The sequence below is a fragment of the Crotalus tigris genome, unplaced genomic scaffold (genome assembly GCF_016545835.1).
Source record: "Crotalus tigris isolate CLP2741 ecotype Arizona unplaced genomic scaffold, ASM1654583v1 scf7180000024340.7048381, whole genome shotgun sequence".
Lineage (NCBI taxonomy): Eukaryota > Metazoa > Chordata > Lepidosauria > Squamata > Viperidae > Crotalus > Crotalus tigris.
In genome coordinates this window covers 5,829,683-5,901,771 of record NW_024100510.1, presented here as the reverse complement: position 1 = coordinate 5,901,771, position 72,089 = coordinate 5,829,683, and the positions used below count along the sequence as shown (strand labels likewise).

The 72,089-nt window shown below is 37.9% G+C and overlaps 2 protein-coding genes across 2 annotated transcripts in view; both read left to right on the top strand.

Annotated features, from left to right (window-relative positions):
• The window catches only part of LOC120300446 (cytochrome P450 2K6-like), a 22,736-nt gene extending 4,991 nt beyond the window's left edge, over positions 1 to 17,745 (top strand). The window contains exons 3-11 of the mRNA XM_039326457.1: positions 636 to 785; positions 2,385 to 2,545; positions 2,844 to 3,017; positions 5,388 to 5,532; positions 6,053 to 6,237; positions 9,009 to 9,150; positions 9,446 to 9,697; positions 11,277 to 12,186; positions 15,142 to 17,745. Coding sequence (XP_039182391.1) covers positions 636 to 785; positions 2,385 to 2,545; positions 2,844 to 3,017; positions 5,388 to 5,532; positions 6,053 to 6,237; positions 9,009 to 9,150; positions 9,446 to 9,630 — 1,142 coding nt within the window. The 3' untranslated portion in view covers positions 9,631 to 9,697; positions 11,277 to 12,186; positions 15,142 to 17,745. The remainder of the gene's footprint in view (positions 1 to 635; positions 786 to 2,384; positions 2,546 to 2,843; positions 3,018 to 5,387; positions 5,533 to 6,052; positions 6,238 to 9,008; positions 9,151 to 9,445; positions 9,698 to 11,276; positions 12,187 to 15,141) is intronic.
• Positions 17,746 to 22,507: 4,762 nt separating this feature from the next.
• LOC120300445 (cytochrome P450 2K6-like) lies at positions 22,508 to 71,657 on the top strand. The gene is made up of 10 exons (XM_039326456.1): positions 22,508 to 22,715; positions 33,796 to 33,929; positions 36,538 to 36,700; positions 47,897 to 48,046; positions 51,584 to 51,744; positions 52,445 to 52,618; positions 63,339 to 63,483; positions 64,614 to 64,798; positions 65,073 to 65,214; positions 69,970 to 71,657. Exons 1-10 carry the CDS (start codon positions 22,538 to 22,540, stop codon positions 70,155 to 70,157), a joined length of 1,620 nt encoding a protein of 539 aa, XP_039182390.1. The 5' UTR covers positions 22,508 to 22,537; the 3' UTR covers positions 70,158 to 71,657.
• Positions 71,658 to 72,089: the final 432 nt, after the last annotated feature.

Below are 72,089 nucleotides of genomic sequence, written 5' to 3'. Positions count from 1 at the left end.
TGGAAATCACAACAGATTGACTTGACTTAATCCCTCAGTGCCAACAGAGGCATCTAGAAAACAAAAGATATGGCAATTTTTATTTATTAAATTTAATGGCCACCCATCTTACCACAGGGTAACTCTGTAAGGAACAATTCTACTAACAATAAGAATCCAACCCTTGAACATGTTTGTTTTACTTGTTTGCAAATTTGGGGTGCAGGAAACCCCATTGTTTTGTGCATGCATTGTTCTTTAGTTGCCCCAAATTATGGTACCTGAGAATTTGCACAGCCAAGTCACTATGTTGGAATTAGCTGGTCCAATGTCTAAGGAAAGAAATGGGGGGGGATGTTTCTCCATTTGGATTATCTCCTATTTCTCCTTGCAAGAGACACCAAGGTATTTTTACATGCTGGACTGCAATCTTTACTCATCATAGGCAGCTTAAACTTTAAACTTCACACTTAAACAACCATCTGATGAGAGCATGAACACTGTATTTGCTATGCTGGAAGTAAATAAATGCTTTCCATACCCTTCATTTTTTGATACTCTTCAGACATATGCATTATAATGGTGGAATTTTCCTGGTTCAAAGTGATCTTCAACTTCAACTTATTTCCCATTTAACCTCTTATTTACCTCTCCAGGTGTTATTCTTGCTCATGGTGAGAACTGGAGAGTGATGCGGCGGTTTTCAATATCTGCATTACGGGATTATGGAATGGGCAAAAGAATTATTGAAGACAAAATCAGTGAAGAGTGCAGTGTCTTGACAAAAACATTTGAGACTTATGAAGGTGAGTTGGTATTCCCTCCTACAAACTTACCACTTATCTTTCAGAACAATCTATGTATAGAATATCTAGAGGAACCTTTTCAGAAAAATTGCCAAGAAGTGTGATTTATGACAAATTGTTATACTAAATTAGCTATTGAAGATTATAGAAAGATAAATTGTTTCCAATATGAACACTACTTCTGTATATGAAAAGGTATTAGGAATTGAACTTAACTATTCCTCCAGGCTCTGGGTCAGTGATATTCATGTTATCTAATTAAGTAGAATAAATTAATAAGTTAAAAACCTAAGCATTAAATCAATACCATTCACCCAATTGTTGGCTGTCTAAGTGATTCAATTTCCTGTACCCTCTCATTCATTCTCACCCAGGCATTCCTGTCCTTTAACATTCTCCCTAACACCACAAGATATATTGAGATAATTGCATAATTTCCTCTTAATTCTGGCTCAGAATTCCATTATCTTTAATACATGGAACATAATATGCAACTATCACCAATATATAAACTCTTATTATGATCCAACATGTTAGACGTACTAAATTTTGAAAGAAGGAGGAATGAATATGGCTAATAAAAACTATCAACTTCTTTCTCTGTATTTAATGAAATTATTATGGTAGCTTCTACCTTAATACTACATTTTCACATTAACAATTCATTGTTTGCAATTAATAAATATTAAATCATCAGGATGAATTAAACTTGCCAAAACTTTCTGGATTCCAGCAATATTTCCATATGTGTATTTGGAAATACATTGGCCATGATCATCATCTGTTTTAGGAATTAGGTAGTAGAATCTGCATTAAGAAAATGTAACAAAATAGTGGATGTAAAATCTTCTGAAAAATATATCAAAGTTTACATAACAAAATACATGTACATCCTTTATAAGACTAGTGTTTATTAGCTCTTTTGACAATTTCAACTTATCTTCATGGTCTGGCACTCTCTATCCTAGATTACATGACTCTGTTAACTCACCTCTGCAATCAAGGGTGGGAAGTTAGGTCCTTAAACCATCTTATTGTAACAATTTCAAGCTTCGCAAGGAATTTGTATCTACAGAAACAAACTGTAGATAAAAGTGAGAACGCTTCCTCTCTGATGGAAAGAGCTGGGACTCTACCCTTCACTATAGAGAGGGTAACTGTGCTCTGAAGCCTTAGATCTATGTTAAAAGTTTGGGGTTACTCATTTTATTCTTCATGCTGCCAGTAACATGGTCTATCCTTAGCTGTTCTTCCATTCAAGATTCCACATAGGGACTAGACTGCTGCTGCTCTTTTTTACCTGTCATCAGAAATGTAACTGCTTCTCACTCAAAACGATGCATATTTCTAGTATAATATTAATGTGTAACTCCTTCCGGCTCAAAAGGATGGGTTACAGAGTTATTCTCTGTGTTACTGTCAATACATTTTAGCTCATAAAATCTGCATTCTCCTACTATCTTCTATGCAGAGTAGAAATTAGTTTCTATGATAAATGCTATGTATAAACAATCTTATCCTCAATCTTAAGGTCATGAAGAGTGAGGTTATTCCTGGGATTCTTTCACAATTCTGTTTTAATTTATTGCTCATGACCAGGAAAGCCATTTGACCCAGCAACAATTCTGAATGCTGCAACTGCCAATATCATAGTTTCTTTTTTACTTGGCAAGAGATTTGAATATGAAGATGCTACACTTCTAAGACTACTGGAGTTAATCAAAGAAAATTTACACCTTGCAGGAACCCCTGGTGTTTTGGTAATGTAATCTTTCATATGAAGAAAAACTTCATCCCTACAGTTTATAAAAGTTAATTCATGAGATTTGGATCTAATGAATTAGAAATTTTTGTTAACCATAGCTCTAGCACCCATGTATTTTGTTGTTGTTGTTGTTGATGAGGAGGAGGAGGAGGAGGAGGAGGAGGATTTTGTAGAATGTGGAGCAAACCTATTTGGATAAAAATGCTTTGAGATGTCTACCAGAGAATATACTGTATTCATAGTATTCAGCTCTCTTAATCTGCTACTTCTCTTATTATTCTATACTGTTTCAGGTGTATAATGTATTTCCCAAGTTGGGATTCCTTTTGGGTGCTCGTAAGAAAATAATGAAGAACCGAAAGGAATTCCACGATTTCCTACGAGCCACTTTCCTTGAAAATCTCAAAGAATTTGATGAAAATAACCAGAGGAGTTTTATTGATGCATTTCTTCTTCAGCAGAAAGAGGTAATAAAGCATTTTAAGTATGCCAGGAATTATAGGTGATTTTATTTCTTTCATATGTTTTAAATATATTCTGGCTGGTGCCAGAAGATTTGCGGCTGGTGAAAATCCTTGCTTTAGAAATGTCCAGGAAAACTATTTCTAGGAGTGAAAGCAAGGAATGGATATGTGAGTATAGTTTGGACTTTGTGTAATCTTTTCATTCTCATGTAGTATGAACTTGAAACAAAAATAATAAACATTAATAACCTACACCAGCATGGGCACCATTAAACAGCCAAGGCTGATTAAAACACTGATTTAAAACTTTATGAAACAACATTAAAGAGGGGCTGTAAACACCTCCAGGATATGAGATTTCCCATTATTTGGCAGCTCCACATTTTCCTGAATTCCTGTGCTGGCCAACCAATTCACTATTCTTGTGATGTCTTTATTCCTTGCATATCTATTAAAGCTACTACAATACTTGTACACCTCTAACTGGAATTTTTCCCTGTAAAAAGCAACACTGGTATATCGTAGCAGTTGAGCAAAGCAGTCGCATGGGAGTCTCGCTTATCAATCACTTTTCTCAATGTCCAATTTTGGTCATAAGTCGAAGATTATCTGTAGAACCACTTCTACCTTGGGAAGTGGGCCCTTGGGAAGCAACCCTTTTATCTTTATGTATAAATATTGGGATATTAATTATTAAGATACAGGTTGGCATATGTGTTGAGCATTATTCCTATTGATATAAAAACTGATCAGTGTAGGAAAAGAGGAAAGCCATTCTCCCTTTTTTAGAAACTGTAATCTAAGGGAATCCATGGGAAAATAAAGGTGAGCTCTGAAACCTGAAGTCTGTCTTCTTCTTGTTAGTTAAAATAAAAATCATTCTTCATGAAAGAAAGCATTGACCTGCCATTTATTGAGAAGAACTGGCAGAGAAAGGTGGGGGAAGTTAATCACATTTTTTCTCCAAACTCATTCCTGGTTCTTCCATTCTCACCATTCACTGGAACATAACGTGCAACAGTCACTAGTCATAGGCATTTCCATACATAGCCCCAGCAAAAGAGTTCATGTATCCTGACATATATTTCTGCCCTTTCTATGGTAATTAATCTTAATTTTAATTTACCTGCATATATTAATAAATGCTAATCTACAAGATCAAGCTATCTTCATTTACATTAATTTCCTTTTCCATTTTCTCTTAAATTCCAAAACAGGAAACATTTTAATTTTTCTTTATTTCAATTCATTCAGTAATTCATGGTCTTTACCATATGTTTCTCACTATCACAAGTCACAGTCTTCTTTAGCCCTGGCCATAAAGAGATGGGCTCATAAACCCTAGTATCCATCAGGATATTTTGTCAGTCAAGGCCATGACATAATTCTTCGTGGCAGGATACAAGTTTCAAGGTTCCCTGCTAATCATAGAACACAAAACCAGCCACTTTGGGTACATTTTAGTCAGCATGCCACAAACACAACCAAAGGTCAGTTTTGCTGCATGTAGGAGCTCAAACTACAATCTCTAATTTAAAGTCTATTTTGCCAGCCACTCTACTATTTCTGCAACTCAATACAGATAGTCCTTGAATTATGACAGCAATTCAGACTGTAATTTCTGTTGCTGAGTGATAGTTGTGAAGCACAACCTAATTGCTAGGTAATGGATATCCCGGCAGTTCCAATTGCCATTTTTAATTGAATTGAAGTGGTTGTTAGGCGAGGACTTCCTCAAAATGTCCTATGGCTTCCTATAGCCAAAGTCAGGGTAGAAGCTGCAGGAGGTTGCACATCTCAGGAGCTTTCCAAGCAGCTGAAAAGGTGGCAAGTATCTGCTACCAGGTATGGCATGACATGTAGGGGTACACAGGTGGCTGGAGCAGAACACTGCAAGCACAGAATGGCTTGGGCTGATTGCTGTCAGATGGAGAGAGACTGAGGATATGCATGGGATTTTGGGGAAAGCATGGCATGATTTGGGGAAGATGCTCAGGAGCACATGGAGGTGCACAAGAGTGTAAGAGAGGGGGAGTCGAGGCTTGGGAAGGAGCATAGTGTAGGAGGTACATGTGTGACATATTCGGGATGCCTATATTCTGCTTTAGTTTGTTTATATAAGCAAAAATCTAGAGCTTAGATTTAATCATGCTCATGATCACTATAAACATATTATTTGATAGGATTATTATCAATAGTAGGGGGAAAGGCTAAGATTGTTGCAGATAAGCAACACACTGTCCTCCAGTTTTTGTGAACTATAACTCTCAAAATTTCCTGACACTGGAAATTTAGAAGCCACTGGAACATCTGTTCATGTATGTAGATTATAGAAATACATTGAATTTCCTAAATACCATTTCTTATATTCAGGAGAATAAGAAGTCAACAAATAGCTATTTCCATAATGATAACCTTATAGCTCTTGTGGATAATCTATTTATTGCTGGCATGGATACAACTTCAAACACTTTGTGTTGGGCCATACTCCTAATGATGAAGTATCCAGAAGTTCAGAGTAAGCAATTTTCATTTGACTGGATTTCAATAAAAATATATAATTACTTGACAAATAAAAAGCAGGTGGGAGAGTAGGAAGCAAGAATAAGTTGCCCCTACTTATTGTGATATGAGAGTGAATCTAAGATGCTGCCATATGAAGGGTTCACACATGTACTTTCAAAGATTTCTGAAAGCTGCACCAGCATTATGCACATATCACCTCCCATTACTGCTGAATATGAGCTAAGACTGAATACAGTTTTCTGCTAAGAATGATACATTCATTTCATACTTCCTATAACTTAAACTATAAATAATCAATGATTAATCAACATTTTTCTGCATGGACATAATCATAGAATAAGTCATATAGTGAATAAAAGGGGGGAAAGTACATAAATAAAATTTACAAGCATATATCATAAATTATTATCTTCAGATCTGTACTATAAATGTACTTTAGAATTTTTGCATAAATTCCTTTTTGAAAAAAATTCAAATTATGGAATAGTCTTGATGTGATTCTATTCTCCCAGGGAAAGTCCAAGAAGAAATTGCAAAAGAGATTGGGGTTCGTGAGCCAAAGACAGAAGACCGAGTCAAAATGCCTTACACCAATGCAGTAATTCATGAAATTCAAAGATTTGCTGATATTGTTCCAACCAATTTGCCCCATGCAACCACCAAGGACATAACTTTCAAAGGTTTCTTCATTCCCAAGGTGATTGCTGTGAAATAATCCCATTGTTAATGTTCCAATCTTTCTTTGTACAGTATAAACAATTTATGACCATAATTGAGCCCACAGTTTTAATCATAAGTCATGATGGATGTAAAGCACATCACTATGTGACCACACCTAATTTTATGACCTTTTTTGTGGCAGTCATTAAGCAAACATTGTGGTCATAAAGTGAATACCATAGTCATTAAGTGAACCCAGTATTCACTATAGCACATTTTTGACCAGAAACTGGAAGTAAATGCTGGTTTCTAGCAAAAATATAAATTGCAGTCATATGATCATGGGAGGCTGCAAACAACCACAAATATGGGCTGGTTGCCAAGTACCCAAAATATGGCTATGTGACTATAATGGGTGGGGGGGGCAGGACATTGAGGGTTTGAATCTGAATTGTTTTTCAGGGTCTGTTGTAAGCTCAACCAGTTGCTAACTGACTGGTTGTAAGTCAAGGATTCCCTGTATGTAAAATGCAGCTTTAAGCCCTGTTGAACACTGAATATAACTAATAATCTATTGCTTGTTTTTTCCTTAAACTTTTTTGAACCAGTATATTTCTCCATGCTCAGTATTTATTATATTATAAATACCATAGTATATTTAAGTATATAATACTATACTGTATTTAAATACATTTATTATACTTAATACTATACTATTACACATAGTGATTATGTGTAACTGCCATTTCTCTTATTTAAAAAAGTTTCAACCATGAAAGATTTATTTTCCTTGCAGTCATGTGGTTGTTAGCTCTCTTTGTAAGAGTCATTGAGCCTCTTTCCGTTCTCTACCACTCAGTCAAAACTGAAGAAGCTTCTTGGATGAGAAGTGAAATGTCTTCTAGCAAAACGAGAAAGTCCAGTTGCCTTTCGAAAGAAAGCACCTTTGGGACTCTGTCAAAGCATTAAACCTAATCAGGGCAAATTATCTTTTTTTTTAATTTGATGGGAGAATTTGGCACAGATAGACTGTTGCAGTCAAAAGAATGGAAATTCAAGAGGATACACTTTTTTTCAAAAAGACATAAATCCTTTTCAAGATTTGATGTAATATAGATTTCAAAGGGCCAATAAGATAGATTAGGTGGACTTTTTACCAAAGACCTTTTTTAACTGCAACAGTTAACAGTTAAAATAAAATAAATTTCTTTTAGATGGAGATTGATTGAAGGAATTTTTAAAAAAGAATGGATTGTGGAGTACTGTAAAAAAAACTTAATGAGGTTTTTGATAATAATTTGGATAAAAATACGGAGGTAAAGCCTATGATCCCAGCAAGGCTATAGCTGAGGGTATTTTGTTCACTATAATTCACCCAAAAAATGCACAGTAGATTATAAGATCTTTTTTAAAAAAGGATGAATAATAGAAAGCCCCAACAGACTCCACTATTTTATATCAAATTAAGTTTTTATAACAACTATCTATGTTAACTATGAGAGAAATAGAAACTAAATTAAAATATGTGAAGCAGAAAATTTTTGAGTTTCCTAAAAAGTCAGGAAATTGTTGGCTTATAAATTGAGAAAGCAGAAAGAAAAGAAAACAATATTAAGGATTCAGGATAACAATACAACATTGATAGATAATGTTAGTATAAAGAAATCCTTTCATGATTTTATCTACACTTACATGAAAGGCAAGAAGAGCTATTGGAAAATATTGATGAATATCTGATTTAGAGGATTTACAAAAACTCACATAAACTCAGGAATAAATAATGAACAGTCCCGTAATAACCTTCAAAATATTGGATGTTATAAAGAAAATTTAAAAAGGCAAGACACCAGAGCCAGATGGACTGTCATGTTTATATCACAATTTATATTCTGAAGATCAACTTTTATTGCCATTAAATAATTTGATGGATTTGCCTTATTACCAAAGGAAGAACAAGATTTAACTTCAGATCTTACAGTATTTTATTCATGATAATAAATGTGGATTTCTACCTAAAGGACAACTGAGGAACAATATGAGAACTGTTTTCAATATAATGGATATCTAATACCAAATGAGAAACAAGTAGCACTAATCTTTTTGGATGCTGAGAAAGCCTTTGATAATTTGAACTGAGATTTTACGTTTAGCATTGTGGAAGATAATGACCTTTGGGAATAATTATCTTGGAGGGATTAAGTCTATTTATATATCCCAGAAAGTACATGTTACTAGTTTTGATACTACAGGAACCCCAGAATGTTGTAGAACCAGTGCTTTTTTTCTTTAAAAAAGGGGGCTGGAACTCACACATGTCATACAACCCACCTTGCCTACCCTATAAGGTTCCATCCAAAAAAGGTGCCGGAACTCTGTTCTGGGCATTCTATGACAAAAAAAGCCCTGTGTAGAACATATAATGAAGAAACATTTGGGCATATTAGCTGGCTTTAAAATTAATCAACAGAACAGAAAGATGTTGACTAAAATATAAGACCAAAGGATGAAAAAATAGAGAAAAGGGTTAAATATTTAGAAGTCACACTGACCAATATGAACTGCATGTTGATTCAGAAAAACTATTTTAAAATATGGAATGAGGTTTAAAAGGACTTGACAAGTTCGGACAAATTAAATTGTTGGATATTGGGTAGAATTTTGGTTATTAAGATAAATGTCTTATACAAGATTTTAACTATACTAAGGTTTTCAACTGATTTACCTTTAAAACAATGGCATAAAATTTCATTATAATAATTTCTACAATAATGTGTTAAATGGAAAACACTTTTCTTATATTTTGTTTAGGGCATGAACATTGCTCCATTGCTCACTTCTGTGCTCCATGATGAATCCCAATGGGAGAAACCTCACGACTTCTATCCTGAGCATTTTCTTGACTCTGAAGGAAAATTTGTGAAAAAAGATGCATTCATGCCTTTTTCTGCAGGTAACATCACTCTATATGTGTGAAAAACTATCCTTGAAAGAGTTTCAGTGCAGCAGTATAGTTAGGAAGGTTCATTATTTATTTAAGATTATAATTATTCCTTTGAGGTAACTCAACTATGAAAAGCCATATAAAATACCGTAAATGCCGGCATATAAGGCGACTTCCGCGAGCGCTGAAATCGGCGCCAAAGACGGGGGTCGTCTTATACGCCGGGTCGCCTTGTACACCGGCATTTACGGTACTTTAAGAAACCAATAACCCCATCTTTTTTGTCCTGTATGCTTTCTTCCAGGTCAAAGAATATGTGCTGGTGAGAACCTTGCCAAAATGGAACTCTTCCTCTTATTTACCTGCCTCCTTCAGAGGTTTAACTTCCAGCCACCCCCAGGAACATCTAAAGATGACCTGGATCTGACTCCTGCTCTTGGGCTTACCACCCCTCCCATGCCTTACAAGACCTGTGCTACGTTATCTTGATCTAACAAAAAAAAAGTTGTAACAAGCTGTTTTTCCCAACTTTAAATGGCTTTACTTTGACAGGCAGGTAAACTGACGATCTGATTCCATATTATATTATATTATATTATATTATATTATATTATATTATATTATACTATACTATACTATACTATACTATACTATACTATATTATACTATATTATATTATACAATATTATATTATACAATATTATACAATACTATACTATACTATGGATGACAGAGAATGAGATGGCTGGATGGAGTCACTGAAGCAGTAGGTGTGAACTTAAATGGACTCCAGAAAATGGTAGAGGACAGGAAGACCTGGAGGAACGTTGTCCATGGGGTCGCGATGGGTCGGACATGACTTCGCAATTAACAACAACAACAACATACTATACTATACTATATTATATTATTATACTATACTATACTATACTATACTATACTATACTATATTATATTATATTATACAATATTATACTATACTATACTATGCTATACTATACTATACTATACTACACTACACTACACTACACTACACTACACTACACTATATTATACTATATTATATTATTATATTATATTCACTATATTTATTTGTATTCTGTCTTTATTACTTTTACAAGTAACTTAAAGCAGTGAACATATCCAACACACTTTCCTACACTTATTTTCCCAAAGCTCTTTGGGCTAAGAAGAGAGACTGGCCCCAGCTGGTTTTCATGCATAAGGCAGGACTAGAAACTCACAGTCTCCTGGTGATTAGCCCAAAGTCATTCAGATGAATGTCATTGCTAAAGTAGGACTTGAATTCTCAATCTCCTGTTTTCTAGCCTGATGTCTTAACCAGTAGACCAAACTGGTTCTCTATTGTTTAGGTTTCATGTGTTGTCTAAAAGCTGAATAGCAATGATCTATAGACACATAAAAAGTAGGTTCTGACAGAGAAAAATATTAGGAAATCATGAAAAGCAAAGTGCTTTGTATCGTTACTGAATTTTTCTTTGGGGGCCAGTTGTTTTTTATTATTTTTCCCCTTTCTGTTTAGAAACGTTTGTCTCTTTTGCTTTGAATATTTTTAATTACTTTTTTAAAAAAGCAGTCTCATTTTTTTCACAGTAGTCCTAATTGTAAATGTATATATTTACTTTGTAAACCTAATCGTCAATTCTATTATGTCTTCAAAAACTAATAAAATAGTATTAGTAGCAGCAACAATTGAGGAGGAGTTATTTCCTACCTGAGGATATTCCATAGGGCCTCTAGCAACAAATCAGGGGATGGGCAGGCTACTCTTGCCAACACCAATGGCACAGAGTGGAATGCAATATGACCTAACATCTCTTTGCCCAACACCTCTGGAGGAGGTCCCATAAGGCAAGCATCATTAAATGGTGTCAATGTCATCCATTCTGAACAAGACCCCCAGGACTTATATGAGACAAACTACCCTTTAGAGGAGGCTATAATTGTTGATAATGATCTCCCCTCCTAACATAATAACCTCATAGCTTCCTCTTGTAAAAATCATATCTCCTGACATCCCTCAAAAGACTATCCTCTTTCACTTCTAATCTGAAATATCAACAAGACCAATTTTTTTTTACTATATATCACACTTTGATGTCCTTTTCCTACAGGAAACCTGGGTTTCTTCAGAGGTGGAGCTAGATGGTTACTGGGTTAAAACGATCTTGGCTATCCCAAGCAAGGCAAGTGGGAGACCTAAAGGTGGTATTGTGACTCTAGTTAGCACAGCTTTGCAATTCAAATGTTGCCTTCTCTACAGCCATTGCTTGTTGCTACCTTGTTCTCATCCAATTTTTTAACTTTTATATTCCCCCTCTTAGCACTAGCACTTAGACTTATATACCACTGTGAGAAAGAAAGAAGTTTAAAAATAAAACAGTCACAATTGATTAACAATAGAAAGATTAGCCAAGCCCTGCAGGTAGACACTAGATTCCAGGAGGCTTAGGTAGAAGACACACTTAACAAGACAAAAGGATGGCAGAGGGAAGTTCTAAACAATGTAACTGAGGGGGAGGGATGGTGTATTCTGGCTAGGCGGATCGAACAGATTGTGCCCCCGGAAGTCCTTTCAAATGGGACCTAAGGGGAGGGGACGGGGGCATCGCGATAGGAGTGTATATAATGCTGTGAGTTTGAATATTTTTGTGTGGTCTCTGGGTCTAGAACTTCCTGTTGAAGTCTCTCACCAGGATCCATCACGCTTTGCAAACTGCTTTTCTATTTTCTGCAGAATAAACTCTTTTTCTTACCAATCCAAATTTGTTGGTATTTTAATCACGTTTCCAACAAATTGGCACCCAACGTGGGGCCTTGGGCATCTGTTACTGCATCTTCGGGGGGCGAGATCAGCTGAGGAAGGCATGCCCCATTGATTTCAATGGTCCAAAGTTGCAGTCGCAGGTCAAGGAAGCAGAACAGAGCCAGGCCCATGGACCAAATAGTGATTGGTAAGAACTGAGGAGAGAGGACCAGAGAATTACCAGGACAAGGACCTGGCAACTTCGTGCACGAAGCTAGGTGAGTAAAACTTGGGGTAAACCAAGGAATAAAACCTAGGTGGTCGGGAGTGGTTGGGTAGCACAGTTTGAGTCTGAGATCTATGAGAGGTGTGTGTAAGATGCCCCGAGGGTCCACAGGACTGGCAAGACATACACAAGCTGTGGATGCCCTGAGGGTTTGGACTGGCAAGGCAGAGTGAGGGAACTCCTGAGTAAAAGGAGAAAGAGGTTTGGTGAAGTGAACCGTGGTCTCATTAGATTGTATGTCTCTGTGTGTATGTCTCTGTGTGAGTGAGAAGAACTTTTTTTTCCCCAATCACAATTGGATTTTGCTCCTTCTGGTCTTTCCTAGCCGCAGAAAGGATCTGCTGGAGTGTCAGACCCTGGAAGCATGGACCCCAGAGCGCAGGACCTTTTGTTAGGGAAAAGGGAAAGGCTGTGTGCAAATGGAATGGAATGGGTGAATGAAAGAATTGGATTTGAGTAACCAGCTGGTTAGGTCCTCCTGTAAGCAAAGCAAAGTTAGGAAAATGGAATTGGCTAAATAAAAGTACTTAAAAGAAAAATAAGAAGTTGTGATTATCTTTTTCTCTCTATCTTTCTGTGCAATCACATGGTATGTTTAAGATTCTTGTTTTCTCTCATTCGAGTTAGCTGAGATTTGTGGTGGGAATGACCAGGATGTATAGAACTAAAAGTTCTGTTTTCTTTTCTGTTCTCTTTTTCTTGTCTTGGTATGTATATGTGTATCAAAGTTTTTGTAAGGTAAATGTGAAAGCTACCAAAAGGAAATATTTTCACTCTGTTTGTCTGGCCAACAAAAAGAGTGAAGAAAGATGTGTTTGTTTGTTTCTCTCTCTCTCTCTCTCTCTCTCTACTATATATATATGTAGGTCTTTGGTTGTTCGGGTTTTCTCCCACGTAAAATTGGAAGTGTCTTGGCGACGTTTCGACGAAGTCCCATTCGTCATCTTCAGGCTGGTGCTTTCAGCTTCGTGCCTCGAGCAGCAGTGTGTGGTCTTGGCTGTTTCTTCCTTTTAACTGCCAGTGGAGGTATGAACTGATTGGGTGGGAGCTTGGCTGTGTTCTGATTGGGTGGAGGTGTGTTCTGATTGGTTAGGGGCTTGGCTGTGCTCTGATTGGCTGGGGGGTTGGCTGTGCTCTGATTGGCTGGGGGGTTGGCTGTGCTCTGATTGGCTGGGGGAGTGTTCTGTTTGGTTGTGCTCAGGTTAGTCTGAGTTGCAGAGGGATTCAAGATTTTGGGCTGCCCTGCCATTCCTTGGCTTCGCGTTCGTGGTCGTGCTTCCTCTTCATGGAGGGTGTCAGTTTGCTTCATGTATGGATTGGGGGGGTTTAAAGTGGCTAATGATGCAGCTGTGGTCTGGCTTCTGGTTTGTGGTCGTGCCTCATAGTCAGTGTGGCTTTGGGTTTGTTTTTTGCGTGGATGTTTGGTGGTGACATCCTGTGTGGTTTTTATGAGTGTGGGTCTGGTATCATTTTTTGTGTTAGGGAGTCGTTTGTCAATGAGGGCGGGTTTCCAAATGGCTGGTAGGCGGGAGGTATCATCTCGCTTGTTCATGCTGTGTGGGCGTTTTTCTATCTCAATGGCTTCTCTGATTATTCTGTTATTAAAATGTTCACTTTTGGCAATGGTTCTGGTATTTTTAAAGTCAATTTCATGTCCTGTAGCTACATTGCAGAACCATTGCCAAAAGTGAACATTTTAATAACAGAATAATCAGAGAAGCCATCGAGATAGAAAAACGCCCACACAGCATGAACAGGCGAGATGATACCTCCCGCCTACCAGCCATTTGGAAACCCGCCCTCATTGACAAATGAATCCCTAACACAAAAAATGATACCAGACCCACACTCACAAAAACCACACAGGATGTCACCACCAAACATCCACGCAAAAAACAAACCCAAAGCCACACTGACTATGAGGCACGACCACAAACCAGAAGCCAGACCACAGCTGCATCATTAGCCACTTTAAACCCCCCCAATCCATACATGAAGCAAACTGACACCCTCCATGAAGAGGAAGCACGACCACGAACGCGAAGCCAAGGAATGGCAGGGCAGCCCAAAATCTTGAATCCCTCTGCAACTCAGACTAACCTGAGCACAACCAAACAGAACACTCCCCCAGCCAATCAGAGCACAGCCAACCCCCCAGCCAATCAGAGCACAGCCAACCCCCCAGCCAATCAGAGCACAGCCAAGCCCCTAACCAATCAGAACACACCTCCACCCAATCAGAACACAGCCAAGCTCCCACCCAATCAGTTCATACCTCCACTGGCAGTTAAAAGGAAGAAACAGCCAAGACCACACACTGCTGCTCGAGGCACGAAGCTGAAAGCACCAGCCTGAAGATGACGAATGGGACTTCGTCGAAACGTCGCCAAGACACTTCCAATTTTACGTGGGAGAAAACCCGAACAACCAAAGACCATATATATATATATATATATATATATATATATATATATATATATACACATACACACACACATATATATATATACTCTTAAGAACAGCCCTAAGTTAGCAGGAATAATAAAATTGGAAGGAACCTTGGAGGTCATCTAATACAACCCCCTGCTCAGGCAGGATGCCTTTTCAACTTCTGTCTGCAGGCACAAAAACCTCTGCTTTTTCTAGCTGTGTTGTGAGAGAAAGAGAGACAGAAAGAAAAGTGTGTGTGGGGGGTGTTTGATCTTTTTAACTATTTTTTTATTTAGAATTCTGGTTTGAGGAAGGAGGGGTGGATGGGAAAGTTTTAACCTACTTAATGGAAATTTGTTTCCATCTGAATGGAATCTGATTAAATTAGAATTTGACTAAATTTATATTAAAAGCAAAGAGTTGATACTAGAGTTTGATACAAAACTATTTCACTAACTCAGATTTTTTGTTTGTGTGGAGTTGGTTTTTATTGTTAGTTTTATTTTATTTTTTTTAGGTTGTTATGTCTGTGTGCAGGACACACTAATAAAAAAAAATTACCTAAGAAGGAATTGGAATTCAACACTGGAGGGAAGCCTCCAGCCCTTAGGCCATTTCAGTGCATTCAGGTAGATTTTACTACCCATGTAGTACCCATGTAGTAATGCAACAACTAATATGGTTTCTAAAATACTATTGGAAGTAATATGTGCATAAACTGTCCAGATATTTTGATTTTCTCAGGAAACAAGGATTGCTGGCACAAACACCTCTCTTGGAGTTTCTAGTCCACAGATTCCAGATTGGAGATTGGGTGCTGATCTGGAGTTGCAAGGAGGAGAAGCTGGTTCCGAAGTGGGAAGGCCCTTTCCAGGTGCTGCTGAAATCCGAAACAGCAGTATGAACAGCAGGGAAATGCTGGACCCACTACACCCATGTGAAAGGACCAGTGGACGCTCCAACCAAGTGGGAAGTGTGCCTCAACCTGACCCTTTGAAGCTGATAATAAGAAAAAGCAAAATATAGAGACATTAGGAAAAAGGGAGGGTTAAATGTGTTGGTTTTGTGACTGTAAATGTTGGTGTAATTGTTGTTGTTGTACCCATTGCCCAGACTGCTCACCGATATACAGAGACTGCGGAGAAGAGTGTGATATAGTGATCATCGAAGACTGGTGTCCCGAGTACCAATCTCAGCCCGTTACAGGCAGTGGTGTCAAAATTGAAAGGGAAGAAGTACTTTTCCAGGGGTGGACAGAATTGTGACAATGTTAGACCTCAATATGACCTTGGTTACAGGAGTAATTAAGATATGGATTATAGTGGGAGTAGTAGGGTCCAGAAACATATGCAAAGGTCAAAGTATAAATACCTCTGATAACTGTAATTAGAACCACCAAAATGGGTAATAAGATAACCAAAACTCTGACATATCATACTCAGATGGACTGCAAGAAGGTGGTGGGAACATGTGTTCATAATACCACTCAATTTTCCCTGTGTAATGAAACAGGAAGGGTTACATACGTTGACCCCTCTAGTGTGAAATATCAAAAAACCATTCAGATATTTACCTCTCAAAGTGGAAAGAATCTAACATCATTATTATTAGAACAGAACACCTCTGCTAATCACAAGAGTAGTATCTCTGCTAATCACAAGAGTAGAATCTGCTTTGATGCCTGCTATGCCATGAAGTTTAGTCCCTGGACCACCTGTGGGGGCCTGAGTTGGCAGCGGAATTACCTTACACAAAGGATATACGTTTACAACCAACAACAGAGAGGAAGCTCCTAGGTGGTTTCCCAGACATATTGGTACTCCAATGGTAGGGGCCCACCTAGGGTGTGGACAGAGAAGAGCAGTTGGTTTAATTTAACCAAGGGGGTCGGACAATCTGATTGTTTAGAACAGTGGTTCTCAACCTTTCTAATGCCGCGACCCCATAATACAGTTCCCCATGTTGTGGTGACCCCCAACCACTTATACATCACCGGGTGCCAGGGGCGTGGCCAAAGAAAAGGGGGGAAAATGGCAGACAGCCTTGTTTGGTGACCCCCGTGAAATGGTCGTTCGACCCCAAATGGGGTCCCGACCCATAGGTTGAGAACCACTGGTTTAGAAGACCATTGTACCCCCACATGCTTGCATTTTATGGATCCTGATGAAAGATCACAGGAATATGGATTGGGAATTGAGAGTCTGGGAAAGGACCCGAGCACCTGCATCACCGTTAAGGTAACAAGGAAAAATCTGACCCCAATAGAAAGTAAATTATTCCACTGCTTTTATGAGGAGCTTGAAAAGGCCGATCACCCTGATACCTGGGGACTCACTTTTCTCACCAAAAATCTATTTATAGATCTGGCTGAAAGGATAGCCACCATCCTGGGAGTAAAGAATTATTATGTATGTGGTAGAACAAATATGGGGGAACAGTGGCCTTGGGAAGCTAAAGAAATTGATATCCAAGACACTAACATTACGTCCACTTGGACTACTAAATTAACAAAGAAAAGTCAAAAATGGACTTTAACTACCTCCATTATAGGTCATTTCTGCTTTCAGAGAAATTGCTCCGAGAACCAAGAGGAAGTAGGAACCATGGTATGTGAGGGCCAGAGATCTTACGGGGACTCAAGTACTCAGAATTGGGGAACCATGCACAGTATTGAACAGAATCCTTTTAATAACATGGTTGTACAGGGGCTTTGGGACAATGCATCCCAAGAATGGTTTGCCCCGCACGGATTTTATTAGATATGTGGAAAATTTGCATATACCAGCCTACCTAGCAATTGGTATGGTTCATGCATATTGGGAAATATAAAGCCTAGCTTTTTCTTACTTCCTATTCCTCAAGGGGAAAAACTTGGAATAGCAGTATATGAGGAGAAGGGAGCTAGGAGAAAATGATCATTAAAAATTGGAAATTGGAAGGATAATGAATGGCCACCTGAATGTATAATACAGGTGTATGGACCTGCCACTTGGACTGAAGATGGATCATGGGGATATAGGGCTCCAATTTATATGCTGAATTGCATTATTAGGTTACAAACTGTTCTGGAGATTATCACTAACGAGACAGCACCAGTATTAAATAAGTTGGCTAAACAAAATACCCAAATGAGGACTGCAATTTATCAAAATAGGCTAGCCTTGGATTATTTATTGGCAGAAGAAGGAGAGGTCTGTGGAAAATTTAATTTAACCAACTGTTGTCTGCAAATAGACGATGAAGGGCATACTTCATACTAGGCATACTTCATACTCGGCACCCTCCTTTGCAATTCATATTCTCATCTTATCACATTCACTGTTGAATCACTATGGTACGCAGCTGGGAGTCCTGAGGATAAGGGCAACAGGAACTAACAGTTGTGCCTGGGCAGGTGAGGCAGGTGGCTGTGGTTGTTGAGTCAGGATGTGTACTTGCTGAATCAGTTGATGAAAACTGGCTGCTAAATTCCATATTTAGTCTTTCATGCCATCTTGGCACCTGCTGAGAGAGTGTACATCTGGCTTGTCCAGCTCTGGGGTTTGAAGCCATGACTTGGGTATTCCAGAGTCCATGAAAAAGAATGGTGAAGAAGGGAGTAGTTCAAATTAATGTCAAGTGCAGAAAATCAAAAGTCCAAGCAATTCAAATGAATATAAAGATTTATTGCAAGGTTATGCTTTCTACATAAATCTGAACTACTAATGGTGAAGGCAAATTAGCAGTAGATAAAAGTCAATGGAATTCAAGGTGGCCTGGACTTAGATCTCTTATGGGTATGAAGGGACTCTAGACTGACGACACATTTGACCCTTTCCTCGAGCTCAATCTGGTCACCTCCTACAAGAACAATAACAATATTAAAAAGGCAAGATTAAAGTTTCAAAACCCTCTATTAACAAACTGCTATTGTAATTAACTCATAGAAAATTTACCATGTTTCTTATATATCCCAAATCATCCCAAGAGTTCACACTGATTCATCCTGTATCAAATATCCAAGTTTGCTTCTTAATACCATCTCTTAACAACAATTGTATGGTTAAATATAATAAGTCCAATCTCCGAAGTTGATCTATTTTCCCAAAAAAATCTAAATGAAATTGGTTTCCAGTTAAGTGTGATAAATCCACTTAATCTAAGTGTGAGAAATCTTCTTTAATTCTCATAAGGAAGACCCATTTATCTCTTACCCACTCAGTCAGTTTTCTGCTGTTGAACTTTAGAGAGGCTTGTGCAGTCAATTCAGTTAGTTCTAAGTCTGTAAGGTCCATATGGAGGTGGTTGATTGAGTAATAATTGATTCCACCTCCCCCCCCACTCCATCCTCACCCTATGCTTCCTATGCTAATGCCCAATAAGTCACTAGTTCAAGAAATATTTCTTTCCAACGAATATACTACTTTCAGACCACATTCCTTTTGTGAATCTAATTTATCTGCATTTACTTGCATCTGAATATTTTCCGCAGCCATTATTATTTCATCCAACTTTTAAAAAAGATTTCAAGTTGGGATTGCATGTTACCAAGTATTCTTTTTTCAGATGCCAGTCATATTTCCTTATCTGTAATCTGATACATTGTTGCTCTATGTAACTTAGCAATGGTAGATAAGAGAATTCTTTAAAGACAAGAAACAAGAAAGGTTGAAGTAATATCCATCAGAATACAAAAATAGAGAAAGAGAGAAGATATTTTCTGGATATCTTGATCCAAAGTTAAAAGAAAGATTAAAAAAGTAAGCTCCAAACTTTTTGCAAATTAATAAAATACAAAAATCCCTGTAATGAATGTCCAATAAAAATGCAAAATCAAGTGAAAGCATTTTCACTACCCAGGAACGAACTGTGACTTCCTTATGGAAAAATAAAAGTTATTCAAAACAAGAAAATAGATCAAAGGAAAGAAAGAAAAAACCCAGATAAAGTCTATCAGGGGGTTATAATAAATCAGCATTCAATCAGTCTGTCAACTTTTAAAGAGAAGAAGCGAAGAAAAATAGAAGTGAAGTTAAATCTTAGACATACTTAAGAAAACAAACTGCCAAGAGGAAAGATGAATGACTGATGACTTTTTGACCACTTCCACAGGAAACTGCAGAAGATCCCTCTTCCCAAGTGGGTCCACAGTCATCTGATAGCTCTCTTCAGTCATTCCTACATGCTCCCATTCATAACCAGGGAGCAATGCTGCCAAAGAATCAGCTTTAGCAGCAAAATCAGCAGATTGTTGGCAAGAGAGAGAAATTTCCTTACTGTTCAGCATCCATCTTGGGGAGGAGTCTCCAAAAGAAAATAATTTTTATTCAATATGCAACTAATTTTTAGAATGTGATACCATGAGATGAGTGCTGATTATAAGTCTGGCTGTGTTCAAAAAAGGGTTGGTTCAATTCATGTAGGTCTGACTGCCTCAAAAGACCATGTCCTGAGAGACTAGTGGGCCTCCTTGTGCAATTAGTTGCCCATTGTGAAAACAGACTGTTGGACTAGATTGGACAGGGGTCCAATCCAGTAGTACATGGTCCTTATATAACAGGACTTTACAATCTATTGGTAAACAATTTTGTTGATATAAATATTTTTATAAGAACAAGATATCATACATTATATTGCAGGTGTAAAATGCCTTTAATCCATAGCTTCTTTTACATAAAAGATTATTAATTACATTTGGTTCAAAAATATCAGGACAGATTAAATTGTGGCCAAATGTATCATTACCTTTCATTGATTGATTGCTACCCTCAGTGCTTCCTGCATCACATCTATTAACCTTCACATTTCACATCAGATGTGAAATGATGGGTTTCTAAATAATTCAACTCCCAGTTAAATATCTCAGCTTACATTGGCAGAAGACTCAGATAAAAATGAAACTTCACACAAAATAATTAATTGCTATATAGTGCAAACAGAAAGTATTTTGAAGATCACTGGATTATAAGTGAATGAATGAGTAAATAAAATTCTTCCCTCGCCTATTGAAATATATTAACAAGCTCAATAGAAATAAATAGAATGAATTTCTCTCACTATTTGCAATTTTAGCTAAATTACAGTGACTAAGCATGTTCAGCCATGAAACAGTCCTTGTTGAAATCAGTTTAAAATAATCTCTTTTGACCAAAAACATTTGAATCTCAACTGCTATTGCAAAGCGTTCTCTATATTTGATTAGGAGAGTCAAAGTAGCAAAAATGCTCCCCTTTCATTTGTTTCTATCTGTCAGATGCCCAGAAAATATTTTTGATAGGCAGACTGTTACCTTTAATCAATCAATCAATCACATCAGATCAGCTTTAATGCCTACATTCTAGAAATCCAAGCCATTTCCTATGGAGAAGGAAAACCAACTCTCTTAATTGATCTCATTTAGATTATGCTCCGGAGTTTACTAAAGAAACAGGTAAGGTGGACGCAGGAAGTTACATTGTTTGTATTCACATGCTTGGGAAAATGTCCAGTTCTCTAGATGATCCACATTTATGATGATCCACAATGCATCACCACTGTTTAGTGCTCATTCCTACGGAAATGCCCAATAAGCCACTAATTCAAATACTGGGTTTTTGTTTCAGTAGCAGAACATCTTAGAAAATGTCTTTATATCTGAGTGATCCAAGCAAAGAGGAATTACATCTCAGAAAACTGTGTGACAGAAGTAACAGATCAAGCAGAAAATGGAAAAAAAATGTCCCCACTTCTTTCTCAGTTGATTGGACAGATATGGGAAATTCTCTATAACAGTGTGAAAATATCAGCTGAATCAGCTGAACTCAAGGAGGTATGTCAGCTTTTGAGATCCAGTATTAATTAATAGACTAAATCAGGGGTGTCAAACTCGCAATGTCACATGACATGTCACGACGTGTCACAATGTTTTTTCATTGCTGGTAATGGGGTTGGTGCAGTTTCAGCATGACGCATCCAGCCCGCGGGCCAGCAGTTTTACCCTCTGGACTAAATGATTCCATTTGCTGAATTCCTTATCTGAAATATTGTTAATAAGCAAGAGGATTTTGTAATCCAATGTATATTCATTAAAAGATGTTCCAAGTATCGGATTGCAGTGCAGTTTAAATGAGTTTAAACCTGTTTTGCAATGTTTTCATTTAAGGATAGGCACCACCCACGAAAGTATCATAGTGAGTGGTAAACAATCAACTACAGATCAAATTCCTAGACAGGAAGTAGCCAAGGCAAGGTTGGAAGTGATTCAGCGTAAGGGGCAGACTGAAGATTCAGTAGAAGTAGGCACTGGGCTCTGCTTAGGGCAATAGTTTGAAATACATGTTTGTATCATTTCTGTTTGCAGATTTCATTCTAACTGTTACTGAAAACTGCTTCTGAAAGGAAATGGCTTGGATTGGATTTGTTTTATTATTATTGCTATTCATTCTTACAGTTTTATTCCTTTTCAAAATGGGTAATTCCCAGAGTAACAGTTCCCAAAATCTTCCACCTGGACCCAGGACCCTACCCATTTTGCACATAATGGATTGGAAGAGGCCCTATAAGACAATGATAAAGGTACACCTGATGATTAACAACTATGAATGTTCTTTGCCAAAATATACTCATGCTGATATAAAAGTTTAGCAATTTATCAGGTGTGGGAAGTCAGTTCCTCCCCCCCCCCCAAGAGAAAGAAATATTTTTGGGGAAATTAAAAGGCAGAATATTATATTTCCCCAAAGGATCTTAAAGGCAGAAACCACCACCACCCCAAGTCTCTCTGCCCCAAACAGAAACCAGGTCTTCAGAAAGGCAGATGTGATAATCTTGTCAGAAAGTTTGGAGCCAGGAAGCTGGCTGTTGGGGGCAGTGTATTCCACAGGCAGTGTATTCCGCAGGTTGCAAGGGACCAAGGAGAAATCCTTGTAGTCTCATCACAGACGGTGGGAAAGAGCATGGGAAGTTCAAGATCTAGGATCCCACTGAGGTCTCCTTTAAGGAGGCTAATGGATGCCTGGTACTGGGACAAATTGCCCATCCAGGCGGGAATGTGTAAGAAGCGTGTGCGCAAGTTACACAGGAGTGGACTTTGCTCAGGGATGAAGCAGGAAAAACCAGTTCGGCTAAATAAAGGTACTTAAAAGGAAAAGGAAAATAAAATATAGGGATAGTGATTTCTCTCTCTCTCTCTCTCTCTCTTTTTTTTTTATGCAACCACATAATATGTTTATGATTTGTGCCTTCCGTAATTTGAGTTAACTGAGATTTATGGTGGGAATGACTAGGATGTATACAACTAAGAGTTCTGTTTCCTATGCTGGTCTCTTTCCCTTATTTTTGTGTGTATGTATACATGGGTCAAGGTCTTTGTGTATTAGGTAAATTTTAACTGTTAAAGTCCCTAAACCTAAATCCCTAGAGAAAAAAAAATTTAAATTCTGCTAGGAAAAGAAAAACAAAAGTTAAAATAAGCCACCAAAAGGAAAATATTCTAACCCTATTTGCCTGGCCAGCAAAATAGGATGAAGAGAATTGAGTTCCCTTTGGCCTTCCCTTGTTAGGAGGGAATGTTTTAAGTTCATCACAAAAAAGTTTCATTCTTGCATTTACTGTATGTGTTTAAATGGGTTTTATTTGTCTATTTAACATCTGCAATGTTAACCTTAATGCCTTTTCAAACTCTACCTGCAAGCTACTCCCCCCCCCCTTCTTCACCTACCTTCAATAAAGCACCTTAGGCTGGTTTTTGCCCTGTGGCATTAAAGCTATGCATGCACAACTTCCTGAAAATTCCAAGGGGGAGGGAACCAGGCCCCCTCAGGTGTTTTGCAATTCATATGCTCTCGTTGTAGTGGTAGCAGGAAAAAGATCTTCAAAACCCAAGCCCAGAATATGTTACACTGGTAGACTCAGAGTGGGATACCTAGGGCTCACTATGTGCAATATAAGAAAGATTAATAGCCTGGCTTGCACACTGGCTAACCTCAGTTGGACATCACAAACCTGGATACACTAAACTAAGAGCTAAGGCAGGCTCAAAAAGCAACCCTTGAAAATGGGCAGCCAGTGGTTATGTACCAAGGAAAAACACAGCTGTGAAGAATTTTGGGAGGCATGTGCAGACCTGACTGGAAGCTGAAAGTGACATCCAACATGTGAAAATAATTGGCATAGAATATTCGACACTATAAATTTTTTTTCCATCTAACAGAACTTTTGCCCTGACTTTTAGACCTTTATGGGTTGGAAGCTTCCCTTTTGGGAGCCACTGCAGGGATCTTTTTCTGCTGCATCTATTACTGTCTTCCCTTTTTGCATTAAGAGTTTAAAAGCTTCTTTATCAAGTCTCCCTGACCAGATCAATTTTTAATCTTGTGCCAGTAAAAGTGTGTCACTCACACTCTTATGGCATAAAGGGGAGATTGTGAGAAATCAGTCCCCCCAAGAAAGAAATATTTTTGGGAATATTAAAAGGCAGAATATTATATTTCCCCAAAGGGTCTTAAAGGCAGAAACCATCACCACCCCAGTCTCTCTGCCCAAAACAAAAACCAGGTCTGCAGAAATGCAGATGTGATAATCTGGTCAGAAAGATTGAAGCCAGGAAGCTGGGATTAGAAAGATAAAGGTCCCTAGAATCAACAATCCCTCACACCCAAAAAATCCAGTACTCATCAGCCACAGCCTCAGGGAAGCAGGGTATGACCTTTGGGATATAATAGCAATATCAATAGGAAACAATAATTTTTAGTATTACTGAGAATTTATTTCATAAAAAATAAGAAATATTTATTCAGGGACAGTTATTCATAGATTTGGTGGAATAGAATGGCAGATATTTCAAGATGGAAAAAGCTGCAACTGTCAAGTTCGGTTGAATATCTTGCAAGGCTTAAGTTTTTGTTCCAATAAAAACTGGAAAAAAATACTAGATCACTGATTTTATGTAGTCAAATAAAAGTTTGAGAGAAAGTTCAAAAATGTATAACCCTTGAAAAGGTATATTGAACAGGCAACTAGTTGTGTTACCAGGCTAGATGTTTAACTGGGATAAGCGATTGATAAGAACACCTTGTGGCTGGATTGTCAGGTTGAATAGTTTATTTAAAAGGGATTTCAGATTGTTAAATCTGAAAACGCTCATGTTATGTGCCTTCAACAGATATACATTGAAAGTACTAATGTCAATCTGTTGGAATGTAAACATCTCCATCAAAAATATATGACCTCAATTTTTTAAAATGTGGAGGAGTTATATATATGAAAACTTATGATCTCTATAGAAACAAGTCCAAGTTGAGGAAGGAAGACTTATAATATTAAGCTTTCAGACTGAATCTGGAAAATAACAATTGTCTCAATTTATGCTCAAAATAATACCAAAATTAAGTTCTGTGAAATATTTTTACAATTTTTTTTAACCTTCAGTTTTTCTTGAAATTGCAAAGAAAGGTACAATATCTTACTTCTTATTGATCTGAATGATTTTTCCCTCATACTTGAATAAAACAATTGCATCCCATTCAATACAGTTCAGTTTATTGCAGTCATGGACCAGTACAAACTGGTTATCCAAGAGAAGCTCTTTCAAACTTTCTCAATATTTTAGTATATATATCATTGCTATCTTTGTTGGGTGTGTGAATGTATAGTCATATGCTGACAGGAAAATGGACCATCTCAGCATACGAGGAGAAATGGTATGCGGGGTCTGTTTGTTGGTAGTAAACAACCCCAGCAGAGGCTTATGGTCAGTATAGACCGTGAAAAAGCAGCCATACAAAAAATCATGAAATTTCTTAATGCCAGCCATTATGGCCAGAGCTTCTCTGTCAATTTGAGCATAATTATGCTCAGCAGAAGACAGAGTCCTTTAATAATATGCTGATGGAACCTGTGTTCCATCAGCCTGCAGATGGCTGAGTACAGCTCCAACAACATAAGGGGATGTATCACATGCGATGCAGACAGGCAGTTGCTCATTGAAATGAGCTAAAACAGCATTAGAAGTAAGCAAGGCCTTAACCTCATTGAAACTCTTTTCATGTACCTTAGTCCTCGGGGCTTGCTTGTCTAGGAGCCTATGTAATGGTTCTGCCACAGCAGCTTTGTGTGGGAGAAATGCATGGTAAAAGTTTAGTAATCCTAAGAAGGCTTGCAACTCAGTCTTAGACTTAGGGCTTGGGGCCTGTTGAATAGCCTTCAGTTTAGTTTCAGCAGGGTGGATACCTTGAGCATCAATCCTGAACCCTGAGAAATCAATAGAAGTAACTCCTATCTTACATTTATCTCTCTTTAGTTTGAGGCCTGCTTTTTGAAAACGAAGCAAGACAGCCCTTAATCTTTCAGTTAAATTCTGAGATGATTCCCCAGCAATGAGGACATCATCAAAGTATGGACAGACCCCTGGAATACCTCAAAGTGTGCTTTCCATGACACTTTGGAATATGCCAGGGTCTACATTTACCCCAAATTGCAGTCTCTTTACCTTAAATGCCCCTCTATGGGTCACAATAATCTGTGCCTCTGCAGCTGCCTCATCAACAGGCAACTGTTGATATGCTTGTGCCAAGTCAAACTTTGCAAAAATACGACACCCCCCCCCCTTGAGAGAGGCCAGGATGTGACTCACCACAGGTACTGGGTAAGCATGCTGCTGTAATGCCTTGTTCAGTGTGCACTTGTAATCTGCACATATATGTATGTCCCCATTAGCCTTTAAAGGCATTACTATGGAGGTTTCACATGGGCTTGAGTCCACAGGTTCCAGAATGCCTTGCTGGAGCAATTTGTCCAGCTCAGCATCAATCTTCCCTTTGAGGGCAAAAGGTACCCTTCTAGACTTAACCCTGATGGGTGTGATGCTTGGATCTAAGCGCAGCAAAATGGGAAGCTCCTTGTAGGATCCTAGCTCTGAACTAAACACATCTGCAAACTCCCTGCAAACCTCTGCAAGGCTTAACGTTTGCAAATGGTGCAGCCCAATCACCTGGATTCCCAGGCCCTCAAACCAATCGAGTCCAATAAGACTTGTACATTCACCCCCCAACAACCACCACATCTAGGGGACCTTCAAAATCCTTATACTGTACTCTAAGTGTGGCCTCTCCCTTAACACACACCATAGACTTCTGAAAATCTGTGAGTATTAAATTGGATGGCCTGAGTTTAACTCGAAGGCCACTGCTGCTGCATATCTTTTTGAAAGTGTCACTAGAAATAATGGAGAGAGCAGACCCAGTGTCCAACTCCATTGTTAATGGAACTCCCTGCAACCTTATGTTAAGAGACAGTTTTTTTAATATGCTCCTGCGCAATGCGCAGAAGCCCACCCTATGTTGGTTTGGGACCCTGGTACCTTTCAGACGCAATTCTTCATGAGGTTGGACTTTCTGTCGACCCAAACAGATGGACACTATGTGACTTTGCCTGCCACATGCTCTGCAGATGGTGGAACAAAACCTGCAGTCGGCTCGCTTGTGACGACTGCCACACCCAAAGCATTGAAGAGATGCTGGAGCCTTGTCCAGACGTTCCTTCTGCCTCCTTCCAGCTGGCTGGACAAGTCTATTCACCTCTTCTTCAAGATCTGTGTCCGATCCTTCTCGAATGTCCTCTTGATGGACTGTAGCCATTTCTGTAGAGCTTTTGGTGAGTCGCAAGGCTTTCACAGCCCCGCCTGCTGCTTCCTCTGCTGTAACCTCTCATAGGACATCTTGGAATGAAACCTCTTCCTTAGCAAAAATCTTCTGCTGCAAGTCTCTGTTTCTTAGCCCACACACGAATCTGTCTCGCAGCCTCTCTTCTAAGTATTTAAACTCACACGGCCTGGCTGCTCTTCTTAAGGCTGCAATGAAATCTGTAGCAGATTCTCCTTGCTTCTGGTCCCTCAGTTCAAAAGCATGCCTCCAAGCAATGACAGACAACCTTGGTTGGAAATGTTCCTTTAACAACTTTTTTAAGTCAGTATATGCCACTGATTCCAGGGGTGCAGGAGCCACCAAATTTTCTGCAATTTCAAAAGCTTCCTGCCCACAAACACACAACAAGGTTGCAGCCTTCAATCCATCTTGTCTAATTTGGTTCACTCTAAAATACTTCTCTACTCTAGCTACATAAGAATTCCACCTCTCAGGGTGTGAGGTATAGAAGTCAGACAATCGGCCAATCTTTGCCATTCTGAATTGCGAACTTCACCACTTGTTCCTCTGCAAACCTTCTCAAAAAGGGAAAGGGTCTGCTAGCCGAACTCACCCTCCAGCGACTCTGTACTGGCAGGTTGGAACACTAATTTAGACGCCACCTTCCCTCTGCAGACTTCTTCAGTAAGTACTCAAACTTCTTTTTGTTTGCAGAAGAATCCCACCTTTGTCGCCAGTGTTGTATTCTTGGGTTCGTTCACAAGGATGACGACACATGGTGTATTAAACAGTCTTTATTACTCTCTGTGTTCTCACTACGCACAACCAAAAAGCAATGGTAAAAGGCACGCAGGCCTTTTATATGACCAAAGACCCGGACACTGACAGCCAATAGGAATATAGCGTTTTCGCACCTTGCGCATGCAAACAAGGCCGGCGCTGCTCTGTCTGGTCCCGGGCAGCTTTTAGAATTGCCCGAGACCTTTTGCAACAATTCTGGGCCTGCTGAGTTTCCTCATCAGATCCAGGACACAACAGTCAGGCCCAATTTTTGTCCTTTTGTTTTCTTAATGGTTCTGTTCCCTGAGGAACTTTTCCTGGCTTTTGTCCAGCCTGCTTACATTCTTTCACCACTATTAGGTATGGTGGTTTTGGCCTAGTCTCACACCCTCAAGAGTCATTTATGCTTTGGTTATGCAGTGACCAAGTGACCAAGCATGAATTGAGTGCTCACACTACTTCCTCCTCCAGGATATCTGGTTTCATTTATGTTAGGTCAGTTCTCCTCTTATGGCTTGGCCTTGTTTTTTGTTTGTGTAAAGTTCTTTATATCAGCAAACCTTTGAACTTCATGAATTACTTGGTTTTAGTAATGACTTTGTTTGCCTCTAGGTGTTCGTTGATTCGTTGTTTGATTATCTTTTCCAGGATCTTCCCAGGTATTGAGGTCAAGCTTCTTTCAACATGTAAAAAACAAGAAAAAAGTGAAGGAAATGATTGGTCCATTAGTGGGAGAAAGTGGCAAGAAGGTGACAAGCAACAGGGAGAAAGCAAAACTATTTAACTTGTTTTTTGCATCTATCTTTACACAAAGGGAAAAAAACAGACCAACCTACCAAAAATAGTGCCAAAAAAACAGAAAAGAAACGCAAGATAAGATAGGCAAGAAAATGGTAAGTGAGCACCTGTCCAGCCCAGACAAGTTCAAATCACCAAGACCAGATGAACTACACCCCAGGGTTCTCAAGGAACTGTCAGATGTGATCTCAGAACCATTGAACTATATTTTTCAAAGATCCTGCAGCACTGGGGAACTACCGGAGGACTGGAAAAGAGCTGATGTAGTTCCCATGTTCAAAAAGGAGGGGGGAAAGACCCAGGAAATTACAGACCTATCAGCCTGACCTCAATATTGGGAAGATTCTGGAAAAGATAATCAAACAACGAATCAGCGAACACTTACAGGCAAACAAAGTCATTACTAAAAGCCAACATGGGTTTATCAAAAACAGATCATGCCAGACAAATATTATTGCATTCTTTGACCAAGTGACAAAATTAGTGGATCAGAGGAATGCTGTGGACATAATTTACTTGGACTTCAGTAAGGCATTTGACAAAGTAGATCACAACCTACTACTTGATAAATGTGGGTTAGACAGCATCACCACCAGATGGATCCGTAACTGGCTGACCGGCCATACTCAGCATGTGGTCCTCAATGGAACCACATCTAATGGAGGGAAGTGTGTAGTGGGGTGCCCCAAGGCTCTGTTCTGGGCCCAGTGCTCTTCAACAACTTCATCAACAATTTGGATGAGGGGATAGATGGGGAAATCATCAAATTTGCAGATGACACCAAGCCGGCAGGAATAGCCAACACTTCAGAAGACAGGCTTAGGATACAGGAGGATCTGGACAGACTTGAACATTGGGCGCTATCTAACAAAATGAAATTCAATGGTGAAAAAAGTAAGGTTCTACATAGTGCTGGGCTGCATTAACAGAGGGATAGAATCAAGATCACGTGAAGTATTAATACAACTTTACAATGCCTTGGTAAGGCCACACTTGGAATACTGCATCCAGTTTTGGTCACCACGATGTAAAAATGATGTTGAGACACTAGAAAGAGTACAGAGAAGAGCAACACAGATGATTAGGGGACTGGAGGCTGAAGCACATAACGAAAGGCTGCTGGAATTGGGTATGTCTAGTTTAATGAAAAGAAGGACGAGGGGGGACATGATAGCAATATGCCAATATCTCAGGGGCTGCCACAAAGAAGAGGGAATCAAACTATTTTCCAAAGCGCCTGAAGGCAGGACAGGAGGCAACAGATGGAAACTAATCAAGGAGAGAATCAGCCTAGAACTAAGGAGAAACTTCCTGACAGAACAATTAACCAGTGGAACAACCTGCCTCCAGAAGTGGTGAATGCTCCAACACTGGAAGTTTTTAAGAAGAGACTGGACAGCCATTTGTCTGAAATGGAATAGGGTTTCCTGTCTGAGCAGGGGGTTGGACTAAATGACCTCCAAGGTCCCTTCCAACTTTATTATTATTATTATTATTATTATTATTATTATTATTATTATTATTATTATTATTATTACCTACTCCTTGATAAACTAAGAAAAGGTGGAATAGACAACATCACCACCAGATGGATCTATAGCTGACTAACAAACCATACTCAACAAGTAGTCCTCAATGGCACTACATCCACATGGAGAGAAGTAAGCAGTGAGGTACCACAAGGTCCCGTCTTAGGCCCAGTACTCTTCAATATCTTCATCAATGACTTAGATGAGAGAATAGAAGGGGAACTCATCAATTTTACAGATGACACCAAAGTGGCAGGAGTAGCCAACACCCCAGAAGACAAACTCAGGATACAAAAAGATCTTGACAAACTTGAACAGTGGGCCCTATCCAACAAAATGATCTGGGGGGTAAAGCACAAAGAAAGCCCCTCCAGTGGCGCACAGCAGCAGCGGAGCCTTTTGCTATCACTCCCTCCTTGCTCTGAAATGGCAGAGGGGGATTGGGCCTACCACACCAAACTTCCATAGCATGGCAGTCCGGCTTATGAGAGGAGTGAAAGGGAAGATTGCCGAGCAAGGAATGGTCTGGCTGGAGGGGTCCTGAAAGAAGTGGGTGCAGGTGCATGGGGCAGCTCCACCTCCTCCCACACCTGCCTTGTCTCATTGTGCTGGCAGCAGCGCGATATGCCACACGGCCTCCTGCCCCGTTGCAGCAGTGAGGTGGGACAGACTGGGCAGGTTCCTAATTAGGCCTTATTTTTGGAGTAGGGCTTAAATTAGGCCCACCCCCAAAAAATAAGGGTAGGTGGGCTGACGTCCCACATATGTGCATGAAAGACCAAACAGATGTGAGAAGAAAATGCCCCTACGGTTCATTTTTTCTAGCTAGGAGAGCACGATCAGGCCGATGAAATGAAGAGCCCGGAGATAAATGTATCGGAAAGGAGGTTGGTTTATTTTGGAAATCAATGCTACTGGTAACAGCAGAGATGAATTCCGGGTCAGCTGGCAAATTGGTTTATTAAATACATGGGTTTTTATACAATTTTAAAGCATTCTGTAATCTGGAGGCTTACTTTGTGTATTTGTTATTTAATTTTGGCTAGCACATTTCATGAAGGCTATTAACGGGTGTAATGTGTCAGTTTCCCTGACTTAAGCTGGTTAAACAGATGTAATTAGCTTTACCTCTTTATCTCTAGCCAGTCTATAGCCTCTGGAAAGCTATTTCTGTAAATTAACAGGCTGCATTCATTGTGTTTGCTTTCACAACAGCTAGAGCAGTGGTGGCGAACCTATGGCATGGGTGCCAGAGGCGGCACTCAGAGCCCTCTCTGTGGGCGTGCGTGCCATTGCCCCAGTCCTAGGTCTTCAGCTGGGTTTTATAAAATCTTTTTGCTTTAGGCCTCCACCGCCATGTACAAAAAAAAAAAAAGTTTCAATCAGTCAATTTCAACTTCTCACAGGAAAACAAAGATCTGGCAAAGTTGGAATTGATTGATTAAATTTTTTAGTCCCACCCAGTCTGCCATTACCACTGCAGCCACGCCCACCCAAAGGGCCATGCCCACCCAATGGGCCACACCCACCCAGCACTCAACGATGCATAAGTGGGTTGCAGTTTGGGCACTCAGTCTCTAAAAGGGTCACCATCACTGAGCTAGAGCCACTCAAACCTCTGGTTGCAACGTTGTTGCTTTTTCTTTAGGCTAAAGTCCACGCCAGACTGCTGGAGGTTATTTATCTGACAGCTTCGAGTGAGAGGGAAAAAACGTAGATGGTGTTACTTTTTACCTTTTGCTGCTTGTGCAATTTTATTTGGCTTTTTTAATATCTTAGAAGACCTTTGTTATAAACAGGGCTTTTTCCGGGGTTGTGTTTTCGTCCTACACAGATATACTTTGTAATCAGTAAAGTTGCTTGCTATTTTAAATTGACTGGGTCTCTGTGCATTCTAAAGAATTGTTTGTGCCTCAGTGTTCAGTTGAAAGTAATTTGTGTGTGGCAATTTTCCAAGGCAGTGAGTGTGTGACCATAAGTTAAACCTGAGGGCACACATGTGGAACAAGGGTCTCTCAGTCCAAATATGGATGTAACTGAATAAAGTTCAAATATTATGAAGTTGTGGATCCAAGACCATCAAATTATGTATTAACCCCAAAGCTGATGGCCAGGAAGAGAGGGAGGAAGAGAAAGAAGAAACAACAAACAAACAAACAAACATGTTTTTTCAGCATATAAAGTTGAGGAAATGAAAAGGATCCAGTGGCAGTCATATATGAACATTTGCATACATCACCCCCAATTTTGTGTCAACGCTGTGTAATGCCAAACCAATTTAAACGAAGGATTTTAACTGTGTGGCAGCTCTCACCTACAACATATCTCCCACTCCTCCCATACAGATAGGCCACTGAGACCCCAGTGCCACAAGAAGAAAGTTTGTCAAAGAAACTTTTGTGGCCAAATAAGAGATTATGCAAAAAACCAGAAAATACTCTTTTTTCCTACTCACAAAGTCATGGAAAATTCGTTAATATTCAGCCAATGTGAAAATGATGGCTCAACTATATAATTACTCAAGAAGGCGCGTGTCTTTTGTTCTTGGGACCCAATATTGCTTAATTCCATTTGTTGGAATTGTTAACTGTATAGTGAAACATTTACAGTAGAGGCCAAAATTGTGGAAACCTTTTGGGAAAAGTGTATTTTTGAGGTTTGATGGCTAATAACGCCACTTTTTTGGAGTAATACCATAAAATTATATATCAATGGAAAGATAATTTAATCAATAATGTAATGCAACAAAGTTTGTTCAATTATCTGTATTGTATTCTATGAAAACCTATAGCCAAATAACCAGAAAATGGAAGCACAACTTGCTTAATTTGATATCAGGTAGCTTTCCTTCATCTGATTGTAGCCAATGAGCATGAGTGTTTAGAGAGCCAATATGTGTCATCTTGTTTTGGCAATGAGCCAATCAGGTCACAGTAGGATTCAGTTATTGATGTCATGTATTGAAGCTGAGAAGAGGACATTTGTCAGTGTGTTATGTGATCGCTATCAAGTTGGTTGGGGTTTTTTGTGTTCTTTCATTTAGTGAGCTTGTAAAACATTATAAAATTAAAGTAATGGTGCAAAGAGTTGACTGGTCACCCAGAAAGCGATGTAAAATAGTATTATTAAGTGAACAAGGCTACAGTTAACATCTGACCTAAATGTTGGATTGTTGCACAATTCAAACATGTTTAAATTTGTTTGCAAAGATCCTGCAGCTCAGGTTACATTCCAGGGGAGGAGAGAGGCAAAACAAGGGAAAGGAGGGAGGTCCCCTTTTATACAGGGCATGCTGTTGATTCAGTAGAAAGAGTAGATGAGCTATGCCTAATTCAGTGCTTTGAAGTACATACTTGTATCACTTCAGTTTGCCGAATTCATTGTAATTGTTACTGAAAGCTGATTGCTAAAAGGAAATGGATTGGACTGGAGCAATTGTAATAGTATTACTATTTATTCTTGCAGTTATGTTCCTTTTGAAAAAGGGCAGTTCCTGGAATAACAGCTCCCCCAATCTCCCCCCGGGACCCAGGACCATACCCATTTTGGGAAATCTGCACATGGTGGATCTGAAGAGGCCTTACAGAACAATGATGGAGGTAAATGATTAATAAGTATTCTTAGCAAAATTTGTTGAGATAACACAAAAATGTGATCAGTTGCTCATGTTTGCTGATGTTTTTCAATATCTATGAAAATATTTTAAAAGTGAGATTTACCTGATATCTGAACAAGGGGTTGGACTAGAAAACCTCCAAGGTCCCTTCCAACAATCTTATTTATGTTATTCTGTTATATTTATGAATCCTGGAAGGATTATTACAAGAAAATCTTTTCATCCCGTACTGCTCTTTTGCTGAATCTAACATGAACTTCCCTTGGCACTCTATTTCTTCTTGCATAATTTGAATTCACTCTATAGACTTGATCAACTTCTCTTTTGATTTGATCCATTTCCATTCCGAGGAAGTCCATCAATAACTCAGTCATCAATAGTAACAAGTTCTCATCATTCTCTTCTATCACATTTTGGAATCTTAGAAAATATGATACGTGTTCAAACTCCATCATTGCCATACTTTCTTCCAGCTCCACGTTAGATTGATTACTACTATGCCTGGTGGATATGCCCTATCGCTAAGAAATATTGGTCTAAGATCCATAGATGGTTGGAAAAGATGATGAAACTACAGATAGAATTTAAACTGGAATTGTTTTTGTTAGGAATATTAAAACCTAATTATGGTAAAGAGAATGACTACTTGATATTGCATGTTTTAACTGCTGCAAGGATAGTATTTGCCCAGTTTTGGAAAAATGAGAATTTACCATCTGACCAGATTATAATCACTAAAATTTTAGAGTGTGCAGAAGTGGATAGACTAACATTAGAAATGAAAGAAAAAGATGATTCAATTTATTTTAGAACTTGGGGAAAATTTTATCAGTGGTTAGAGACACGTTAGAACTGGAAGGATTCAATATTTTAGAATAGATGACTGATTTTTTAATTGAGGTCTAACTAACAGTTTGATGATATGATTATTTTTCCTGATTTACTGATTTTCATTTGTTATCTTTGATTGTTAGAATTTTTTGAGATTTTATTAGTGTTTACTTAATAGATCAACATATTTGTTTACTAATTGTTTTTAATATGTTATAGTCTAAGCCAGTGTTTCTCAACCTTGACAATTTTAAGGCATGTGGACTTCAACTCCCAGAATTCCACAGCCAGCATTGCTGGCTGTGGAATTCTGGGAGTTGAAGTCCACATGCCTTAAAATTGTCAAGGTTGAGAAACACTGGTCTAAGCTTTGGTAAAAATGGTTGAATATGATATTTACTCATTATTATGATCCGGATGGTAGCTTGTTTGTTGAAATATGTGATTGTACCCATCCTTATTTTACCCTAATACCTTATTCCCTTCCTCTTTCCTTCCACTCCTCCATTTATCATATCTGTATTGTTCCTATCTTTCCCCATCTATATAAACTTAATAAAATTTTGTTTAAAAAAAAAGAAAATCTTTTTTGGTTAATGGATGTCTAGAAGTTGAGTCATGGCAACTGGTCTTCTTTTCTTTTTTCATTTAAAACATTTGGCTGCTTATCCAAGTAACTTCAAGTTGCTTGGGGGGGGGACCCCATATATTATATATCCTCCAGGGTGTTTTCATTTCTCACCTAATCTGAATAGACTCATTAGGACCCATTTAAGAGAAAGATTTTTGAGTAATGACCTTTAATGACTCTCTACTATTCGCCTGGCTACCCTGGAGGACATATATGGGGTCCCCTTCCCCAACTTGCTCAGACTGAACAAGCTACTTGGATAAGCAGCCAAAAGTTTCAAAACAAAAAAGAAAAGAAGTCCAGATGCCATGATTCAACTTTCAGACAACTCTACCTGGATGACTGTGAAGCTTCACTGACATTTGTTAATAGATATAAAATTTTGTAATTGTTCATTCAGATTTGCAGAGCTGTTTCAAAACCCATGGAAATATACTATTAAGCTGAATGGTTTTGTATATGTTCTTAGAGGCACTCCTATGTTTTAAGCAGAATTCTAAGTAATTAAATAATTTCTGCAGAGAGCAACATTAAATGAAAAATTTTCTTACAGCTTTGTAAGAAGAAGAGTGGGCTATTTTTCCTGATTTCCAAAGTCATTTATGAAAATATATTTTAATTTCTTTCCTTGGAAGTTTCTGTGTAATCCTTTCAACAACTGCATAGAGTCTCTTTTAACTAAAATTCAACTGTGTATCCAGCACTAAAGGCTTCAAGATAGCTGTTCAAAATGCTGGAATATAAGTATATCTCTTGCACAGGTTTCACCTTCATACAGAGTCCTACATAGTTAATCCCTTTATGAAAATGTTTATGAGAAACATTTATCAATTTGACATGGTCATCTGGTGTGCAAGAACCCTCTTATTACATAAGGGTCATTTTGATTTTACACACACACACACACACACACATACTGTACATACACACAAACACAATGTAGTAAATGAAATGAAAATTAAAAATCATAAAAATACAACATCATAACATGCCATAAAGCAAAAACAGAAAATAACATGATCTCAGCGTTGGAACTGTGAGACATGATAGCTTAAACAAATTTCTGCACATGATCACTTATTAATTATTGATCAAAACGTTCTCTTGTTTTTCATTTGTTGAATTTCAGTTGTCCAAAAAATATGGTCCCATTTTCCGCATCAGACTGGGATTCCAGGAGATGGTGGTGCTGACTGGCTATGAGACAGTCAAAGAGGCTCTAGTGAACCAGGCAGATGCATTTGCGGAGAGAGCCTCCATCCCCTTTTTAGAGGATTTTGCAAAGGGCTTTGGTGAGTTCTTTCTTTCTGGATCATAGGTGACAATCATTTCAGATATGTAATCGGTATTCTGTAGAAATTTTCACCTGAAATTTTCCTGGGCAATAACCTCAGAGAACCAGGATAGCTTCTGCCAATTAAAACAAAATAGAGAAAAATATTTACTTTGTTATTTTGGCCTGATCTGTTAATTGAGAGAACTAGAGAATAAAAAGTAATGTCAAAATTCTAATAAAAACATTTTGCCCCCTCCACACACACACACACACACACTCAACAGGTCTGATTTGGCTTCTTTGAAAATTTGGGTGTGAAGGGTCCTAATGTTATGCACGTATTTCTCTGTATTTTTCTCCTTATGTACATAGCTATCCATTCCTTTCCTTTGTGCAATGTTTCTGCCAATTTCTCTTCCCTTATACACCTTTCCATCTTAACCTTGATAGGAACTGGTAATTTGCAGAGCCAGTTCTTAGTGTTCAGTTAGTTATGGAAATGGCTGATGTGCATAATGGGCTTTTCGCCCAAAGCCCCATTTAGATCATCTCCAGCCACCTCTCCTGGCAAGAGGCACCTGGATATTTTACTTCATTTGTTTGTTTTTTTACCTTTTTGAACTGCTTATCTCCCTTGGGAAGAACACTAAGCAGCATACAATAAAATTGTTAAAATAGAAGAACATATGGAAATTAAAAATTTAGGAAATTTAGAATTTAAAGAGAGACAAGGATGACTAAAATCTGTTAAAAATTAGTTTTAAAAAAACAAAGGGAGAGCTCTTGGGGGGTCAGCCAATTTTACACATTTGATTGCAACACCTCCTCATCATAAGCATCATCTGCATTTCTTTTCTTAGCTATCATTTTCCATTATTTTTTAAATTAAATTTTCATTAAATTTCAAAGTCAAACATTAAAATACAAAATAACACAAAAGGGAAAAGGGAATAACAATGCAAATTAAATGTAACAGAAAAAATGCAACAAACAAATGTATAACAAAGATGATTTCCAGCTTTCTTTTGGTCAGAGAAAATAATCATAGAACAATCTCTCTCTAAATTTAAACAAATAATACCAATAATTTAAAATCTCAATAGTCCACATTCTAAAATGCCAATAGTCTTCTCTTAACTTTAATCTAACTGATATTAAATCATCAAATATATACATAAAACCTTATATTTAAAAAGCTACAATATTTTAATTCAGTCCAATCTAATCCTAAAATCCCAAAGTTAAAAGTTGATTTTTCTTTTTATCTTGTAAGAAATCAAGCAGCAGACTCCAAGTTGCAAATAATTTAGTCAAATTACTGTCTCTAAGAAAAGCAGTCAATTTCTTCATTTTGGCTAGACTCATTAGTTTCAAAATCCATTCTTCCATTGTGAGTATATTTTTCTCTTTCCATTTTTGAGCATATAACAACCTTGCCACCTATAGTCATGTGTACAAATGATTTCTTCTTTCCAACTGTTTATCTGCTATCTCTAAAACAAAAGCTTCAGTTTCAATTATACATCCATTTCCAAAATTTTCTGAACCCACCTGATTCCAATTATCTATGGAGATTCTCAATCATCCACGTCATGGTTGTTGCAAAACTGTTTTTTTTTTTTTTTTTTCAAAAGGCAATGGGGCTTTCATGGTGTTTTCTTAGAAAATTTTTCCTTTCTCATCCAAGAAGCTTTGGGGCATCTGATTCCAAATTTTTTTGGCTTTCCCATATATCCACCAAGAATTATAAAAGGTACCTTCAGATTAATTACATTCCAACATTTGTTTGATACTCTCTTGTACATCTTTGATAACTTGTCAGGAGTTAAATGCCATCAATACATCTTTCCATAAAAATGTTCTTTCAAATGATAATTCAATGTAAATTACAAATCTTGTATAACATAACTCCCTATTGATCAAGCATAATATTATAACCAAAGTTTTAGTCCATTTTACCATGCCATCTTTCACATATTAATCTTCAAGATTAAATTTCAATAATAAAATCAAAGAAAGTGAGAATTTTGGTGAACCTATTTTGGAGAATTTTGGTGAACCTATTTTGGAGAATAAGTCAACCTATTTTCTGTTAGAGTTTTACAGCATTCCAGCACAAAAATAAGTCCAAAAAATAAGTACACATTCAAAATGAGCAGGAAGCATAGTTTAGAAAAACTTTATCTATAAAATATATATAAACAAGATACATACAGTTTCATTCAGCTCTGGGGAACATCAACAACTCTGAACTTGGAGATCAGAAAAAAAAACAGAGAAGACTAAGACATGCCCAGACCTAGGCTGGATCACATGCCTTACACAGCCAATATTATGTCTTAATCAAAAACAATTGTCATTGGCTGGTTTGTTGCTATGACTATTCCAGTTCATAAAATTTCTTACATAGTGACACTCCTCCCTTTATGACTGGAATAGACATAAAAACAAATAATTTAATACTCTTCCCATGATGTACTCCATTCAATGGCTTGGTCATTACATCTGCCAGATTGTCATCTGAAGAAAAATGAAGCAAGCAAATTAGTTTACTTTTGATTGTTTCTCTGACATTAAATACTTAATGTCCACATGCTTGCTTCTACTTTTCACTCTGTCACTGTTGCCATTTTAATGCAAGTAACATTATCTTCAAATACTGTTCCCGCTTTTTTAACTTTTATACTTAAATCCTTTAACAGCTGTACATACCAGGTCACTTCTGAACAAAGTTCAGACAGAGCAATAAATTCTGCCTCTACAGAAATAGCTATAGTTGTTTGTTTTCTGGACTTCCATCCAATCAAAGTCTCTTCAAATAATACCACAAACCCAGAATTGGATTTTCTGGTTTGCATATCATTGGCATAATCACTGTCAACATAACTTTTTAACTTTAACTCTTCAGAGACCTGTATTTGAAGACCCAAATTCACAGTTCCCTTCAAATACCTGAGAATTCTCTTCACACCCATCCAATGCAACTGCGTTGGTGTGGCAGTAAAGTGTCTTAAGATGCTTACTGCACAAGCTATGTCTGGTCTGGACCACTGTGACAAATGACAAATAGGCTTCCTATTGCTGACTGATATATCTCCTGATCACAGGCTTTGCTTTTGTCCTCATCCAAAGTGTTGTGAAAATCTATGCTCATAGGTGTTGGAGCAAAATTACAATCCTTCATGTTGTACAGTATCTCTCCAAAAGCTGTTCAATTTTTTCCTTCTTTGACTGAGAACGTAGCCACCTTTCTCAGTTTTTTTGTATCTCTACACCAAGATAGTTTTGTATTTCACCCAGATGTTTCAGCTAAAACTTTTTCTCCAATTGATTAGCAAATTCTTTCACCTGTGCTAGATCCTTTGCAATGAAGCAAAGATCATCAACAAATGCTAATAATTGGCAATCCCCATCATGGAACCTTGCAGTATATATGCAACCATCAGCCTTATAACTCTTGAACTCAAGACCATTCAATGCCACATCTAAACAGATGTTCCAGTTTCTGGATGACTGCTTCAGCCCATAAATGGCCTTGTTCAGTTTATACACAGGGCCAGGCTTTTTACTTTCATACCCTGGTGCTTGAACCATGTAAATTTCTTCCTCCAATTCTGCTTTGAAGAATGCTGTGGTTATATCAAAGTGTCAAATTTTATGCCCACGTGACGTTATCAACCTTATAGTTTCACTTTTTACCGTTGGTACAAATACTTCATCATAGTGCATGTGTCAACGCTGCTAATATTGAATATTCTTGCTTTGACAAAATATAGCAGAACTGTCTGATATTTTTAGAATTAATTCAGATGACAGAGAAAGGGGAGGAGAATTATAAGGAAAGCCCAGGAAAAGGAAGAGAAGTGAATCTTTGGCCTCCAGGTTAATTGGAAGATGTGAATCATGACCCCAAAATAGGGGAGGGGAAATGCCTGGAATGTTATGTGCAAAGGAAGGGAAATTCAGATCTTGGCATCCACCATGCCGTGCTGACACCCCTCTACACTAATAAAAGGCTTTTTAGGTTAAATCATACCTGAAAGTTCTTTGAAGTGTTTCATTAGTCAGACACATAACAGCATGTTTTTCTTCTGCGAAAACTCCTGTGCCACTAATCTTGCCTTATATTGGACTTCATTGTTGTGTAACACTTTTTGTATACCCATTTCCATCCTACAGCTTTGTAACCTTGTGGCAAAGTCATAGAGGTGAACAGTTTATGTTCATCCATGGATTTCATTTTTTTGTCCATGGCCTCTTTCCACTTCACTTGCTTCACTTTGGGTAGTGCCAATACTTCCTGATAGTTTCTTGGCTCATACCACTTTCCCAGCAGAATACCTGTCAGGTGGAATCCCCTTGTTCCATTGCTCTAACCTGCATGGCATTCACTGCTCTTGACTGTCAACCCTTTCCTGCTTCACATCAGAGTCACCATCTTCTTCTGATTCCTTTTCTTGTCCTTTTTCAGCTTCTCCTCTCTGAACGCTGACACTGTCACTAAGTGAGTTACCATCACTAAGTGGATCATCCCCAGAATTGACATCAATTCTGCTCTGCAAAGGTAGCAGATCTGGAAATTACTATACTTCTGCTCCCATCACTAAAGCAATAGCTCTTTGAGCCAGGCTCATAGCCCATAAATCTGAGCTTTTTAGCCTTTGGTTGCCCTTTTCTCCTTGATTGCCTTGGAATATGCACCCATACATTGCTTCCAAACACCCTTAAATGTGATAGAGATGGCTTTCTCCCATATAGCACAGCATATTGAGTATCATTTATAGAGGAACTCCACAGCCTATTGACAAGTCCATTGCTTGAACTTCTGCAGCACCTCTGTTTTGCTTTTCAGCAAATAACAGAAACCAAATCTGTTGAAATCATCTACAATGACCAGCACATACCTGGCTCCACCCAAGCTGGCTTGCATTGGTCCTACTAAATCTGCATTATCAGCTCTAGAACTCTTGTTGTCTGCCTTATGCTCTTCTTGCTCACTGGGAATACCTTTCGATGATTTACATATTTCACAGTCTAAGTATGTCTTACACCCTTTTAAAATTAATTCCTCTGCAAACTCTGGCATCCTTTGCAACTCTCTGAAGCTGGCATAGCCAAGGTTTCTGTGCCAGAGATGAATGCATAAATAATGCTGTGTCACATTACCAAATGTTTTGGCACATTGAATCTTTTGTGCCTGCAACACATAAAGATTATCCTGTTTTATGTTCTGTGCACATACACTCCCATTTCTTTTTATGAGACATTTCCCATCTAAAAATGTGGCCTCAAACCCTTGTTTGTCAAGACTGGAGACACTTAGTAAATTATGCTCCATTTCAAGTACATATAATACATCATTAAACTTTTCTCTAGACATGGAATCAGCACACTGCCTTTCCCTATGACTTTTGCCTTCTGACCATTTGCTAAGGCACTGCATCTCCTCCAGTTGAATCCAATCTGGAAAACAACTTAGAATTATTAACAATTGTTTGACTAGCCCCACTGTCTATTAACCATTTGTCTCTGCTATTACAATAGCTAACTTTTGTAACTGCAGCTTGTCCATTTGCTGTTCTTCCTTGTAAACAGTTTTTCTTTAAATGAGTTTCAGACCTACAGCTGAAGTATTTTTTTTCTCCTGTTCTTTCCTCTTGAGAATTCTCTGCTGAGATGTAATCCAATCTCTGCAGACAGTCAGTCTGCTGCTTTGCTCTCTCTGCTCCTTGGACCCCCACCTCAGGAATTTCTCCTCCTGGGGTCTTCTAAAATGGCATTTCTGCTCTTCTGAAATCAAACAGGCTTTAAATCCTTCCATACTTAATTCCTGTTCTGGTCTGCATTCAAAAACAACTGAAATGATGGTCCACATTTCATCAAGACTATTTAGTACCAACAACACCTTCTGAATCTGCATTCCCCACTGTTCTAATTCAACAAATAGTTTCTGCATGTGGAGCAAATGCTCTTCTATGCTCTCTTGTGGTAGCAGCCAGGCTCTGTACAATTGCCTCAATAATTGCACTATATTGCATGCTGAAGCATGGACATTTCTCAACTTCAACCAAATTCTTTTGCAGTTTTTAAGTTAGCTACATTTAAGAATTGTTCATCTTCCACACTTAAAATGATGTAAGCCAGTGCCTTATCATGCCTCCGTTGATCTGCAGCTGCTAATTGCCCCTGATAAATATACATCAATATGATGAATCTTCAGTCAGTTAAAAATACAAAACAATGGAAACTAATACAGATGGTGAAAGTCAGAAAGAGATAACATTAAGGAAGTAAGATAACCATATAGGCAAAAATAGCTGGGTCTGAGAAAGGAAGAGGGAAGTATAAATAGTTGTTTTTTAAGGAAATGGCTAGCCAGGAAGTATAGGAAAGCAGGAAACCATGCCAAATAAGATAAGAAGAGAGACACAATGAATAGAAAAGCAGGAAAAGAGCTTATTGTGGAGACATAAATATATTAAGTTTAAAATAACCATTTAAAAATATATTTTTCTTATTCTTATTGTATATGTGAATATGATTTAGTATGTTATCAGGAAATGTGTATAGGCGGACGGAAAGAGTGTAACCTCATACTACCTCAGCCAATGGGGAAAGAGGAGGGCTGTAGCGGCCGGTGATAGGGATGAATAAAAGAAGGAATTATTTTGGGTTAAAACTTTGAAGAGAACCAAGCTTAGAAAGCTTCTCTTCCGCTTATTGCAATAAACAAAACAAAAAGGCCTTCACTGTGTCTTGGCTGGTTATTGGTCAGGCGAGCTTGCCTCTGGTCACGAAGGAAAGTAGCCAGGAGCACATAACACCCCTGGGGTGGATTAATCACAATATCCCAGAACTCCTTAGCCATTCCATTTTTGCAGCCCAAATAAGATAATTCTTTTATCCCAATCGAAGCAGAGAACTCTCCTTTAAATCAGCCATCCTGCAAGCCTTCAGCTGAGCAGCCTTTTTCTTTCTTAATTCAGGCAGTCCTTCAGCTTAATTAAGCTCCGTGTTGAACCTTAATCTTTTTCTTCAGACTGAACTGTGTGCAGGGGCTGGCTGGGACATAATCTGTTAAGAGTTGTACAGTTTTCCAGCACAAAAATAAGTCCAAAAAATAAGCACACATTCAAAATGAGCAGGAGGCATGGTTTAGAAAAACTTTATAAAATATATGATACATGATACATACAGTCAGTGCTTTTTTTCTAAAAAAAAAAAAAAGGTGCTGGAACTCACACACATCATACAACCCACCTTGCCTACCCTACAAGGTTCCATCCAAAAAAGGTGCCGGAACTCCGTTCTGGGCATTCTATGAGAAAAAAAGCCCTGCATACAGTTTCATTCAGCTTTGGGGAACATCAACAACCCTGAACTTGGAGTTCAGAAAAAAAAAAACAGAGAAGACTAAGACACGCCCAGACCTAGACTGGATCACATGCCTCACACAGCCAATACTGTGTCTTAATCAAAAACAGTTCTCATTGGCTGGTTTGTTGCTATGGCTACTCCAGTTCATAAAATTTCTTACACAGTGACATTTTCCTGAAGGTAGTGACAAAAAGCAATGGATGAAAACTAATTAAGGAGAGAACCAACCTGTCAGTGAGAATAATTAACCAGTGGAACTGTTTCCAGCACAGAAAAAAGTGACACATTAAGCACTTGTTGATCTGACAAAAACATTTTTGCTTCCACTCAAATTTGGTTTTTTTCATTATGCAGTACATAAAGTCCAACTATTATAGATTTAACTCCTTGGATTTTCACTTCCACAGCTACTAATCTATCTTGATCATCTTTCAACAAGGACATGGCTTCAATTGTGATTTAATATATAAAACAACTCCATTAGTCTTTTTAAAATTTGCTGATGTAAATTCTTCCCCTAAAGATTTGTTAATTCAATATTTTATATCTCTCTTTTGTTTATCAGTCTATTGCAAGCATGTCACTTCCAAATTTCACAAATAATGACATTTTTCCTTTTCTTTCTCTTAAGACTCTTTTAAGTCTTAAACAGAATTTTTTTTTCTGAGCTCCGAAAGGGCCATATTTCTCAACTCTCTTTCTAATTCTACATTTCTCATTTCAATTTTGGTTTCCAAAGAGTCCATTCTGTCATTAGTTTGGTTTATATATCCAATAATCCTGTCGATCTTGGAATCCAATTTCTTTTTTTCTTTCAAATCTAGCATCCTAGATTCAATAACTTTTGCAACAAATTATGAATTCTTCAAAAATTACTTTAATATAAAATTTTCCATATGGTATCTTTGGTTTCTCTTTGGGATTATTATAAAAGCAATAAGAAACAAGAAAACCTTTTCTTAAAATTATTTTTTAAAAAGAGACAAAGCTTTATTTGCCAATAAAAATAAGACAAGAACTCCCTCTCTTGACCAAAAGCTAAATTATAGCTGCTCAATAATGACAACCTATGTAAATTTCAAAAAGAAATGCAAAAAGCAGCAAATTACATTTATCTTCCTTAGCCACTCTGCATATTGAAAAATAAAAGAATAACTTTCACAGAGAATAAATAAAAGAAAGGAAGCTAAGCTTAGAATTTCAAATGTAGATTCTCCAACCATCCAAAAAAAAAATATTTTTCAAATTTATCAATCCACACAACTTCAATCCCCAATTAAATAGTCCCTGAACATTCACATTTCTTTTCTAATTATTACCACAATTCTATCTTCCTTGCCAAAGTCATAACAAAAATAGTTTCCAAACTATTGATTTATTCCAAGAAGAAAAATTAACTCTGTGCTAAAAAAAAGCCTCTGTCAGACATAACATAAAACTAAACAAAAAAGAGAAATGCTTAGAAATTAGAGTTTTGGCCCTATAGTCCTTTATGGGGTTATGCCCCAGCTGGAGGACAAGATGGTTACTCTACTTCTCAGCTGTTCACTCCACAAGGGATCACAAACACAGCTTCAGTGATCTTTCCAAAAGCTCCAGCTGTCCAGGGATGTATGGGGTGATTCCTGGAATTTGCCCTCAATCTTCAGGGAACTTTTCAGGATTTAGGTAGCTTTCCCTACCTGAAAACCAAATGGGGAATTAATTCCATTCAGCTCCACAATTAAAGTTTTTTTTCACCAGCATAAATCTTCACCACTTTTAGCTAACCTTCAGATCTTGTTAATCAAGTGCTCATGTCCACTGCTTTAACAGTTCTCTTGGAAAGAGATCAATAAATGTTTGATGTAACGATTACATAGAAACAAGCTGCTCTCCATTGTTCAGCCATTTTAATTTGTGAAATTTAGTCAGGGAACAAAGAACAAAAAGTATGTTTTCATCTATATCTCAATCCAAGGTTATAGAAAAATTCAGTAGAAATAAACTCCAAGTATTTTACAAATTCAAAAAATACCAGAATCCAGTGGTGAGAGTCTGATAGCAATTCACCACTGGGCTTTCCATACAAAAGAGCCAGAGGTTATCCAGAACAACATAACTGTATATCAAAAAGCAGGCTCGGGACGTTGCATTGGTCCCGGGCAATTCCAAAAGCTGCCCGGGACCAGACAGAGTGGAGCCAGCCTTGTGCGCATGCGCAAGGCGTTTGCTGCCCAGGACCAGACAGAGCGGCACCAGCCTTGTGCGCATGCGCAAGGCGTGGAAACGCTCTGTTATTTTTGTTTTGTTATTGTCCGGGTCTCTGGCCACTTAAAAAGGCCTGCGTGCTTTTGCCTGTTCATTCGGTTGTAGTAGAAGACTAAAGAGCTGTTTAACATAGCCATGTGTTTTCATCATTCGCATGCCAACGAAGGATTTAACAAAGTCCAGCAAGGGGTTGAAATAAATCAGCATTCAACTGCTAATCAATTCTTAAAGCAAAAACATAAAATCAAAAAGGGAAAGTTAATACTCAGTCATGCTTAGAAAATGAAACTACTTGACAGGAAATTGTATACACCAAGTAGCTTTTCGATCACTTCCAGAGAGAATTGGAATCTTCAAGACCCCCCCCCCCCCTTCCCTACTGGGTCCATGATCCTCCAAAAGTTGTCTTGGGTCATTCCTAAGTGCTCCTATCTGAAACCAGGAAACAACACTGCCAAAGAACCAGCTTTAGCAGTGAAAAAAGAAACTCTTACTATGCAGCAGCTATCTTGAGAGGAAGTGAATGGCTGAACAATGTCTGAAACCTAAAAAAGGAAGGTGTGGAAATATGCAGCTTTTAGATGGACTTCTCTTTAAAAAGCTTGAACAAACTATAATGATTGTCCAAAAAATGTTAGCATCTGAAGCTTTATTTTTGAATAAAGATATACAGAAGGACTTTCGTCCAGTTCCAGATCAAAGTGATAATCTCAAAGCTGGAGAAAAGGCAAAGTGGTTTTCATCTGTTGTTCTGAAATTTAAGTCTGTATATTTCTTTAACATCATGGCTTTGACTGGAAGGGAGAGAGATAAATTCCTTTCCTCTATGAAGATGGAGGGAGACTGAATGGATTTATTACAGTTAACTGACAACTGCTTCTGCTTGCACTTTGATCAGAAGATAGATCTACTCTGGAGACTAAGTCTGCTATATTTAATCAAACAACAATTGATAAGAGATGGTATTAAAAAACAAACATGGATATTTGACCCAGGACAATCTATTTATAACTTTTGTGATGATTTGGGATAGATTAGATGCTGTGGTAAATTTTCTACAAGTGGATTACAATAACAGCTTGTTAACAGAGAGTTTTGAAACTGTAATTTTGTTCTGTTTCACTATCATTGTTCTTCCTATTAACTGCTTTGTCATTAATATAACATATAGAAGACAGGCCAATAAGTTGCAAATAGTTTTAGTAGCTTAAAATTTTTGGAAGGGCCTGTTTTGCAAGAGGTGGGAACTAATGTTGAAGTAATATATTAATCAATATTCAGCTAGATTGGTATGTGTATAATGTGATTTTTCTTTGATGCATCCTTTTTTAAAGCTTTGATTGGTTTGTGTTTTATTGGGTTTTTTTTGTCTTCTTAGATTTTGTTTTGTTTTGTATTTTGTATTTTAACTTTGTTTTGAATAAAATAAATATATATATTTAAAAAAGAAATAAGCTGCTTATTTTTGTTAATCTAACAATTGTGGGAATATCTTCAAAAGAAATAATATGTGTGATAATGGTGATGTTTTGCTATTACAAATGAATTTTAAATTTGACCTCTTGTCTTTACCTTTTCATTTCAGGACTTATTTTTTCACATGGTGAGAACTGGAAAGTGATGCGACGGTTCACATTATCCACATTACGGGACTATGGAATGGGTAGGAGGACCATTGAAGACAAAATCATTGAAGAGTGTAGTGTCTTGACAAAAACAATTAAGACTTATGCAGGTGGGTTTTCATTTCCTCCTAATGCTTTACCGAATAACTTTCAGGACAAACATAGAGTATGAAATAATAATACTTTGAGAGACAGGGCAACTAGAAATATGGGTAGGGAAAGAGGCTCAAAAAAAGTCTTTCTTAGCTTTTGGGACTGCAAAAGTGATGGATGGAGAGAAGCACTTTCAGACTTGCAAAATTCTGTTAATGTAACTTACAATAAAATAGAATTAACTCATCTGGTCATGTTTCCTGTCTGGTCTATCTAGTAACCTGACAGGATATCAAAATCCTTTCTGGTAATGTCCATAGTAGAAATAGTTTCTTATTCCAAATTCTTGAATAGCTAATTTTGTATAATCTAACAATATCTTATAAATGAAAGTTCTAGCCTTAATAATTTATATAATTAAGGGAGGCGTACTAGCGTAAAATGCTACATATAAAGATAGAAGCATGTTGTGAACTGGAATTGTTGCTCCTTCCTGCTTTGGATCAAGGATAATAATGTTTCAGTTTCTCAAAAAACATAAACATCTAGGTATATATTTCATACCCTATTGAATTCTCCCACAAAAGTACTGTGTTTTAATTGTAAATATTGAATTCCCCTGTATGATAACTGCAGCTCAGTTATAAGGATCAAATTGGAATTGGTGCATTTATTTATTTATTTATTTACCAAATAGATATATTTGACTGCTCAATGCACGCACAGTGACTCTTGGTGATGTACAACATCCTTCACCATTCATCATCATACCTAACTGGTAGCTAATACAAAGGGAAAAAGCATTCCATATTTTCCAAATTATTGATCCTTGAAGCCCCCTCCTCCAGGATTATAAAATGTATTGGATGGGCCTGGCACACAATATGAGAGCTGCAATAATTGGCATGACCATGGGATAGCAGCAAAGAGTTAACCATTGGCATGTATGTTTAAACTTTTGCAACCCAGATAGCAGTATATTTACATTCAACAATCTAAGAAATTTTAGATGCAATAAAATATTATCTCTGAGTACTGAATGTTTAAATGGAAAATCAGTTGTTAAAACAAGTATTATCAGAAACAAAAATGTAATTATTACCAGAACATTCGTTTTTATCATAAAAATTCCCTCAAACAGTTCAGTTTTCAATTTTTCCATTTTCCCATTTTAAAATAACTCATATTTGTCTTACTAATACCTGAATATTACTTAAAATCAGTTTTCTCCCTCATTTGATTTGATCTTCTGATTTTCTTTGGGTTTTTTGTCAGCATTTTACTATTCTGGCTTTTAATCTTGAGACCTACTAATAAACCAAAGTCCTTTAATTTTCCCAATCTCAAATCTCTCTAGTGAGATTTCTAGAATTAATACCAAGTCATCCACATTCTTTTTTAATCTTCATTCCGATAATTTTCTGTTTTTGTCTTATGTCTCTGTTCAAATGCTCTTTTATCTTCATTTGGGCTATACATTCTCAATATCAAAGTCTTACCTACCTGTAGATTAATTTTCACCCCAACATTAGCCACCCAGGAATGACATGAATGAACACGTGGCTGAGTTAAAAGTCATAAAGACCCTGACCACTTTGAATTTGAGGAATTCAGGTTCAAACTGTTACCAAAGACTATTCCCTAGGCATCTTCACAAGTTGACGTAAGAGCAAATCTGAGGTATTTTATTTGCAAATTCCTCTGCTCAGCCCTGAACAGGGACATCAGGCTTTCCCCCATCCAATCAATCCTGTTATCCATGATTAAACTAAATTTGAGGGAGGCTTTATCACAAACTGACCAGACATTTAATAGCAGCAGCCAAAAGCAGGGCATCTGTAAGTCTGCTGCTCAGGAAATAGGGCTGAGTTTAGGGAGCTCCAATAAAAGTAGAGTTATAATGGCATAAGATGATTGGATAGAATTTTCCAAGAGCATCCTATCTCCTTTCTCCCATCTTACCTCCTCATATCTGTAACCACTGAGATATATTAACCATCCCTAATCCCCCCCAAGTCCCAACATCCCCCAACCCAGACTTTCTAGTTCTCCAAATAAGGGATTCCTGCCCAGAATCACTTTGAAATGAAATAGGTGGCAAATAAATTTAATAAAAAATAAAATCCCCACATCTTTCAACCAAATACATACAACTGAAGGGACAGGAGTAATCTAGGTCTCTGGTCACTTAAACGCCCATCAGTGACACAAACACTACCCTTTATCTGTCAGCCACCCATGCACCAGCCACTCCACCAGGATATTACATCTATATTACATAAAGTTCCCATTATTGCCTCCTGGTTTTTACCCAGAAGGAATCAGTGCCTTACACAGGAAGAGTCATCCTTTGCCCACAACACAACCTTATCAACAGTAACTAGGCCAACCAGATGATAAAATTCAGACAAAATCTGGCAGAAGCACAGCATGGTCATCACACCATCCTTTCTGCACACCCAGTGATGAAGAAGACAAGATGGTTCCTACAAAATGATCCACAGCAAGAACATGCCCTCCGGGGCTACTAATCTTCCCCAGTTCATTCACCCAAGATCATCCTGCTCTGATTCCTCAAAAAGAGAAGCAAAAGCTCTCAATTCAAGAAGGGAGGGAAACGGTGGCAAAAGGAACTCTGCCACCAGTCCTCGGCATAATCTGTGTAGGTGTCATGCTACTACCAGCAGGAGGCCAAATGTTGCTAGCTTGTGACTGTGTACCACCACTGCCTAACAAATAACTTCCCCCACCACCCCAGGAGAAACCCCCCTAACCTTTGACCAACAACAACAAGCAAAACACTCCTATTGTTACTGCTGCTGTCACCAAAAAAACTCAGAACTATCACTAAGAACCTAGTCTCTACTACCACCCATCCAGTTGCCAGCTGCATTGCTACCACAAAATAGAAAAGGAGCAGTAAGCATAATCCTCCAGAGTGATCCTGGTGCAGCTCCCACCAGTGATGGCAATCAGCAGAAGCAAATACAGGACCAATACAGCTCTCTCTAGTCATGGCCAACAGCCTGAAAGGGAATCTGAGTCCTGAAGTCCAGCTCATTGGGTCAAGGTCTCACTCAGGGTAAACTGGCACATCACCAGAGTGTGCCAAACACAACCAGGTAGACTCCAAAGACTCCACCAAAATACCATGCCTCTTGTGCCAACCTCCAACATATTAAAAATCCCACACAATGCAACCCAGCATTTCTCATCCAATATCCCACAATAATCCAAACTGAAATATTTCTGAAACCTGACAGTCATTTGCTGTTTAAAAATGCAATGAGGATATATCCAGAGTTTACCCTGAAAGACTTCCCCATTTGCAAAGAAATCCTTACTGATATATGAACAATAATAATACAATTGTACCTCTGTGACAATCAGTTTCCATTCAAGTAGTTGTTCATGTTCTTTAATCTAAATACCTCCTATTTTATCAGCACTGACTGCAGTTTCTATGATATGCTCCCTTTATGTAAGCTGATTTTGACTCTAAATTCATTGGCATTCATTCACAATTCTGTTTTGATCTATTGTTTGTTACCCAGGGAAACCATTTGAGATCACAACAATTATGACTGCTGCTGTTTCCAATATCATTGTTTCTATTCTACTTGGGAAGCGCTATGACTATGAAGATGCTACATTTCTACGACTTATGGATATAATCAGTGAAAATATACGGCTTTCAGGGAGCCCAAATATATCAGTAATCTAATATTTCATTTGAAGAAAAATGCATGAAGTATAAGTAAATGTGTGTCATTTGTGCTTTGTTGCTAAGCAAAGCATATTGCTTGTCATAGCAGGATTGTGTTCAAATGATAAAATAAACATGATATCATGATTCAAATTTTATATAGTTCTATTGAAATATCTGATATAAGTATACAAATCACTTTTGTTGCTGTGACATCACTTACTGTCCCTTGTTTCTATAAGCAAAAGTCCATGTTCCTTGTGAATGTACTCATATTGTAGGGTTGGCAGCCTTCTATTGGAAATGCCACTTCAATCTCTTCCTTGTCTCACACACAAACACATTTTACTTCACAATTCTAGAAGTACTAAATAGTTTCCTTGACTTGAACTTGCATCAATTTCTTAGATTAATCATTCTCATTGCTTCTTTGAGAATCAACAGAAGGTGAGCATGAGGAACTCATTCACAAGTATTTTGGAAAATGAGCACTTCTTCTCCCAATAATTGTATAGAGATTTAGTCCATTGGATTTGGGCCTTAGTGAATTTGAAATATTGACTATGTATAGCTTCCTTAATCATGTGCTTTTGCTTATTATTGTAGTTTATTTTGGTACATTATTTTCATTAAAATGCTTTCAGATGTCTGACAATTATATTCAGAGTATTCAATGTACTTAATATGTTTTCCTTCATCATTCTTTCAGCTATATAACATGTTTCCCACACTGGGCTTCCTTTTGGGTTTTCATAAAAAAGTAATGAATAACAGAAAGGAGTTCCATGATTTCATACAGTCTACCTTCATAGAATATCTCAAAAAACTTGATGAAAATGACCAGAGGAGTTTTATTGATTCATTTCTTATTCGACAAAGAGAGGTAATGGATTATTTTATATATGCCTTGAAGTACAAGCTATTTTTAACTTTTTATATATATATGACTACTTGTAAATTACATGTGGTTGGTGAAAATTTTTGCTTTAGAAATGTGTGTGTGTCAATGGGAGAGGGAACCAAATTTCTTGCCCTTTCTAATCATTCCTTCTTGATTATTTGTTTCAGAGCCTGCAGTCATTTCAATTACAGTCAGTTTACTATGTAGTTGTTGTTGTTTGCATTAAAAAGATCATCAATTATATAGCCTATTCTGATCAAGCCTTCAGTGGACCAATCAATTTATTTTTTTGTATAACAATTTTATTGTGTATAATCAGGTAACAGACAAGTGGAGGATTTTTAATGAAATTAATGAAATCTTTAGGAATTTTATCTCACTGACTGGACATTCATCTGAAAGAATGGTGTGTTCAATTCTGGCACCTTATTTTCAAAAGGCTAATGATAAGCTAGAGAAAGATTTCAAAGGAGGACAGCAAAGACATTCAGGAATGTGAAGACATACCCTATGAGAATAGGATGAAGGAACTTGGGATGTTCAATTTGGAGAGAGAAAGATTTAACAGAGATATGATAGCTGCATTCAGGCATATTAGGAGAAGTTACACAGAAGGTAGATGAGAGCTATTTTTCAAAGCTAGGAGTAGAACCCCTTTATGGATTACTGCCTTGTCGTGGCGAAGGGGCTTGCGTAACTCAATGAAGCTATGAGCTATGCCGTGCAGGGCCACCCAGGGCGGACAGGTTATAGCAGAGAGTTCTGACAAAATGTGATCCACTGGAGAAGGAAATGGCAAACCACTCCAGTATCTTTGCCATGAAAACCCCATGGACAGTACTAAAAGGAAAAAAGATATGACGCTGGAAGATGAGCCCCTCAGGTCGGAAGGTGTCCAATATGCTACTGGGGAAGAGCAGAGGGCTAGTACTAGTAGCGCCAGAAAGAATGAAGCGACTGGGCCAAAGCCGAAAGGACGCTCAGCTGTGGATATATCTGGTGGTGAAAGGAAAGTCCGATGCTGTAAAGATTTTTTCTCCATAGGAACCTGGAATGTAAGATCCATGAATCAAGGCAAGCTAGACGTAGTCAAAAAAGAGATGACAAGACTGAACATCGACATCTTAGGAATCAGCGAACTAAAATGGACAGGAATGGGTGAATTTAACTCAGATGACCATCAGGTATACTACTGTGGGCAAGAATCCCTCAGAAGAAATGGAGTAGCCTTCATAGTCAATAAAAGAATAGGAAAAGCAATACTGGGATACAATCCCCAAAATGACAGAATGATCTCAATTCGAATCCAAGGCAAACCATTCAATATCACAGTAGTCCAAATCTACGCCCCAACCACTGGTGCTGAAGAGGATGAAATTGACCGGTTCTATGAAGCCCTACAGCACCTTATAGAATTAACACCAAAAAATGATGTCCTTATCATCATGGGGGATTGGAATGCTAAGGTAGGAAGCCAAAAGATAACCGGAATAACAGGCAAGTTTGGCCTTGGAGTACAAAATGAAGCAGGGCACAGGCTAATAGAATTTTGTCAAGAGAATACGATGGTCATAACAAACACTCTTTTCCAACAACCCAAGAGACGGCTCTACACATGGACATCACCAGACGGTCAACATAGAAATCAGATTGACTATGTGCTCTGCAGCCAAAGATGGAGAAGCTCTATACAGTCAGTAAAAACAAGACCAGGAGCTGACTGTGGCTCAGATCATGAGCTTCTCGTTGCAAAATTTAGGCTTAAATTGAAAAAAGTAGGGAAAAGCACTAGGCCACTCAGGTATGAACTAAATCATATTCCTGATGAATATACAGTAGAGGTGACAAATAGATTTAAGGAACTGGATCTGATAGACAGAGTGCCTGAAGAACTATGGATGGAAGTTCGCAACATTGTACAAGAGGTAGCAACTAAAACCATCCCAAAGAAAAAGAAATGCAAGAAAGCAAAATGGCTGTCTGAGGAAGCTTTGCAAATAGCTGAGGAAAGAAGGGAAGCGAAAGGCAAAGGAGAAAGAGAAAGATACACCCAATTGAATGCAGAATTCCAGAGAGTAGCTAGAAGAGATAAGAATGCCTTCTTAAATGAACAGTGCAAAGAAATAGAAGAAAACAACAGAATAGGGAGGACCAGAGATCTCTTCAAGAAAATTGGAGATATGAAGGGAACGTTTCATGCAAAGATGGGCATGATAAAGGACCAAAATGGCAGAGACCTAACAGAGGCAGAAGAGATTAAGAAGAGATGGCAAAACTACACAGAAGAACTATACAAGAATGAGCTTAACATCCCAGATAACCACAGTGAGATGGTCATTGACCTCGAACCAGACATCTTAGAATGTGAAGTGAAATGGGCCTTAGAAAATCTGAGCAACAACAAAGCTAGTGGAGGTGACAGTATTCCAGCTGAGCTATTCAAAATCTTAAAAGACGATGCAGTAAAAGTGCTACACTCAATTTGCCAGCAAATTTGGAAAACTCAACAGTGGCCACAGGATTGGAAAAGGTCAGTTTACATTCCAATTCCAAAGAAAGGCAATGCCAAAGAATGTTCAAACTATCGCACCATTGCACTCATTTCACATGCTAGTAAAGTTATGCTTAAAATCCTACAAGCTAGACTCCAGCAGTATGTGGATCAAGAACTACCAGAAGTACAGGCAGGATTTCGAAGAGGCAGAGGAACTAGAGATCAAATTGCCAACATACGCTGGATCATGGAGAAAGCTAGGGAGTTCCAGAAAAACATCTACTTCTGCTTCATTGACTATGCAAAAGCCTTTGATTGTGTGGATCACAACAAATTGTGGCAAGTTCTTAAAGAGATGGGAGTACCAGACCATCTCATTTGTCTCTTGAGAAACCTATATGCGGGTCAAGAAGCAACAGTGAGAACCGAACACGGAACCACTGATTGGTTCAAAATTGGAAAAGGAGTCCGGCAAGGCTGTATACTGTCGCCCTGCCTATTTAACTTATATGCAGAGCACATCATGAGAAAGGCAGGGCTAGATGAATCAAAAGTTGGAATTAAGATTGCCGGGAGAAATATCAACAACCTAAGATATGCAGATGATACCACTCTAATGGCAGAAAGTGAAGAGGAACTAAAGAGCCTCTTGATGCGGGTGAAGAAGGAGAGTGCAAAAGTTGGCTTGAAACTCAACATTAAGAAAACCAAAATCATGGCATCCGGCCCTCTCAATTCCTGGCAAATAGATGGGGAAGAAATGGAGGTAGTGACAGATTTTATTTTTCTGGGCTCCAAGATCACCTCAGATGGGGACTGCAGCCAAGAAATTAAAAGACGCTTGCTCCTGGGGAGGAAAGCTATGGCAAATCTAGACAGCATACTAAAAAGCAGAGACATCACCCTGCCAACAAAAGTGCGTATAGTCCAGGCCATGGTTTTCCCAGTTGCAATGTATGGCTGTGAAAGTTGGACCATAAGAAAGGCTGAGCGCAAAAGAATTGAGGCCTTTGAACTATGGTGCTGGAGAAGACTCCTGCGAGTCCCTTGGACTGCAAGGCGTTCAAACCGGTCAGTCCTAGAAGAGATCAACCCCGACTGCTCTTTAGAAGGCCAGATCCTGAAGTTGAAACTCAAGTACTTTGGCCACCTAATGAGAAGGAAGGACTCACTGGAGAAGGGCCTAATGCTGGGAAAGATTGAGGGCAATAGAAGAAGGGGACGACAGAGAATGAGATGGCTGGATGGAGTCACTGAAGCAGTAGGTGTGAATTTGAATGGACTCCAGAAGATGGTAGAGGACAGGAAGACCTGGAGGAACGTTGTCCATGGGGTCGCGATGGGTCGGACACGACTTCGCAAGTAACAACAACAACAAGGAGTAGAAACCTCCGGTATAAGTTGAACCTATCTAAATATTGGAAAAGATGGTGGGATCTGTACAATAGTGGAATGATCTATGCATCTTGTGAGTTCTCTGTCTTTGGAGATTTTTTTAGAGACTGAAGTGACCTTTCACTTTTCCTGCATGCTACAAAAATTAGAAATAAAATACATTAGAGTCCTGGTCAGATAGAAGTGACAGATATGCATGATATTCTTTGTTAGGTTATCTCTTTAAGATGGGATAGAGGAATGTCTTCTGATATTCCTTGGAAAGAGACCAAGAAAGGAACATGTTGCTTAGGAACTTCAGAGTTGTCTCCTCATGGATGCATACACTGCTGAAGCAGGATGCTTGTAAAAAGCTCCCACAGGACTGTGGAGGGAAGCAGTCCAACCTGGCCAAGGTGAAGGATTGTGGAGAGAGAGGATGATAGCACATGCCCATGTGAGAAAAAAAAAATCTATGCATTGTGGGGTTGGATACTAAACTTAGATTGGCTTGGAAATCAGTACCCCAAATACATTGCCCTGTCTGATCACTGGAAAAGAAAAACTCTGATTTTCTGTTTCATCTCTCTCCTATTGTCATTAATTGTCTCAATCTTCATAAATGGCACATGTCTGAAATAAACAGATCTTTTTCTATACATGTACTCAGCAAAGGAATGGGCGGTTTCAAAATATGATGTATAAATAAACAAAATAAAGTAACTGCAGTTGCCATTTCTTAAGTCTCTTATGTTGCAAATCACTATCAGTGTATATAATAAATAGAAAGTTTGAGTATAAATATAATGATCATAATGATCATAATCATAACAATTTAAACAAATCAATACAGTAACGCATTTTCTTTCTTTTCTTTTTTAGTACAGAAAATTAAAATATAAACTCCAAAGGGAGGAGATTTTACAGGAACAATGCAAAATTAAATGAAGACATTAAAAATGTGAATTAAAAAGACAATCCCCCCCCAAAAAGACATATTATCCCCCCTAGCTGAGCACTGACAAATATATTGCAACAATAATAGCTTTCTCCCACTGCAAGTCATGTCCAAGATTTATAAACTTCTAGTTCTACTTGCAACAAATTTGACCTGTTATAAATATAGCTATTACAATAGTTAACAGGTTAATCAACAACAAATTTAAAAGCGCTTTGTTAATAATCTGTTATTGTAATTAAATCATAGAAATTCTACAATAGTTTTGTATCTACCACAAATCACTCCAATCATTATCTCTAATCCATAGAGAATCAAATATTCTTGTTTGATTCTTTTTTTTTTTTTTAATCAATATTTTTTATTAAAAGTTTTATAAATTTTACAAGAAAAACAAGAACAATACAGAACAAAAAACAACATATACAAAAGAAAAAAAGTTAAACAATACATATATAAAAAAAAAAAAAAAACCCCACCCCACACCCCTCCCAAAAACCCTCCCTTCCCCCCCCCTGAGCTTCCCAGAGCAGAATATAGGCTTGAGAAATAAAAAAAAAATAAAAATTAAATTAAAAACTTTATGTTTATATATATAAAAAGGATATCTATAATATATATAAAAATAAAACTTATGAAAAAGCTATATGATATTTTTGTATACCCAATCTAAATTGTATAAATTTTATCCATTTGTCCCAGATAGCAAAAAACTTCTCTTGCGTTTGTTGCTTTAAGAAAGCCGAAATCTTTGCCATTTCCGCCAGATAAGCTACTTTAAAAAACCATTCCTGCAATGTAGGCAAAGATTCCTTCTTCCAATATTGTCCAACTAACAGCCTCGCGGCTGTGATCAAATTTAACATCAATACAACCTCCTTTGTATCACAATCTGTAACAATACCTAACAAAAATAATTGCGGAGTAAATTTTACCCTCCTTCTAAAAATTCTCTGGATATTCCACCATATTTTGATCCAAAATGCTTTTATCTCTCTGCATGACCACCAAATATGATAATAGGAAGCCTCCTTATAACCACATCTCCAGCATTTAGGTTGCACGTCAGGGTACATGTAAGACATTTTTTGTGGATCAAGGTGCCTTGTTTGATTCTTAATAATAAAACCATTCCTTAAAATTTTAATTGGGAACTTTCCCAACAATCACATGCCTCTCCCAGAGCCATAAGTCTCTGTTGTAAATGCATCTGCACCATCCATTGTTCAAAAAGTCTCTCTGGAGACACAGGATTCATCTTTCCAGCAAATCCAATCCCTTGTTTATAAGTTTCATTATGTCTGAATTTCTTGTATTCATGTCCTTATCAATCTTTTCTGCCAATCTGTAATTTTCAGACTAGGTTCTTTCTTCTTCATGTCTGACAGCAACAAATCAGACTTCAATTCATCAAATTGCAGATCAAGTCCAATTATTATTTTCTGCTTTGGGATATCATCCTAGGAAGGAACAATGAGAGAACAAAGAAAAAAAATTGTAAAGAGTTGTTAGACAAGTCAGATAAGTCCTCAATCAACTAGTTTATTAAAGTATAAATTAAAAAATAGAGGAATTTGTCAAGATAATGATTTAAAAGCTAACCAGCTGATTCAATGTAAGATGTAATGATGTGAATGATTCAACAGGGTCTGTGTCTCTTTAAGAACAAACAGTGTCTGTATATCTTTAAGAGCTTTGTATAAAAGGAAGGCTCTGCTGCTGTGTTCTCTCTCTTCTGTTTTCCTGCTGTAACTGTAGTATGTTAGATCCTGCTGTATTAGCAAGTGTATGTATATTGTTCCTGGTGTATGATATTGTAGCTAGTGTAAGATAAACCACCATTTAATATAGACCACTGTTTACTGTGTTTACTCCTGGGTTATCTCCACATAATAAGACTGTGCACGCTCTGACAGGTTATGGGCCCAGGGTGAAGAGAAACCCAGTGAGAGCTTGACCCAGAGCCAGAGGAATTAAGGCTTGTGGTTTGAAGTGGTTTGTGGTGGTAGCAGGCAACATGAACTCCATCAGCATAATGGGAGGAAGTTTTGTAGTATCTTGTCTGAATGAGACAAACTACCTCTCCTGGTGTCTGAAAATGGAGATGTATCTGCAAAGGGAGTAATTGCGGACGATAGTTGCTAATCCACCTGTAGCCCTGGATGATGGGGACTGGAGAAAGAATGAGAAAGCATTGGCCAGCATAATCCTGAGTTTGGAGGATAGCCAGCTGATACACGTGAGGGGTCTCCAGTCTGCTAAAGAGTGTTGGGAAGCTTTGCACAGTGTGTACATGAGAGAGACTGCAAGCAGCAAAGTAATGCTGACAAGAAACCTATATAAGGCTCAGCAGTCCATGAGAAAGACATTCCTAGAGTTAGAGGAAAGAGGAATGATTTTTATTGAGGCACATAAGAGGTAGGTGGTGCTCAGTTCATTGGACACTTCATGGGATGTCTTAGTGACCAGGTTAGAGGCCATGCAAGCAAGGGACTTAACCATAAGTTATTTGACTGGCTGGGAGGAACAGAAATGGCTGGAAAAGCAGCAGAGAGGAGGTGATGACAACACAGAGACCAGGCCTACAGCTGCAACATCCAAAGATGCCAGTAAAGCAGCCGAGAACGTTTGCATGGTGAAACACTGCTTTACATGTGGTTGTACAGAGCATCTCCAAAGATGCTGCCCTGAGAGGAGAAACAGAGGAGCAGAGAAACATGATCGTAGAACTACACAACTGACATTTTCCCTGGCAGCAACTTTAACAGAGAAAAACACTTGGGTGTTGGACAGTCAGGCGAGTCAGCAAATTGCAAATGACCCACAAATGTTTTCAAACCTAAGACCAGCTAAACAAACATTTGTTAGCTTGGCAAATGGACAACAGTCCGTTGTTAAAGGGGAAGGTAAAGTTTATGTAACTGGTATAGGAGAAATGGATAATGTATTATATGTACCAGAGTTAGACCATAATTTACTCAGCATTTCGAGCTTAGATAATATGGGGTTTGAAGTAATGTTTGCAAAGGGTCAATACATCATTAGGAAAGGTGGGAAGATTTGTGTACAAGGTATTAAGCTAGACAATTTATACGTGTTAGGAAAGCAGCAGGATGGTTGTATACGAATATTTACAAACACTCCCAGACATAATAATTGCATACATCTATTACATAGGAGGTTATGTCATGCAAGTTTTAGAGTGTTGCAAAGGATGCTGAAGGACTACACATTAAGCAATGCAACACATACTGTATTTAGATTGCGCTATTTGTAAGGATTCAAAGTCAAAAGTGTATCCTGTAAGTAAGAAAAGCTCAAGGCAAACAAAGTTTTATAGTTAGTGCAAACTGATTTAATTGGTCCTATGGTGCCCTCTCTAAGAGGAGCTAGGTATGTACTAGTCTTAGTAGACGACTACACCAGATAGGGGTTTTTTATTTATTACAGAGCAAAACAGAAGTTCTTCAACAGTTCAGGCAATGGGTAAACTTTGTAAAGTGAAGATATGGCCATAAAATATGCCAGCTGCAAACAGACGGGGGAACAGAGTTTATGTCTGACAACTTCCAAAAGTGGCTGAGGAACTGAGGCATAAGGCATAGACCAGGGGTAGGCAACCTTGGCTCTTTTATGACTCGTGGACTTCAACTCCCAGAATTCCTGAACCAGCCATGCTAGCTCAGGAATTCTGGGAGTTGAAGTCCATGAGTCATAAAAGAGCCAAGATTGCCTACCCCTGGCATAGATGTACAAACCCATACTCACCAGTAGAAAATGGGGTAGCTGAATGCAGGAATGGCATTTTGCAAACTATGAAAGACTCATTGTTGGCAGATGCAGAAATGAGTAAAATGTACTGGGAAGCCATGAAAACAGCCAACTATCTAGTAAACAGTGTATGGAATGTTGCTATCAATGAAACTCCATATGGAAGGAAACCTTCATTGGCTCACCTAAGGACATTTGGCAGTTATGCCTGGGTGCATATCCCCAAAGCCAGCAGAAGGAAGGGACAGAAAAAGGTCAGGAAACTTAGATTTGTTGGATATGAGCCAGGTTCCAAAAGGTATAGATTCATGGATGGAACAAAGAAGGTTGTGATTTCAAGGTCTGCTAATTTTGCAGAACAAAACAATTGGGACAGGGTACATGCTAACACTAAGATGTTCATGCCAACATGTAGTGCTAGTTCTCAGGAAGGAGAGACTACACAAATCCCAATGAAGGAAGAACAGAATAACAGGTCAGAAATAGTAGGAATAGAAGAGGATAGACCTGAGGTAAAGAGAGAAGTAATAGAAACACAGGAACAGATGATCCCAAGGAGGTCTGAACATAGCAATAAAGGCTTACCTCCTGATCAGTTTTCGGCAAGTGGAGTTAGAGTGTATAGTGTAAGGTATGAATCCGTAATTACCAAGAGATGTTGTCATTGCCTCAAGTAGAACAGGATAAATGGAAGGAGGCTATGGACAGAGAAATGGAGTCTATGAATGTGCATCAGGTGTTTATCCTTATGAAATTATCAGAAGGAACAAAGGCTGTGGGGTGTAAATGGGTATATAAAAAGAAGGTTTTACACAATAATGAACTGCAGTATAAAGCATGACTAGTTGCACAAGGATTTACACAGAGAAGGAATGTTCATATGCTGACTAAGCCTTTAAATTCAGGCAAGCATCAAGAATATATAAAAGCATTTGGGTTAACAGCTGTTTAGCTTTAAATGGGAGGAGTGTCAAGGTAATGATTTAAAAGCTAACTAACTGATATAATGTAAGATGTAATGATGGGAATGACTCAGCAGGGTATGTGTCTCTTTAAGAGCTTTGTATACAAGAAAGGCTCTGCTGCTGTGTTCTCTCTCTTCCTTTTCCTGCTGTAACTGCTATGTGTTTGAGACTGCTGTATTAACACATGAATGTACATTGTTCCTGGTGTATGATATTGTAGATAGTGTAAGATAAACCACCATTTAATATAGACCACTGTTTACTGTGTTTACTCCTGGGTTATCTCAGTGCAATAAAACTGTACAATTAAAACCAAGGTGTGCTTAAAACAAATGAACAGCTGAAGGGAAAATGTGGTAAAGGACCCAAACTTCCAATCGCTCACTACCAAGGATTGCAGTCTTCAAGATCTCTCTACTCCAAAGGTTCATGATCATCCAAAAATCTTCTTAAGTCCTTCCTAGTTGCTCACATTCATTTCTAAGGAGAAAAGCTACCACATAGCCAGCTTTGGTGAGAAAATCAGCTGTTCAGTGAAAGGACAGAAAAAATTGCCTGCCCCTCAGCATGCAATCTTGGGGGAAGTCCTTCACGGGAAAAGTTCCTAAGCAGCCCATTCTCCTGACAGTGTTTTCCACCCTAGTTATAATTCTATGGTCTAATTTTTTGGGAATGATGCCCTTCATTTCTTCCTTCTGTTCTTCCTTTTGCCAATTATATATTTTAGACTGATGACAGAGACTGTCTTATCAGACTCTATAAGCTTTACTTTTAGAGAAAAAGGTGAAATAAAAACAAACAAAGGAAGGACATTAATATATAGCAGGTTCAATACACTATGTCAATATTTTTCTCTGTATAGTTGTCAATATTCCTGACTTATAGATGAGTTTTCTAGACATTCACTCTTTTATTTCCATTGCTGTAAAGAAGTACAACATCTCTCACTGTTTTTGGATGACAACTTCAATAGTCCTTTATCATTTTGTAAAAGGTAAAAGATGCCCCCTAATCTAGACTCCACTAAAGTACATAATCCACTGAAGAAGTTCCTATTAGTCTTCTGGAATTTGTATAAATTGGTTGTATAAATATATTGTGTTTCCTTGATAGTACTTCTCTTTTTTAAATACACCTCAGGAGAGTAAGAAGATGACTAATGGATATTTCCATAATGAAAATCTTAAAGCTATTTCGGGTAACTTATTTGGTGCTGGTACAGAAACAACTGCTAACACTCTGCGCTGGGCCATACTCCTGATGATGAAGTACCCAGAAATCCAGAGTAAGCATGTTTCATTTTATTGGCTTTCAATCAAAAGTAGAATAGTAATTAAAAGATTACTAGATGAACAAGAGAAAATAGGAAGTAAGAATTAATTGTCCTCTCTGTTGATATTAAAGAACTCCTCAATGTGAGAATATGAAGAGGTTTAAGATATTTCTGCATTGAGAGTTCACACATGTATGCTTCATTTTATATTCTTATTACCCCATTCTACTATTTCTTAGAAGAAGAGTACATCACATCTTAATATGAGCCAAAACTGAAGGGACTGTTCTGTGAAGAATAATATATTCCAACCATGATATGATCTTGACTCATCTCTATGTGCTCCACCCAACATTTAATTCTTTCTATGGTTTGAAAATGTAAACTAATAGTCAATTAGTAGTCCATCTCATATTCATAAACAAGGAAAAAGATGGCAAAATGCTAACAAAAAAATCAAAGCTTTGTGTTCTTAGGTATGCACTACAAATGTATTTAGCTATTTAATATTTCTGAATCTACTTAAGTAAGTTAAAACTTTTAAATATTATCCTTATCATTTTTAAAAATTGTCACTAACATTTTCTGTATCTATTTTCTTCAGAGATAAATATTGTGTTTCTCTAATGTACAGATAGCCATCAACTTCAACTACAACTGGAACCAGAACTTCCATTGCTAAGCAAGGCAGTTGTTAAATGAATCATACCCAATTTTAAAATATTTTTTGCAGCAGTTAAGTGAATCACCACAATTGTTAGTTGAATCATGTGGTCATTGAACAAATTGGGCTTCCCACATTGACCCTGCTTGTCAGAAGCCAGCTGTAAAGCTCACAAATTACTATCACGTGACCACAGGGAGCTGCAACTATCATAAATACATGCTGGTTGCCAAGTGCCTAGATTTTGATCTCATAACCCCAGGGGTGCTATGATGGTCGAGAGTGTGAGGATTGGTCGTGCATAATTTTTTCAGTGCCATTGTAACTTCAAACAATTTGTAAATAAATGGTTTAAGTCGAAGACTGTGCAACCAATTCTTCATGTTTTATCCTCCACAATTTAAAATTTTTGCATAAACTCTCATTTAAAACAAAATTTAAGCAATGAGTCATCTTGATACATAATCTATCATCCCAGGTAAGGTCCAAGAAGAAATTGCAAAAGAGATTGGGGTTCGTCAGCCAAGGACAGACGACCGAGCCAAAATGCCTTACACCAATGCAGTAATTCATGAAATTCAAAGATTTGCTGATATTATTCCAGCCAACTTGCCACATGCAACCACCATGGACATAACTTTCAAAGGCTTCTTCATCCCCAAGGTGATCAGTCTAAAATCAATGCACTGTTCAGATTCCAATCTTTTTATTACAAAGATAAGCCATTTTACATAGGAGTTATTGAGCACTGATAATCTATTTCCCTATTTTTCCTTAAAGTGTTTTTGAAATTTGTGTTTCTCCTTGTCTAGTACTTACCTTTCATTATTTAAAAATTCATACATTTCCAATGCTGTTTTAAAAATTTAATTATTTTTATAGCAATATATTAAATAGACACACTTTTAAATATAGATTTTTTCCTTTTGATGTTTAGGGTATGCATATTGTTCCATTGCTATCATCAGTGCTCCATGATGAGTCTCAGTGGGAGAAACCCTATGAATTCTATCCTGAGCATTTTCTTGATTCTGAAGGAAAATTTGTGAAAAGAGATGCATTCATGCCTTTTTCTGCAGGTAATATTCTCTATACATGTGTGTATGTGTCCACGCATAATACGAATGCTTTATATTTTGGAAAGAAATGTTCACAAGACACAGCGGAACATTTGAAAAAGTAGTAATAAAATCATGATGTATTAAACTTCCAATTTAACAGAGTTTAGACACAAGATTGCCTGATGCTGCCATAAACTTACACTGTACTACTATGGCAACCATTTTCTAAAAACAGTTAGGCTTTTGAACATAAAACAACAGCAAAAAAACTATCACAGAGATAGTTTATGGAAATATTTATGAACTTCTGAGATTAATACCAAGGTCCTTCAATGTCCCTTCCTATGATTCTCTGAAGGAATCTATGATGTAATGGCAGTCATATCTAACTCACAAAGACATTGTTTATGTCATCACTAGATTGTCATCACCATTCAAGGTTCTTAAACCACTATATATCTGAAATCAATTGTTATCAAAATGAAGGGCTGAAGATACTTGTTAAGGACATGAAGATATTATTGGAAATTGTCTAACTCAGGGGTCCCCAGCCTGTGGGCCATGGCCCAGTACCGGTCCATGGCCTGTTGGCCACCAGGCCATAGGAATGTATGGTGAGTGTGGACATGTGTGCATGAACTCCCCCCACTCATGCTAGTGCCGCCACGAGGGGGCTAGCCGCTGCATGATCACTAGTGACCCCGTTTGCCCATGTGTGTGAGCATTAGTATCCCTGTTTGCCCATGTGTGCAGGTGCTAGCAGTCCCATTTGCACATGCACATGGGCACTAGTGCTATCACCAGCTTTGTGCAGGCTCTAGTGGCTCATTTGTGTATGAACGCGGGCGCTAGTGCTGCCGCCAATGCCACTGCAGGTGCACGTGGCTGTTTTTGTGTGGCATGCAAGCAAATTTACCTGCTCCTCCCTTTCCCTCCAGGCCACCAAACTGGAAATGGTGGGGACCTCTGGTCTAACTCATTCATTGAAAAAAAACCTCATGCTGTAAATAGTAGAAAATATTAATGCATACCTTTCCTCCTAAAAACTACAAGATTAATTATTGAGCTTATGGATCATTCTGACAACCAAAAGAGTTTAAAGGAAGATTTAATAGATGTCCCCTCTCTCCACAATGATCTTTCAATAAAAGTATTCCTGTAGTTGTAATAACTATCTCTACATAGAGTGGAATGTTCAGTCAACCTTCTGTTCAGAATAATACAATAATAGAATAACACAGCAGGAAGGGACCTTGGAGGTCTTCTAGTCCAAGCCCCTGCTCAGGCAGGAAACCCTATACAATTTCAGACAAATGGTTGTCAATCTCTTCTTAAAGATTTCCAGCATTCATAACTTGGAGCATTAACAGCTTCTGGAGGGCAAGTTGTTCCATAGGTTGATTGTTTTAACTGTCAGGAAATTTCTCCTTAGTTCTAGGTTGCTTCTTTCCTTGACTAGTTTCCTTCCATTGTTTCTTGTCCTGCCTTCAGGTGCTTTGGAGAATAGCTTGAATCCCTCTTCTTTGTGGCAACCCCTGAGATATTGGAAAACTGCTATCCTGTCACCCCTAGTCCTTCTTTTCATTAAACTAGACATACCCAATCCCAGCAACCGTTCTTTATATGTTTTAGCCTTCAGTCTTCTAATCATCTTTATTGCTCTACTCTGCATTCTTTCTAGAATCTTAATATATTTTTTACATTGTGGCAACCATGCTGCATGCAGTATTCCAAGTGTGGTCTTACTAGGGCATTTTAAAGTGGTATTATTTGATCTTGATTCAATTCCTCTGTTAATGGAACCTAGAACTGTGTTGGCTTTTTTAGCAGCTGCAGCATACTGCTGGCTCATATTTAAATGATTGTCCACTAGGCCTCCAAGATCCCTTTTACAGTTACTACTAATGAGCCAGGTACCACCTATACTATACCTGTGCATTTGTTTTTTCTTGCCTAAATGTAGAACCTTACTTTTTTTCACTATTGAATTTCATTTTGTTAGATAGTGCCCAATGTTCAAGTCTGTCTAGATCATTCTGTGTCTGAAGCTTATCTTCTTGAATGTTAGTTATTTCTGCCAGATTAGTGTCACCTGCAAATTTGTTGAGTTCCCCATCTATTCCCTCATCCAAATCATTGATGAAGATGTTGAAGAGCACTGGGCCTAAAAGAGAGCCTTGGATTATCCCATGGAATACTTCCATCCATGTAGATGCAGTTCCATTGAGGACTACATTTTGAGTGTAGTTGGTCAGTTATAAATCCATCTGGTGATAATGCTGTCTAACCCACATTTTTCTATCTTATCAGTAGCAGATTGTGGTCTACTTTATCAAATGCCTTACTGAAGTCCAAGTAAATTACATCCACAGCCTTTCTCTGGTCCACTAATTTTGTTACTTTATTACTTTGTCAAAGAATGCAATAAGATTTGTCCGGCATGATCTATTTTTGACAAGCCCATGTTAGTTTTTGGTTATGACTTTTTTTGCCTCTAGATGTTCGCAGATTCGTTGTTTGATTATGTTTTCCAGAATGTTGATATACTGATACTCTGTAGTGTCCAGGATCTATTTTTTTTCTTTTTTTGAAGATGGGAACTACATCAGTTCTTTTCCAGTCCTCTGGTAGTTCCCCGGTGCTTGAGGATCTTTGAAAGATATAATTCAGTGGGTCAGAGATTACATCTGCCAGTTTCTTCAGAATAAGGAACTTTATTTATTTGGGGTATAATCCATCTGGTCCTGGTGATTTGAACTTGTCTAGAGTGAACAGGTGCTCTCTTACCATTTTCTTACCTATTTTAACTTGTACTCCTATTCTGTTTTTTATGGTACTGTTTTTGATAGATTGGACTGTTTTTTTTTTCCTTTTGTGTAAAGACAGATGCAAAAAAAATGAATTAAGCAGTTCTCCTTTCTCCTTGTTGCTTGCCATCTTCTTGCTACTTTCTCCCATAAATGGATCAATTGTTTCCTTGACTAATTTCTTCTTTTTTACATATTGAAATAAGCATTTTTTGTTATTTTTTATTTTGGTCACAAGCCTTAGTTCATTTTGAGTTCATTTTTTGTCTTTCAATTAATCAGAGAGTTCTTTATGCAGCCATACTGGTTTCTTTGGAGAGCTGTTATTTTTATTCTTTGTTGGTATTGTGCTAGACTGCATTTTTATAATCCCGCTTTTCAAAGTTTCCCAAGCTTCTTGGGTTGTTTTCCCCTTGAGAATTCTCATCCATGGAATCCTTCCCAGTCTCTAAGTTTATTAAAATTAGCTCTCTTAAAATCTAAGACTCTAGTTTGACTACGTTTTATTGCTTGTGCTTGCATAATGTTGAATTCCAATATTGCATGATCACTCCCCCACAAGGTTCCTGTGGCTTCAGCACCTTCTATCATTTCATCTCTGTTAGTGAGAATATGGCTGATCGCCTAGTTCCCTTCTTTACTTTTTGGGAGAGAAAGTTTTCTGCTAGGTTTGTCAGGAACCTGATCTTTCTCTCAGTGCAGTTTGCCTCCCAGTTGATGTCGGGGTAGTTAAAGTCCCCCATTACTGTTGTGATGTGCTTCCTACATACCTTAATTAACTGACTAGCAAAACATTCTCTATTTCCTCTTTTTGGTTAGGTGGCCTATAGTATACACCTGTGACAGTCATTTTTTCCCTCTTTTATATTGACCCAAATACATTCAAGACAGTTTTCATCATTGTTCTGCTCTATTTCTTTAGAGATGTAGTTATTTCTTATATATAGTGCAACTCCACCTCCTTCTTTTATTTGGTCTGTTTCTTTTAAATAATTTAAATCCCTCTAGCTGTATATTCCATTGATGGGTTTCATCACACCAAGTTTCTGTAATGGCAACAATATCATATCTGCCCACATTTTACTTGAATTTCTAATTTACCCTGTTTATTCCTCATACTCTGTCCATTGGTGTAGAGACATTTGAGTCCTTTTTGACTGATCCTATATTTATTTTCTATATAACCTGTTTTGTGTCTGAGTTCCCCTACTTCCTTACCACCTGTTTGATTAGTGCACATGATGGTATAGTGCACATTATCAAAAGCTTGATTTTCCTTGACAGAAAGGTTGATATTCTTACCCTCACAGACATCTATGTTACAAGTACTGATAACCCTATTAGTTTTAGATTGCTGGGGACAGAAATGTTCTTTATCAATTAACTCTCTGTCCCCATTATTTAGTTTAAATATTTCTCCAGAAAATCCCTGATTTTAATGCCAAATAATTCAGTTCCTTTCTTTGATGGATGCCAACCATTTCTTTTGTATAGCTTTTCATTAGACCTCCTGCAGACATCATAACTAATATAACTCCTTTAGCCACACATTGAACTCCATTATATGCTGGCCTTTTCCTTTTTGCTCCTTATATACAGGTAAAACCTTGAAAAGGTAAGACTATAGCCTATCCATCTAAGTTCCCGCTGCAAGCTCTGGAGATATTTCTGCACAGACAGACAGGTTGTTGGTGCCAAGGTGTATGACAACATCAACATCACAGTCCTTACTAGCTTGTAGAATCAATCAGTGTAGAATGGTACTTACGAAGGTTCAGCCTTCTTTTAAGATTAGCATGCTTATGATACAATTCATTTTTATTTTATTGCTGTATTTTACATGAGTGTTTTGTCATAATGTTTTGTCTTATTTGTCTCTCCATGACAATCTGACAATGGGAACCTATGTAAAATAATTAAAGAACCCAATAAGCACTTTTTTTTGCCATGTATGCTTTTTTTCCAGGTCGGAGAGTATGTGCAGGTGAGAACCTTGCCAAAATGGAGCTCTTCCTCTTCTTCACCAGCCTCCTGCAGAAATTTACCTTCCAGACACCCCCGGGAACATCTAAAGATGACCTGGATCTAACACCTGCAATTGGAATTACAACCCCTCCTATGTCTTACAAGACCTGTGCTATTCCATGTTCATAAGACAAAAGGCCTTCGTGATAGCCATTTCTCAGCCTTGGATAATGTGATTCTGTATGGTCTTGGCTTAAGAGGCTGTCTGAAACTGTACTATAATGATTTGCATGCACACAAAATCTAGATTCCGAGAGTGAAAAGAGTAGGGAAATCATGCTAAGTAATTTGTACTCTTATTGATTATTTTGTTTTGTTACCTTTTATCTTTTACTATTTTTTATCCTCTTCAGTTTTGTTAGTTCTGCTTTTTGTTATTTAAGCAATATAGGTTTTTCCACAATAATTCTAAATACATATAAATGCATTTGTTTGTTACAGATTATCAATGTTAGCAAAAAAAAAAAAACCAATAATAATTGAAAAAGTCCAGATTCTAAACTGCTTGGCTTCAATGTTATGCTGTGGACATAGTATACCTGGGTTTCAATAAGTCATTTGACAGTGTAGAATACAATCTATTTCTTGCTAAGCTAGAAAAATGTGGGATAGACAGCATCACCACCAAATGGATTTATAACTGGCTGACAAACTACACTCATGTAGTCCTTAATAGAACTACATCTACAATCATTTATAAAGATATTGAAGTTTACTAGGCCTAAAATAGAACCTTAGGGTACCCCCGCTGCAAATTTGATGAGGTTCCTTTCTCTAGTTCCAACTACATGTAGTTACTTACAACTACTTAATGGAACTACATCTATACAGAGGGAGGTAAGCAGTGGGGTACCCCAAGGTTCTGTTTTAGATTCAGTAATCTTCAATATCTTTATACGCAATTTAATTGAGAGAAGAGAAGAGGAACTCATCAGGTTTGCAATGACACAAAGCTGGCAAGAATAGCCAACAGCCCTGATGATAGGCTTATGATCTAGATAAAATCTTGGCAGACTTAAACACTGGGCCCTATCTAACAAAATGAAATTCAGTGTAGATAAAAGTAAGGTTTTAAACATAGGCAAGAAAAACCAAATGTACAGGTACAGATTAGGTGAAACATGACTCAATAGCAGTAACTGCAAGAGAGATCTTGGGGTCCTAGTGGACAATCACTTAAATATGAGCTAACAGTGTGCTGCAGCCACCAAAAAAAGCTAATGCAATCCTAGTGTCAGACCCTCAGTGCATTTCCAATTACTGCCATTCTGTTGAGCGGGGGGGGGGGAGATTCTGTGGGCTCTGAGATGTATTTCTTTTGCTTTGTTCTATCTTCTTTGAAGTGATGCTTTCTGGGTGTAAAAAGTGGAAGGGATGTGCCTGCAGCCATCTGCCTTATCTCCGTTTGGATGAGATGGGACCACGGAAACCTTGGGAACTGCATTTTATTGCTCTGGTTCTCATAACAACTTCACACCTATGAATTGGCTAAAATCAAACCGGATAGTTGGACACTGGGGAAGGGTTTGAAAGGGCAGTTTTAATATGACATTTTGCGTGGGAAGAATTTAGATATTGCCTTGCTTTATAGCAATCACTAACCCTCAGTAAAAGTTCTTGTTGAAACAATTCCAGTTTCAAGAGTTCTGCTTTCTTGGGAGATAAACTAATCAAGGAGAGAAATAACCTAGAACTAAGGAAAAATTTCCTGACAGAACAATTAACCAATGGAACAACCTGCCTCCAGAAGCGGTGAATGCTCCAACACTGGAGGTTTTAAGAAGAGACTGGACAACCACTTGCCCAAAATGGTATAAGGTCTCCTGCTTGAGCAGCGGGTTGGATGAGAAGACCGCCAAGGTCCCTTCCAACTCTGTTATTCTGTTTTCACATGTATCTTCATCATTATTCTGTCATTCTTACTCCTAAAACATAAATGACCTATATCTTCAAATGAGAGAATCAATTTAAAATTATACTTCTACCCTTGTAATTGTGATTGCAGAATGAATTATTAACCAAAGTATATCAATTTCTTGCATTCATATTGCAGATGCCTTT

Excerpts from the sequence above, each read along its gene's own strand:
- LOC120300445 (XM_039326456.1), top strand. The coding sequence starts at position 22,538 with ATGGGAAGTTCAAGATCTAGGATCCCACTGAGGTCTCCTTTAAGGAGG. Across the intron at positions 22,716-33,795 it reads ACCAGTTCGGCTAAATAAAG|TTATGTTCCTTTTGAAAAAG; the intron begins GTACTTAAAAGG and ends TTATTCTTGCAG. Across the intron at positions 63,484-64,613 it reads GAAGTACCCAGAAATCCAGA|GTAAGGTCCAAGAAGAAATT; the intron begins GTAAGCATGTTT and ends CTATCATCCCAG.